This window comes from Mauremys reevesii, unplaced genomic scaffold, assembly GCF_016161935.1.
Source record: "Mauremys reevesii isolate NIE-2019 unplaced genomic scaffold, ASM1616193v1 Contig1, whole genome shotgun sequence".
In the NCBI taxonomy this organism is placed as follows: Eukaryota; Metazoa; Chordata; order Testudines; family Geoemydidae; genus Mauremys; species Mauremys reevesii.
Window position 1 is genome coordinate 745,718 of NW_024100715.1, and position 66,700 is coordinate 812,417.

At 56.5% G+C, this 66,700-nt stretch overlaps 6 protein-coding genes and 1 pseudogene across 13 annotated transcripts in view; 4 read left to right on the plus strand and 3 right to left on the minus strand.

Annotated features, from left to right (window-relative positions):
• LOC120392349 overlaps positions 1-2,797 on the plus strand; it is a 4,076-nt gene extending 1,279 nt beyond the window's left edge. Inside the window, exons 2-5 of the mRNA XM_039517066.1 lie at positions 1-326; positions 1,393-1,515; positions 1,707-1,744; positions 2,687-2,797. The exon at positions 1-326 is cut by the window's left edge and continues 4 nt beyond it. Coding sequence (XP_039373000.1) covers positions 1-326; positions 1,393-1,515; positions 1,707-1,744; positions 2,687-2,797 — 598 coding nt within the window. The remainder of the gene's footprint in view (positions 327-1,392; positions 1,516-1,706; positions 1,745-2,686) is intronic.
• Positions 2,798-17,577: 14,780 nt separating this feature from the next.
• On the minus strand, positions 17,578-27,473 carry LOC120392439 (annotated as a pseudogene).
• A 4,143-nt stretch (positions 27,474-31,616) lies between these two features.
• LOC120392438 lies at positions 31,617-39,622 on the minus strand. 3 transcript variants are annotated; one of them, XM_039517189.1, is made up of 6 exons: positions 36,896-37,047; positions 35,477-35,806; positions 35,117-35,188; positions 32,870-33,217; positions 32,653-32,775; positions 31,617-32,124 (listed from the first exon to the last, which is right to left on the minus strand). In XM_039517189.1, the coding sequence occupies exons 1-6, from the start codon at positions 37,035-37,037 to the stop codon at positions 32,051-32,053; spliced, it is 1,089 nt and encodes a 362-aa protein (XP_039373123.1). In that variant the 5' UTR covers positions 37,038-37,047; the 3' UTR covers positions 31,617-32,050. The 3 variants fall into 3 exon arrangements, with proteins under 3 accessions (XP_039373123.1, XP_039373124.1, XP_039373122.1); XM_039517190.1 differs by lacking the exon at positions 36,896-37,047 and adding an exon at positions 39,228-39,622 and having other exon boundaries at positions 31,617-32,775; XM_039517188.1 differs by having other exon boundaries at positions 31,617-32,775.
• LOC120392440 lies at positions 37,017-44,299 on the plus strand. 3 transcript variants are annotated; one of them, XM_039517192.1, is made up of 8 exons: positions 37,017-37,154; positions 38,145-38,468; positions 38,664-38,800; positions 39,534-39,605; positions 40,061-40,405; positions 41,804-41,926; positions 42,118-42,155; positions 43,099-44,299. In XM_039517192.1, exons 1-8 carry the CDS (start codon positions 37,075-37,077, stop codon positions 43,207-43,209), a joined length of 1,230 nt encoding a protein of 409 aa, XP_039373126.1. In that variant the 5' UTR covers positions 37,017-37,074; the 3' UTR covers positions 43,210-44,299. The 3 variants fall into 3 exon arrangements, with proteins under 3 accessions (XP_039373126.1, XP_039373127.1, XP_039373128.1); XM_039517193.1 differs by having other exon boundaries at positions 42,121-42,155; XM_039517194.1 differs by having other exon boundaries at positions 37,030-37,154; positions 38,151-38,468.
• Positions 44,300-44,333: 34 nt separating this feature from the next.
• On the minus strand, positions 44,334-49,329 carry GPANK1 (G-patch domain and ankyrin repeats 1). Of its 3 annotated transcripts, none has more exons than XM_039517218.1 (3): positions 49,309-49,329; positions 45,958-46,582; positions 44,334-45,706 (listed from the first exon to the last, which is right to left on the minus strand). In XM_039517218.1, exons 2-3 carry the CDS (start codon positions 46,530-46,532, stop codon positions 45,247-45,249), a joined length of 1,035 nt encoding a protein of 344 aa, XP_039373152.1. In that variant the 5' UTR covers positions 46,533-46,582; positions 49,309-49,329; the 3' UTR covers positions 44,334-45,246. The 3 variants fall into 3 exon arrangements, with proteins under 3 accessions (XP_039373152.1, XP_039373151.1, XP_039373153.1); XM_039517217.1 differs by lacking the exon at positions 49,309-49,329 and adding an exon at positions 47,818-48,177; XM_039517219.1 differs by lacking the exon at positions 49,309-49,329 and adding an exon at positions 47,818-48,166 and having other exon boundaries at positions 44,334-45,703.
• On the plus strand, positions 48,670-56,058 carry CSNK2B (casein kinase 2 beta). Of its 2 annotated transcripts, none has more exons than XM_039517229.1 (7): positions 48,670-48,827; positions 50,900-50,982; positions 51,517-51,619; positions 54,210-54,325; positions 54,623-54,698; positions 54,882-55,071; positions 55,735-56,058. In XM_039517229.1, exons 1-7 carry the CDS (start codon positions 48,758-48,760, stop codon positions 55,823-55,825), a joined length of 729 nt encoding a protein of 242 aa, XP_039373163.1. In that variant the 5' UTR covers positions 48,670-48,757; the 3' UTR covers positions 55,826-56,058. The 2 variants fall into 2 exon arrangements, with proteins under 2 accessions (XP_039373163.1, XP_039373164.1); XM_039517230.1 differs by lacking the exon at positions 48,670-48,827 and adding an exon at positions 49,781-49,930.
• A 5,435-nt stretch (positions 56,059-61,493) lies between these two features.
• Positions 61,494-64,200, plus strand: LOC120392464 (galectin-1-like). Its single transcript, XM_039517239.1, has 4 exons — positions 61,494-61,571; positions 62,236-62,315; positions 63,280-63,451; positions 63,956-64,200. Exons 1-4 carry the CDS (start codon positions 61,563-61,565, stop codon positions 64,100-64,102), a joined length of 408 nt encoding a protein of 135 aa, XP_039373173.1. The 5' UTR covers positions 61,494-61,562; the 3' UTR covers positions 64,103-64,200.
• The last annotated feature ends 2,500 nt before the right edge of the window (positions 64,201-66,700 follow it).

Here is a 66,700-nt window from a genome sequence, read left to right on the forward strand (position 1 = left end):
CGGGGTTCAGCAGCTGCCCCCCACGGCGAGCGTCCCAGCCGGGGGCAGCGTCACCCTGAGCTGCACCTTCCACAGCCGCAACCAGACCGGGACAAAAGTCACCTGGGCCCGGGGCTCCCCGGAGGCCGTCATGCTGGATCCCGCCCACCCCTTCTACCAGGGGCGGCTGGCCCAGAGCCAGTGGGACCAGCAGGGCCGGGCGGAGGCCACGGTGACCCTGTCGGAGCTGATGGAGAGGGACTCAGGTCTCTACCACTGCTACATCACCCACCTGCAGAGTGAGCAGGGGAAGGGCACCGGGACCACCCTGACTGTGATGCACAGAGGTAACTTGGGGGCCATGGGACTCAGGGCCTTTCCCTCTAGGGGGCATCGGCTCCGATCCGGCCCCAAGGCGGGGGATTGGCTGGCTCAGGGAGCGGGGATTGGGACATGGGGCTGGCTGCAATCTGGAGTGGAGATCATGAATATCTGAGCGATGCTCATGCTGTGGGGGGTTGTCAGGTTTAAATTAAACAATCTCCCGGCCGATTCGAGGCGGCTTTTCTGCTGAGTTGTCGCTGGCTGCAGCTCTGGCCTGTCTCACATCCTGTCAGTGCCCCGGGGTGAGAGAGGGGGTCAGAAACCCAGACCCCCACTTCTCTCGAGAGCCACAGTGCGCCCAGAGACGCCTCTCTCTCTTCTCTCGCTATTGGCCCGGGTTGGCTCGGAGCCCTTTGGCCTGCTGCAGGTGAGGTTATGATCCAGCCCCAGTGACTCACTGCGGGAAGATCAGACTCATGCCGGCACCTGCGAAGGGCTTTGCAATAGGCGCCGGTGGAGACAGGGGAGTTTTCTTGCAGTGTTTGTTGGAGCGGAAGCTGGTTGCTTAATGCAGGAGTGAGTGAGGGACACACAACCCCAAAGCCAGAGACACAGAGAGGCACACACAGGTCCAGAAATCAGACACCCACAGCCCCATAGACATGCAGCCACAGACCCAGAGAGAGACCAGAACGGCCCCGTGACCCACACGGCCCCACCACGCTCTCTGCTGCACCAGTCACTTGGGATTCTCTCCCGTTGGTCCCATGTATGAATGGAGGTTGCCGGCCATTAGCCCAGACCCCAGGAGGGCAGCTGGCCACTAACACGCTGCACCAACCTAACCAGACTTGCCTCTGTGGCCTCCATTTGGGAGCAACTCCACAGACATCACTGGGGTCACTCCAGAGTCACTGAGATCAGAATCCGGACTGGACTCCATTCACTGCAATGGAGTTATTCCAGATTCACTTTGGGAACTCTGAGATCATAATCCAGTGCTACAAGAAAATACACCAGAAATGGCTTCCTATGGCTCTTCCCAGGCTTCTTGCCACTGGAGACATTAACCTCCTTTCTTTTATTTAGATGATAGAAAGGAAATGAAGCTGGACGCCAGCACAGAACTCACCATCTACAGAGCCACGATTGCTCTGGCAGGCGTCAGCATCATCATCTTAGTTACCGCCCTCCTGCTGCGCAGACGCACAGGTATTTACTCCTCCTTCCGCGCTCACTCCACCTGCCCGTTCTTCCGGTGTTCAAAATGTACTTCTCTTCCGTCCTACTGGTGCAAGGGGGAACGGGAGCCCCCGAGCTACATTCTCCAGTCCTCTGTTCAGTTCCTACACCTCCAGTCATCTCTTCCAACAATAACCCAGGCCTCCTTCTTTCCTCCCCAGCAGCCTCCCCAGACACCCAGCAGCAGCAGCCGGCAAAGGTGAGACCATTCAAATTGGAGCCTGAGTTTAACTGGGTGGTGGCGTCAGTTTCAAGACAGTGCTGATGCGTGGTCCGTGTGACTCTGGTAGAAACCTGACCAGTGGAACACGGGAGAGGGTTAGGGGTGCGTTAGCCGTTAAATATATTACAGTAACGGAAGCTGCAAAAGTACCAGATTATCTATCATCTAGACCAGTGGTTTTCAACACTGAGGGCTTCAGTGGGTGCATCAATTCATCTAGATATTTGAACAGGTTTACAACAGGCTACATGAAAAACACCAGCAAAGTCTGTACAAACTAAAATTTCACAGTTTCTTGTTTATACTGCTCCATACACTCTACACTGAAATGTAACTACAATATTTATATTCCAATTGATTTCTTTTAGAATTATATGGTAACAACGAGCAATTTCCCAGTAACAGTGCGGCTGTGACACTTTTGTATTTTCATGTCTGATTTTGTAAGCCAGAAGTTCTTAAGTGAAGTGAAACTTGGGGAATGCGAGACAAATCAGACCCCTGGAAGGGGTACAGTAGCCTGGAAAGGTTGAGAACCCCTGATCTAGACAGACAGACGTGCACATGGGGATAGGCAGACATGTACGTACATACAGACTATTGTGCACAAAGACAGGTGGATAGATCGAATCTCAACTCGCAGCCCCTCTGCTATTCCAACCCTGGGCTCCCTTCTCTGCACACAGTCTGCCGGTGCCTCTCAATCCTGACCTGTGTCCACTTTGTGGGGGGTCTCTCTGAGGGCTGAGTCACACCGGCGTGGGGCTATGTGTGCTGGGGACAATAGCACACACAGATAACCCCAATACATGGCCAGGGGTCTCCATTTTACCCACTTCCCCCTTAAATGCACTCACAGGGCTGGAAAGACGACAGCGGGAGATGGAACTTGTGTGACTTGATTTGTGTCTTCAACAGGGGCACAGCAGAGCTGGTGGTAACGCGAGCGAGGATCTGCATTACGCCGAGATCACTTTCAAGGCTCCGGCTCACACAGAATACGCCTCCGTCCGGACCCAGCGGCTCTGAAGAGTCAGATCTGACTGTGAAGCAAAGGGAGACGCAGGGAACAGCAGGAGATCCCTTCATCACACAACCTTGGAGGCGTCTCCCAGGGTTAGTGCTGTCAATGCACAGAGCCTGTTGCTTCTGGACAGTTACTTACAGATGACCGTAGTGATAGATGTGTGAGGCTTTGGGCCAGATCCCCAGCTGGTGTCAATCAGCCGCTCCTCTGGGGATGTTGATGGGATCAGATCCCCAGCTGATGTGAATTGGTGTCACTCCTCTCAGCAAGAGGGGAGGTACAGTTCAGCCCAGGAACCTGGCCCACAGAAAACTTCCAAGTGGTGCCCCATGGGAGTTGTAGTTCTTCCAAAGAGAATGTGGTACCTGAATTACAACTCCCATGATGCCCCATGTTCTCCCCTCTGGATGAGGGGTGGGTGTTATAGGAGTCCCTAGCAGGGATGCATCATAGAAGATCCACTCTGGCCCAGAGAGAAGGAGGCCCTGGAGTGACAACTCCTACACGGCCCTGCTTTGAATCAAAACTGTTCGGTTTTTGAGATTTCGCCCCAACGTTGCAATTCTCCGCAGGCAATAACTAGTGAACGTGCACAATCTATTTGTTGACGTTTTCAGTGGGGGAATAAATCCTTTTCTCCGGCCAACTCTGAATCTGAGATTCCAGTTTTTCCTGCTGCCTCTTCCTGGAAAGACTAAACCTGACAGGGTGAAAGCTGGTTCCAGGCCAGGCCCCACTCGAGGGGAACGAAGTCAGCAAACGCAGGGCACTGAGCGGGGATCGTCGGGGGGACACTCGCGTCCTGGGGGGACAGGAGATGGGGCCCTGGGGGCGGGGGCAGGGCTGGCTCTTGGGGTGCAGGGAGCCCTGGAGGGAAAGGGGCTGGGCCCTGGCGGGGGTGGGGCGAAGCTGGGGCCATTGTGTGGGGACAGGAATCCTGAGGGGCGGGGCTGGTCCCTGGGGGAGGGGTCTGGGTCCCTGGGGGCAGGAGGCCTTGGGGCGGGGCTAGGCCCTGGGGGGAGGGGTCTGGGTCCCTGGGGGGCAGGAGGCCCTAGGGGGCGGGGCTAGGCCCTGGGGGGGAGGGGGGCTGGGTCCCTGGGGGGCAGGAGGCCCTAGGGGGCGGGGCTTGGTCCCTGGGGGGGAGGGGGTCTGGGTCCCTGGGGGCAGGAGGCCCTAGGGGGCGGGGCTTGGTCCCTGGGGGGGAGGGGGTCTGGGTCCCTGGGGGGCAGGAGGCCCTGAGGGGCGGGGTTAAGTGTCTCAGGGGTGGGGGTAGGGTCCTGGAGGGGCGGGGCTAAGACCCTGGGGCCGTTAGGAGGCGCACGCGCATTAGACGCCGCCGCGGCAGTGGCGCGTGGGCGGTGGCGGTGCCGGTCCGGGAGCAGCGCGCAGCCGCGGGGTTCTGCTCCAGACATGCGCAGTGGGGGCCGGGAGGCGCGCGGGATTCGGACGCGCGCGCTCAGTAGGGAAGGAGGCTCGGGCGCGTCCTTCTCCGGGCTAGTTACTCTGGGCAACGAATAGCGACCAGGGCGCATGCGTATTAAACGCCCCCGAATTGGCGACTGTCCATGCGCATCGTATGCAGTAAAGGGGGGAGGGGAAACAGGTTTTACGCATGCGCACTCAGGCATAGTCCCGGTGAGAGCGACGAGCTAGACGCACGCGCACTGGAATGTAGTGACTCCGAACCAGTGGGCGCACGTGCCGCCGATTGGGGACGGAACCGAAACTGAAACCAGGCGCATGCGCACGTCCCCGTGTCCCGACCTAGGGGTTAGCACAGCGCATGCCTACGTAACCCGCCCCCAACCAACCCTCTCCCGCCCCCTAACGGCGCTGCCTGGCAGCGCGAGGCGCCTGATCCTGCGCCTTCTCCAGTCGTGGCGGCCGTTTAAGCAATTTCCATATTTCCCAGCATGCCGTTCCCCCCAAACCCCGCAATATGGCATCTTCTTTACCCCGTTTCAGTGAGAACATTAACAAAAAATATAAAAAATATATTAACTGCCAATAACTGCGATGTTACCCAAATTTCTCTTCAGTAACTAACACTATTTTATCTCACCCTAACCTGGAGATATAGTCGCACTATACCTAGGAATTAAGGGTTAATTAACATATTCATAATTATCAGCGGGGTAACTGTGTTAGTCTGGATCTGTCAAAGCAGCAAAGAGTCCTGTGGCACCTTATAGACTAACAGATGTATTGGATCATGAGCTTTCGTGGGTGAATACCCACTTCGTCGGATGCAAGTAGTGGAAATATCCAGGGGCAGGTATCTATATGCAGGCAAGAAGCAGGCTGGAGATAACGAGGTTAGTTCAATCAGGGAGGATGAGGCCCTCTTCTAGCAGTTGAAGTGTGAAAACCAAGGGAGTAATGCCCCTCTCTATGTACATCGGCCGAACTGGACAGTCCCTAGGGAAAAGGATAAATGGACACAAATCAGATATTAGGAATGGCAATATACAAAAACCTGTAGGAGACACTTCAGCCTCCCTGAACACACAATAGCAGATTTAAAGGCAGCCATCCTGCAGCAAAAAAACTTCAGGACCAGACTCCAAAGAAAAACTGCTGAGCTTCAGTTCATCTGCAAATTTGACACCATCAGCTCAGGATTAAACAAAGACTGTGAATGGCTTGCCAGCTACAAAAGCAGTTTCTCCTCCCTTGGTTTTCACACCTCAACTGCTAGAAGAGGGCCTCATCCTCCCTGATTGAACTAACTTCGTTATCTATAGCCTGCTTCTCTCCCTGGCTCCCAGCCCCCCTGCTCTGCTCCCCATTCCTCTCCCAGAGCCAGGGAGAGAACCCAGGCTTCCAGGCCCCCTGCTCTAACCTTCTCCACCCCACTCCTCTCCTAGATTTGAGAGTCCAGAACCTTTTGTCATTATTCAATTCAGGTCTGACTGTGGTACTCGCTGCAGTTTCTGTGGTAGGCCGGAGCGCACCGAGTGGCCCGGGGCTCTGTCTGCACTTGAGCTCCTGGGTGTCGTGGTGAGAAACAGGAAATTCAGCATTGTGTGAGGCCGCAGCTTGTGCAAAGGCAGCTGCAGATGGGGCAGGGGGTGAACAGAAGTGTTGGAGTCGGGGCCATGTGCGATGCACAAATAACTGACCACGGTTTCCGTCCATGAGCTGGAGTCGATCTCCAGGCGCTCAGCTTGCAGAGCCCAAAAATGCTTCTAGCTCTCATGGGTGCACAGAAATCTCTCCAAACCGGGGCGGGTGAGACCCATGCCTCAGTCTGCAGAGACCCTGGGCTGGTCACTCTGAGAGCGGGGAGCTGCCCCCCGCATCATCCAGGCAGTGATGGGGGTGGGCTGGCTTAGGGGGGCTCTAACCCACTAGACCCCACTCCTCTCCCAGAGCTGGGGAGAAAACCCAGGAGTCCTGGCTCCCAGTCCCCCATATTCTAACCACCAGCCCCCACTGGGCCCTGGGTAGGTGGACGGATGGACAGACTCAGATGGATCTAGGGATGGGGCAGGGGGACAGATTAAATTAGCCAGGATTTGCCGACATATCTGCTCCCCGGGTGGGGATGAGGAGGACAATACAGAGGACGGGGCTCAGGGCTGGCAGTGGCTCCATGGTCCCCGCTCTCTGGCCAGCTCCGCAGCCCAGCTCAGCTCAGCCCCAGCATCGTCCGGAAGCGTCAGCCCCAGGGGGAGGCCGGTGGAAGGCTTTGTGCTCAGCACCTCTGAGATGGCGGCAGTGAGAGGCGGGTACAAGGGATGGATGGGGGATGCGGGGGTGCTATGCCCTGTGTGAGGGGCCAGCTGGTGCGTGTGTGCAGCTGCATCCCACTGGGAGGGAAGTGGTGTCTAATGGTTAGAGCGGGGAGGGGGCTCAGTCTGGGAGCCAGGACTCCTCGGTTGTCTCCCCGGCTCTGAGACAGGAGTGGGGCCTAGTGGGTACAGTGGTGCTGGGAGCCAGGACTCCTGGGTTCTGTCCTCAGTTGGTGTCTCATCCTGGGCCATGTTCCTTCTGTCATTTATTTCCCACGAGGAATAACATGATTTTGAATAAAGGAATGTTTGCGTAACAGATTTTATTTCCACACATTGAAATATATTTATTTTTTGCAACACGTCTCTCTTTCAAGCAGCAAATTCCTTCTAACCAATCAAGCCTGCTCCAGACAGTTTTGTCCTGTATAAACCAGGTAGGTTTTCTCTCAAATTCGGGTTTTCTGGTGGCCGACTCCGTTACAGCGTTCAGTGTAGATTTGTAAATGGAAAAATATTGTCCTCTGAGGAATGACTCTGGAGAAATATTTCCTTTTCTTTACTGTTCTTCTCATACCCAAGCTGTACAGGCCAGACCCACAGACAGAAGCAGAGGAGAGCGGAGAAGTCCCAGCCCCACAGGAGCCCCCAGCGGGCAGCTCAGAGTCCAGCGAAGTCTGACGGCTTCTGAACCCGGAGCTGGGAAAATCCTGCTGGTGACTGGCCCCCTGAGTGGCTAAATCAGAGACACCTGCCCCTGTGCCGGGCGCGGCTTGGAGCCAGCACCCACTGCGGGATCCATGGGGACACCTGGGAAACAGAACGAGAGCATCACCGAACATACTGGGGGGAAATGCTATGGGGCTGGAGCCCTATAAATACCAGAGAGATGCTGATTCCACCGGGAATGAAACGCAGCCACCTCTGGGGTAGAACGTGGGGGCTGGTTATACAGTGACCCCTTACCCAGTGCTGAGACACGGCCCCTCTGGGGTGGGATGCAGGGGCTGGTTATACAGGGACCCCTTGCCCGGTGCTGAGAAGCAGCTGGCTCTGGGGTGGGGCAGAGGCTGGTTACCAGCCCACACAGCGATGCCATGTAACCGTTTGGGACAGGAAGTGAAGGCAGAACCCGTGTGGAGCCGGTACCGTTCCAAGGCCGCAGGCTGAGGATGATTCCCAGGGAGAAGAGAACGACGAGCGACAGGGAGATGACGGCTCGGTAAACGAGGGGCCCTGAGTCCCGACAGAGCTCACGTCCTCCTGGAGCCCCTAGACAAGAGAAGTGAGGGGTTAGGAGATTCCTGGGATGACGCCCCCTAGAGGGGACAGGCCCCGTGCCCCATTCCCTGCCCCCGACTCTCACCAGTCGCACTCTGGTGTCTCCCCATCACTCTCAGCTCGGTGCTTCCTCCCATCCCTGTCTCCCCACGGTCGAGTTCGATGCAGCACTGATAGAGGCCAGAGTCCCGCTCCTGCAGCTCAGCCAGGGTCAGCGTCGCCTTCCCCTGTCTGTGCTTGTCCATCCTGGACACACGGAGCCGCCCCCGGTAGAAGGGGTGGTTAGAATCCAGCTCCAGATCCTCTCCGGATCCCCTGAGCCAACGCACCTTGGCTCTGCTGCCGTTTCTGTTCTGGAAGGTGCAGCTCAGGGGCTCTGGAGAAGATGTGGTGCTGGATGAAAACCACCCCTTCTACCAGGGGCGGCTCCATGTCTCCAGGCTGGATGAGATCAATCAGGGGAAGGCGACGCTGATCCTGTCTAACCTGGACATGAGAGACTCTGGCCTCTGTCAGGGTGTCTGATTTCTGGAGCTGCGTGTGTCTCTCTGTGTCTCTGGCTCTGGGGTTGTGTTTCCCTCACTCACTCCTGCATTAAGCATCTAACTTCCTCTTCAACAAACACTGCAAGAAAACTCCCCCAGTCTCCACCAGCGCCTATTGCAAAGCCCTTCGCAGGTGCCGGCATGAGTCTGATCTTCCCGCAGTGAGTCACTGGGGCTGGGTCATAACCTCAGCTGCAGCAGGCCAAAGAGGTCCGAGCCAAACCGGGCCGATAGCGAGAGAAGAGAGAGAGGTGTCTCTGGGCGCACTGTGGCTCTGGGTCTCTGACCACCTCTCTCACCCCGGGGTGCTGACAGGATGTGAGACAGCCCAGAGCTGCAGCCAGTGACAACTCAGCAGAAAAGCCGCCTCGAATCGGCCGGGAGATTGTTTAATATAAACCTGACACCCCCACCCCACCCTCCACAGCATGGGCGTCGGTCAGATATTCCTGATCTCCACTCCTGCTTGGAGCCAGCCCCATCTCCCATTCCCTGCTCCCAGAGCCAGCCCATCCCCAACCTTGGGGCCGGATTGGCACCAGTGCCTCCTAGAGGGGACGGGTCCCGGGTGCGCCCCCCTCGACTCTCACCAGTCACACTCTGGTTTCTCTGCATCACTCTTAGATCGGTGCCTCCTCCCATCCCTGTTGTCTCGTGGATTTCGATGCAGCACTGATAGAGGCCAGAGTCTCTCTTGTCCAGTTTGGACAGGGTCAGTGTCGCGTTTCCCTTTTTGATCTCATCCAGCCTGGACACATGGAGTCGCCCCTGGTAGAAGGGGTGGTTAGTATCCAGCACCACGTCTTCTCCAGAGCCCCTGAACCAAAGCACCTTGGCTCTGCTGCCATATCTGTTCTGGAAGGTGCAGCTCAGGGTCACGTTCTCCCCAGCTGTGGCGTGGAGGGATCTGGGCTCCTGAGAAATTTTCAGACCAGCTAAGGAAGAGAGAGAGAACCCGCATCATACACCGGGCGGCACCGGGCGTCAGGAGAGACCCGTCCTGGTCCTTAGAGAGAGCGTCAGCTGCTGTGTTCCTATGTGCAGAGCTAAACTTTCACCTCTCTCTAGTTTAGTAGCAGTGTCTGTCTCTCTGGATTCTCCTTGATTCATCCACCCATCCTCCAACCCTAGATCCATCCATCCATTATCCATCTATAGACCCCCATCTCCAGGCTAGAGCCGTCCATCCAACCTTTCATTCCTAGAGCCATGTCTCTCAATTCACATCTGTTCTCCATTTTTGTTCCTCGTTCCCTAGATCAACATCGATTTATCTATCTCCAGGGAAGATCTGCAATCCTAGATGCTGGACAAATCCAGTAATGTGTTCACCTTATCAAGAACCATTTCCCTGAATTGCGCAGGAAACTCACCTGGTTTCTGGCCGGATGCTCCCACTTTTGGGTTCGTCTCTCTCTTGCAACCAACTGGAATTTCTGCGACAGCTTCATTTGAATGAAAAAACAGGAGTGGGTGGGTGAGGTTCTGTAGCTTGCGATATGCAGGAGGTCAGAGTAGGGAATCGGGAAGGAACCTTTTGGCTTTAAAGTCCATGAGAAGAGTTGAGTGCGTTTCTGATGGCCGCCACCTTGGCTAACATGCTGCGGATTGAACTGGGGACCTCAACATCTGAAAGCACAAGTTGCTACAGCTTGAGCTAGAAGAGCTGGGGGCTGTAACAAGTTGTATTCTGGGTATATCAGCACAGAGTGGGATCTCCTAACTCGCACTCCCCAGTCGTGAGACATTCAGTAAGGAAATGAATGATCCAGTCTGCACAGAAGCCCCGGGTTGGCTAATCCAATGTCAAATCCAGTCTAGTTTACCCTGCTCCACATTTTCTGTTTGCAGCATGCTAAAGATTTGTGTGGGGAGTGAGAGATTAGAGACATCTCGAGGAGAGAGGGAGGGATAGATCCTGTGGGTGGAAGGATGGAGGGACAGATACTGTTGAGGGAAGGATGGATGGAGAGCTAACAGAAGGATGGATAGATAGAGGGAAGGATGGGTGAATGGATAGATAACAGAAAGCTGGAGGGATACTGCAGAAGAAAGATGGATGGATTAGATGAGCTAGATGCGGATGTATGGGGATGGCTGGATATGGCTGTGGGGACGGGGAGGGATGGACAGATTGACAGACCGACCCTCAGGTTAGCTAGCCAAGATTTGCCAACATACCTGCTGTCCAGGTGGGGATGAGGAGGACAATGCAGAGGACGGGGCTCAGAGCTTGCAGCTGCTCCATGGTCCCTGCTCTCTGGGCGGCTCCGCAGGGCCCGCTCAGCTCAGCCTCAGCATCCTCCGGAAGTGTCAGTCTACAAGGGCCGGTGGAAGCATTTGTGGTCAGCACCTCTGAGATGGGCCGGATAAGCAGGGGAGGAGAGTTAGGTGTGCGTCTATGCTATTAAACGTAACAGGGGCCTGTGTACGTGTCTGTGAGCATGTGCGCCCCCTGCTGGCATGGATCAGCCGCGCTCCTCCATGTGTCCTGGACCCCAGACTTCCCACAGCTGTGGGGGTTTCTATTCAAAGCTGGGGTGGCCTGTGAATCAGGAGCAGGCCTCCTCATCTGCCCTGGGAGGCAGAACAGGGACAGCTGGCCTGTCTATAAGGTAGGTGGGTTTGGCCCCATGTGTTTTACTGGCAGGAGGAGGTGGATGGAAGAGGGTGGAACGGGGCAGGATGGATGGATCGATCCGTCCTCAGCGCCTTTGGTCTGTCTGTCAGTAATTCATCCCGTCCATCTGTCTGCGAAGAAGGCCCTGTCTGCATCCACCCATCCATCCATCCTTCGCTCTGTCCATCTGTCTGTGGTAGGGCCCTCTGTCTATAAAGTCTTCCTTCCATCCGTCCACCCCTCTCCTCCATTCCACCACACCATCCATCTCTGTGTGTAGGGCCCTCTGCCCATCCATCCATGGATCAGTCTGTAGCTAGAATCATAGAAGATTATGGTTGGAAGAGACCTCAGGAGGTCTCTAGTCCAACCCCCTGCTCAAAGCAGGACCAATCCCCAACTAAATCATCCCAGCCAGGGCTTTGTCAAGCCAGGCCTTAAAAACCTCTAAGGAAGGAGATTCCTCCACCTCCCTAGGGAACCCATTCCAGTGCTCCACCACCCTCTTAGTGAAATAGTATTTCCTAATATGCAACCTAGACCTCCCCACTGCAACTTGAGACCATTGCTCCTTGTTCTGTCATCTGCTACCACTGAGAACAGCCGAGCTCCATCCTCTTTGGAACCCCCTTTCAGGTAGTTGAAGGCTGCTATCAATTCTCCCCTCACTCTTCTCTTCTGCAGACTAAATAACCCCAGTTCCTGCAGCCTCTTCTCGTAAGTCATGTGCCCCAGCTCCCTAATCATTTTCATTGTCCTCCGCTGGACTCTCCAATTTGTCCACATCCTTTCTGTAGTGGGGAGCCCAAAACTGGGCGCAATACTCCAGATGTGGCCTCACCAGGTAAGGCCCTGCATCTATCCATCCATCTGTAATACACTCTCTATTGGGCTATAGCTCTGCGTCCTCCTCCCTGTAATTCACTCACTCTCTCTCCATCCCTCACATGCTGTTTTCCCTCTGCACTCCTGTCACGTCCGGTTCTACCCGAGCACCGATCTCTGCCCTGACCGTGGAAACCCCTTGATGGTCCTGCCTCTCACACCTAGCTCCCAGCTGCCCCTGGGACCGCTGATCTCCTCCAGCGGTCCCTGGAGCCAGCAGCGCCCTCTGGGATCCAGTGGGGGATCATTTTGGGGCAGTGGGAGGGGGCTGGGACCCACGGAGCGATAAGGACACCATCACCAATGGGGTGCCCCAGCCCTACGGCCAGCGGCTGCGTCAGAGAGGCCAGGGGCCCTGGAGATGCAGAAATGAGCCCGTCCTGCTGCTGAACGCAACACCCCTGGTCAGTTTCGCTTTCACACTCACCTGCCCACAGGCCCAGTGACCTCCTGGCTGCCTGGTATCTGAGCAGGCGCCTCCCCCTCGCCAGCCACAAGAGTTTCCATCGCGCGCCTGGGCTGCTCGCTCCGGAGCGGCCGTTACATGCCGTCCCTGGGTCCCGTCTGCTCAACAGTCCCGGTCTGTGACTCCTGGGGCGACTCCCAGCCCGTGGAGAGCATGGGGCGGCTGCCGGCCCCTAGCATCATCTGCTTCATCAACTTCATCGTCCCCTCCATAGCAGCTGGTGAGACAAGCTCAGATTTATGGGGGGAATGAAGACAGAACCCAGGAGTCCTGGACTCCCAGCCCCCCACTCTAACCCACTAGACCCCTACTCCCCTCCCATACGGGTATGGAGAGATGATCTCAGAATATATAGACAGCTGAGGATGGCTAGCTGGATGGATGGAAAGGAGTGGGAGTTTGGGGGCGGATGGATGCATAGAGAAAGAGGTGGATGCGGATAGATGGATAGATAGGGGAATACGTGCAGGGGATAGACAGGTTTATTCTAGAGGACTGTCTGGCTTATCATCGTTAAGGTTTAGACCAGCTTCCTCTTTAAAACTTGACTCTCCTAACTGCTCTAAAGTCCTTGCCAGTGGAGACTGGGGGAGTTTTCTTGCAGTGTTTGTTGAAGAGGAAGTTGGTTGCTTAATGCAGGAGTGAGTGAGGGACACACACAACCTCGGAGCCAGACAGACAGATCCAGAAATCAATCAGACACCCACAGCCGCCGACGCAGAGAGAGACCAGAACGGCCCCGTGACCCACACGGCCCCACCACGCGCTCTGCTGCACCAGTCACTTGGGAATCTCTCCGGCGGTCCCATGTATGAATGGAGGTTGCGGGCCATTAGCCCAGACCCCAGGAGGGCAGCTGGCCACTAACACGCTGCACCAACCTAACCGGACCTGCCTCCGTGACCTCCATTTGGGAGCAACTCCATAGACATCACTGGGGTCACTCCAGATTCATTGAGATCAGAATCCGGACTGACTCCATTGGTGTCGGTGGGCTAACTCTGGATTCACACCAGAATCACTTAAATCAGTATTCGGCCCTCATTCCTTTGGCATCAGTGGGGTCAGTCCAGATTTACATTGAATTCACAGAGGTCAGAATCCAGCCCTGACTCCGCTGACATCCGTGGGGTTGCTCTGGATTCACACTGGGGTCATGGAGACCAGAATCCAGAGTGGACTCCATTCACTGCGATGGAGTTACTCCAGATTCACTTTGGGAGCTCTGAGATCAGAATCCAATCCTGACTCCATTGGTGTCAATGGAGACACTCCGGATTCACACCAGGGCTAGTGACATCGGAATCCAGCCCTGACTCCATTAGCATCAGCGGAGTCACTCTGCATTCACACCGGTACGGTACCAATGCGATCAGAATCCAGTGCTACAACAAAATACACCGGAAATGGCTTTCTATGGCTCTTCCCAGGAGAGATTCTTGCCACAGGAAACATTAACCTCCTTCCTTTTATTTAGACGATAGAAAGGAAATGAAGCTGGACGCCAGCACAGAACTCACCATCTACAGAGCCACGATTGCTCTGGCAGGCGTCAGCATCATCATCTTAGTTACCGCCCTCCTGCTGCGCAGACGCACAGGTATTTACTCCTCCTTCCGCGCTCACTCCACCTGCCCGTTCTTCCGGTGTTCAAAATGTACTTCTCTTCCGTCCTACCGGTGCAAGGGGGAACGGGAGCCCCCGACCTACATTCTCCAGTCCTCTGTTCAGTTCCTACACCTCCATTCACCTGTCACCTGAAGGAGGGGGAGGGGCGGGGCCAGCTGTCCCTGAGAGGGAGCAGGGGGCGGGGTCAGCTGTCACTTGAGGAAGCAGGTGGCGGGAGCAGCTGTCACCTGAGGGAGCAGGGGTGGGGCCAGCTGTCAGGGTTGATTCACACCCGGCTCCAGCCCTGGGTTCCTGCTCCCCTGGGGCCGTGGGTCTGAGCAGGGGCGGCCGGTGAGCGTGGGGTGGCTGCCGGCCCCTGGCTCCGTCCTCACCCCCCTCCTGACTGTGCTGCCTGCTGGGGCTGAGCTGAGCTGCTTCTTCTGGGTGTGCCCCCCTCGGTCTGGGAGAGAACCCAGGAGTCCTGGCTCCCAGCCCCCACTCTAACCACCAGCCCCCACAGCTGAGCAGAGAGCCCAGGAGTCCTGGCTCCCAACCCCCCTGCTCTAACCACCAGACCCTACTCCCCTCCCAGAGCTGGGCTGAGAATCCAGGAGTCCTGGCTCCCAGCCCCCCCTGCTCTAACCACTAGCCCCCACTCCTTTCCCAGAGCTGGGGAGAGAACCCAGGAGTCTGGACTCCTAGCTCCCCCAGCTCTAATCCACCTGGTCCCAGGCCCACCCTGCTTTAACCTTCTCAACTCCACTGCACTCCTAGATTTGGGAGTCCAGAACCTTTTGTTCAGTTCAGTTAAGTTCAGGTCTGTGCAGAGCCCGGCAGGAAAGTGTCCCCAATTTTGGTTGGGGGAGGCGGGGAATCTGTGCAGCACTAGGCACGACAGGGTCGCTGATGTTGCTCAGAGGGGTCTGTGCAGCACCCGGTTCCCAGGGGGTGAGGGTGGGGCTCTGTTTGCTACTCTGGTACTCGCTGCAGTTTCTGTGGCAGGCCGGAGCGCGCCGAGTGGCCCGGGGCTCTGTCTGCACTTGAGCTCCTGGGTGTCGTGGTGAGAAACAGGAAATTCAGCATCGTGTGAGGCTGCAGCTTGTGCAAAGGCAGCTGCGGATAGGGCAGGGCGTGATTTACTGTCAGCTACAGAACTGTTGGAGTCAGGGCCACGTGCGACGCACAAATACCTGACCACGGTTTCCGTCCACAAGCTGGAGTCGATCTCCAGGCGCTCAGCTTGCAGAACCCAAAAATGCTTCTAGTGCTCATGGGTGCAAAGAAATCTCTCTCGCCAGGATTAATATACATACAGACATGAATTCAATTCTTGAGGTTCAGATTCACAGCAGAGATGGTGAGCTTGGTAGGTGCTAAGAGTTCTTTTAGAATTTAGTCCATAGGTTATAGTCCAATGTCCAATACCATATTCAGGGTGTTTCCAGCTGAACTGGGACCTCAATCTTACCACTCAAACTTCCCTTGATGAAGTTCCCTCAGGGAACTGATGGGCAGGATCCCCAGGAAAATAACATGAGGGGGAAAGGAGTCCAGGAGAGCTGGCTGTATTTTAAAGAACCCTTATTGAGGTTGCAGGAAAAAAAACATCCCGATGTGTAGAAAGAATAGTAAATATGGCAGGCGACCAGCTTGGCTTAACTGTGAAATCCTTGCTGATCTTAAATGCAAAAAAGAAGCTTACAAGAAGTGGAAGACTGGACAAATGACTAGGGAGGAGTATAAAAACATTGCTCAGGCATGCAGGAGTGAAATCAGGAAGGCCAAATCACATTTGGAGTTGCAGCTAGCAAGAGATGTTAAGAGTAACAAGAAGGGTTTCTTCAGGTATGTTAGCAACAAGAAGAAAGTCAAGGAAAGTGTGGGCCCCTCACTGAATGAGGGAGGCAACCTAGTGACAGAGGATGTGGAAAAAGCTAATGGACTCAATGCTTTTTTTGCCTCTGTCTTCACAAACAAGGTCAGCTCCCAGACTGCTGCACTGGGCAGCACAGTATGGGGAGGAGGTGACCAGCCCTCTGTGGAGAAAGAAGTGGTTTGGGACTATTTAGAAAAACTGGATGAGCACAAATCCATGGAGCCGGATGCGCTGCATCCGAGGGTGCTAAAGGAGTTGGCGGATGTGATTGCAGAGCCATTGGCCATTATCTTTGAAAACTCGTGGCAGTCGGGGGAGGTCCCAGATGACTGGCAAAAGGCTAAGGTAGTGCCCATCTTTAAAAAAGGGAAGGAGGAGGATCTGGGGAACTACAGGCCAGTCAGCCTCACCTCAGTCCCTGGAAAAATCATGGAGCAGGTCCTCAAGGAATCAATTCTGAAGCACTTAGAGGAGAGGAAAGTGATCAGGAACAGTCAGCATGGATTCATCAAGGGCAAGTCATGCCTGACTAACCTAATTGCCTTCTATGAGGAGATAACTGGCTCTGTGCATGAGGGGAAAGCAGTGGACATGTTATTCCTTGACTTTAGCAAAGCTTTTGATACGGTCTGCCACAGTATTCTTGCCGGCAAGTTAAAGAAGTATGGGCTGGATGAATGGACTATAAGGTGGATAGAAAGCTGGGTAGATTGTCGGGCTCAACGGGTAGTGAGCAATAGCTCCATGTCTCGTTGGCAGCCGGTTTCAAGCGAAGTGCCCTAAGGGTTGGTCCTGGGGCTGGTTTTGTTCAATATCTTCATTAATGATCTGGAGGATGGTGTGGGCTGCACCCTCAGCAAGTTTGCAGATGACACTAAACTGGGAGGAGTGGTAAATACGCTGGAGGGTAGTGATAAGATACAGAGGGACCTAGACAAATTAGAGGACTGGGCCAAAAGAAACCTGATGAAGTTCAACAAGGACAAGTGCAGAGTCCTGCACTTAGGACGGAAGAATCCCATGCACTGCTACAGACTAGGCACCGAATGGCTAGGCAGCAGTTCTGCAGAAAAGGACCTAGGGATTACAGTGGACGAGAAGCTGGATATGAGTCAGCAGTGTGCCCTTGTTGCCAAGAAGGCTAACGGCGTTTTGGGCTGTATAAGTAGGGGCATTGCCAGCAGATCGAGGGACGTGATAATTCCCCTCTATTCGACATTGGTGAGGCCTCATCTGGAGTACTGTGTCCAGTTTTGGGCCCCACACTACAAGAAGGATGTGGAAAAATTGGAAAGAGTCCAGCAGAGGGCAACAAAAATGCTTAGGGGGCTGGAGCATATGACTTCTGAGGAGAGGCTGAAGGAACTGGGATTCTTTAGTCTGCAGAAGAGAATGAGGGGGGATTTGATAACTACCTTCAACTACCTGAAGGGGGTTCCAAAGAGGATGGATCTAGACTGTTCTCAGTGGCACCTGATGACAGAACAAGGAGCAATGGTCTCAAGTTGCAGTGGGGGAGGTTTAGGTTGGATATTAGGAAAAACTTTTTCACTAGTAGGGTGGTGAAGCACTGGAATGGGTTACCTAGGGAGGTGGTGGAATCTCCTTCCTTAGAGGTTTTTAAGGCCCGGCTTGATAAAGCCCTGGCTGGGATGATTTAGTTGAGGATTGGTCCTGCTTTGAGCAGGGGGTTGGACTAGATACCTCCCGAGGTCCCTTCCAACCCTGATATTCTATGATTCTAAGTTTAAGCAGATCTCAGTTAACAAGGATTGGGACCCAAAGATCCTTTATACAATTTCAAGCCTTATTTGACAAGTCAGAGTCCCTCAGGGAACATTAGGTAATTAGGGCGACTTAGAAGTAGGTTCATCACCAGTACTTAGCTATACAAATTAACATAAGGTAATTGCCTGTTCCTCCACCATTTCATAGATGATTTGCTATACACTTCAAAGAGAGATGAATACCGAGATATCCCATGTTTACAATTCATTTACATGCTAGGATGTTCTTTTGATCTCTGAATGATCAGAATACAGCATAGACAAGGACTGTTGATTCCATTGTTCACCACTAACGGTATATATGTAAATACAGAAAACGACAAACATGATCTTCACATATGTCTTTAAGGATTGAATTTGAGTAATTTATTTTGCAGGACGGGTAACCCTTTCTGGCCAAGCGTCACGGCTGGAATGGCTTGTTTTGATCCAACTGCTTAAAATGTTTCATTTCCAAACAGAACCTGTTTTAGAACTTTACATTCCACCCAAATTTCCAATTTCTCACCCACATGTCCCGGATGAGAACAACAAGCATTAAAAATAGATGGAAAGTCTGTTTTTTTAACATCTGAACTGGGAGCCCCTGAAATTCCATCCAACATCCCTTTGCTTATGAGATGACGGGAACAGCATTATTTTCCAATGGAGCTCTGGCCAACTGACCCAGCTGGGATTAGATCCCGTTGACTCTAATGAAGCTACAACCGATGGACCCCACTTGCTGACTGCTTCTCCTGTGCTATCCCTCTGCCTCCCTCTGCTGCTGGGTTCTACTTGGCTTTCTGCATCTTCTCCCTCTGCTGCTGGACAGGACAGGACATTCTCCTGCTGCTCCATCAGCTCTCCATTCGGTTGTTGGACAGATGGGCCACTCAAGAAAGCTCCTCTCTGCTTTTCTCTCCTTGTCCTCACCGTCCACTCGCTCTCCACCTACCCCTGGGCTGTCTCTGACACACTGACTTTTATACCGACCTGTCAGGACTTTCTTGCGCATGACAACTGCCCACAATCCAAACGGTCTGATCTAATTTTAGCCTGGAGCTGTCATTTACCTCGAAGTTATGATCTGCTGCCAATTCTATTTTTAGAGCTATGTGACCTGCAGCTTCAAACAGAGGAGTGACTCTTGCTAACTTAAAATGGAAGCCAGGGATACAAAATGGAGTCTGGGGAATTTCTCTGGTATCAGCATCATCCACTCAGGATTTTGACCTGAAAGTATTTACATGTTTTTTCACACCGTTTGGCAAAAGGGTAGACAGCTTAGAGGGTAGCATAAGTAAGTCTCAAAATTCAGGTTCAGGAGTTCATCATTTTCTGGTACTTTTATCAAGTGAGTTTGGTCTCCATATTTTGTTTGTTTGTTTCATAACTAGAGAGGAACTGACTGATTTGCGAACTCTTCAGCTGTGTCTGTAACTACTTGAGGTTCCAGGAGAGGAGAAGTGGTGGGGAGGCCAGGAGGCCACAACTGTAGCTCAGAGTTTGAACAGTCTGACTCAGATGTATGGGAAGCCAGGGGCTGGGATTAGCTCCGCACTTCCTGGACGTGGGCCGAGAGATGGGCAGGAAGTTCCTCGGTCGCTAGAAAACTGGATTTGAGCCTGAAGGGGAAGCTAACGTAAATTGTGGTGAATCAACATTCAAGTGAAACCCTCCAGTGCCACTGGGTCATGGCCCCACTGGGGGCTCATTCCTGGGGCTGCTGGGCCCATCCCGGAGCCATTCACCTTTCTTATTCCTCAGGCAGACGAGCAATCCCAGGACCATGAAGACCAACCCAGCACGGAGCCCCCGACCCCAGTCAGCATCTTGCCCCTGGCAGAGTCAGTCGGTGCTTCTGTGAAAACAAGAGCACGGGTGGTTCGGGCTCAGCCCAGCTTCTCCTTCCCTTTGTCATGTCCCCGCTGTCTGCCCCCGGGGTGGGGGTGGGGATCTGACCTGGCCCATTCCCTGAGGGGGCTCCACAGAGTTAGGGATGCCCCAGTGGGCTCAGGGATTGCCCCACACTCAGAGGCTCTTACCCCACTGCACAGTGAGGGGCCCCTGCAGGCTGATGTGCTCCATCTGGCAGGTGTAGACGTCCTCGGGGCTGGGCGGGTGTCATCTCCAGCATCAGCAGGATCTGGAAGGTCCAGTCTCTGTTGTGGAGCAGCTCCATGGACACCACCCCGGCCATCTGCTCATCATTGCCCCACTGGGGACTTATTTCCAGGGAACCTAGTTTCCCACGACAAAAAGCCCCCAAAAGTTCTCCAATAAAAAAAAACAAAAAACATAAAAATCCATGGTTTTCTGCGATTAAAATTAAACACTGAACTTTTGTTTCCCTAGCCACAATATATATAGGTATCCGCTGGACACAATGTTTTATGGATATATTTACAATTTTTAAGCAAGTTCAAAGCCTACCAGTGCCATCAATCATTATAATAAAATAAAGTTAATAGAACTGCAATTTATGTTTCTTACATATACCAAATACTTCTATGTCTCTCTTCCTATTTATCTGAGCCTCCATTGTACAGCTCTCTGTATTAACCGAACCACCAGCTACTTGGGGTCCCGATCTCCAGTGCTTGGATCCAGACTGGCCCTTGGGGCTCTCAGATCTGGAGCCAGGAACGGATCCAGTCTTGAGGTTCATGTCCCCAGAAGAGGGCCCGATTCTCACACCTGGGCCGGTGCTGCCCCCTCAGATCCTAGGATCCAATGCCTTGGTAGTCCAATGCCTTGGTAGCCCCTGGAAGGAGAGAGCAGAGGGGATGGGTTAGGGGGTGCAACGGCCCTGGCCTCACCCCCACCCCAGAGAGGGGAGGACTCACCTGCGTCTGCTCCGCCACAGCACCACGGCCATGGCGGCTACGGCCAGAACCCCCAGGGTGATGCCGACAATCAGGCCGGGTCCCCAGGGGCTGCTGTATCCTATAAAACACAGGGGGTGACGCACTGGGAATGGGCTCAGGAATATGGGCCGTGTTCCCTCAGTGTTCCCCGCAGTCCCTCCCAATCATCTCACCCAACCCACTGCCCTTAGCCCCCCACTCCAGCTCAGTTCCCTTCGCCTTCCTCACTGTCCCACCCCCACTGCTCTTCCTACTCCAACCCCCTCCCCTCAGCCATCCTCTACCCTAAAACTGTTCCCTCAGATTCCCCTGCAGTCCCCCGGTGCTCCTACAGCTCAGATCCACTGCCCTTAACCCCACCCCCCACCCCAGTCTGGTTCCCTCAGCCTCCTATTCCGTCCCATATTCTTTACAGAACGTGTCATGATATGAATGTGGCAGAACTAAGATGTGTTTTATGCAAGATGGCTCATGTGTAGTATCATTGGAAAGGTGCTGATTCCCTGAACATGATTATCCAATTTCTGTGCATGTATCATTCCTGTATCTGAAGTTTGGAATAGTGACTAGGTAACAATTACAACTGGGTGTGTGCTTGGGGAACGCCCACCAGACAGCATACAATCAGCCTGGACGGGCCATTAGGAAGGACAGTAGGACTATGAAGATGCTAATCTCCCTCCTTCCTGAGAAGTTTCCTGGGATGCTGCTTTGACACTGCAGGGGCACGCGATCATGTCAGGACACCATCTTGAAATGCTGGTACTTTTCCACAGGAAAGGGGTGGGAGTCAAACTAGGAAACAAACCATTCCTGCCATATGCAATTTAAGGCTGGGGAGTGAGTTAATCTGGGCTCTTCTCCACTGCCTCCCCCGCCCAAGAAGGAAGACTGCTGTAAACACCTGAAGCAACAAAGGAACTAAACTGGGGAAAATAGGGGCTGAGCCCCGGCAAGACAGATCAGCCTGTAAAAGGAACCCCTGGAGATTCAAGCTGCACGCCGTGCAGTTTACCTTCAAGAAACTCTGCAACCTGCTTGAAACAACATTTAGGGTAAGAAATTATTATTTGTTGTTGTGATGCTCTGTACGCCCATGTTCATCTTTATAAAATGACTGTGTGGTCTCCAATGCAAAGTTTGTCATGTCCGGTGTCTTTGGAAGGCTCATGATGCACTGAGCATGGTTGTTATAGTGAGGTTATAGTAATTGTTACAGTGATGTTATAGGTTATAATTTCATGTATATGGTTATGAGGCTGAAAATGTGTCCTCGTGGCTTAAAGCAAGCCCAGGCAAAACTCTCCAGGAGCAGAGGGGCAGTTCACACCTCATCAGGGTGTGTATGGGAGAAGCCCAGCCCAGCCTCACAGGAACAATGGACAGTGGCTCAGGCAGCAACAAAAGAATCTGTTAGACCCTTGATGGAGTCACCCCCCTTCCTTTGGGCAGTTTGGGACTGTGATGAGGTAATGCTCACTTGACTCTGCAGGGGCGGGGCGGGGCGGGGCGGGGGGGGGGGGGGGGGAAGCACAAAGCCAGGTGGGAAAAAAGGACACGATAAAAGGGGGAGACATTTGCCAGGCTCTCTCTCTTCCACCTACATCTACAGACACCACCACCACCACCAAGTGATCAAACTCTGATCAAAGGGGAGATCCTGGCTGAAAAGTAACCAGCCAGCCTGTGGGGAGAAGCGTATACGTTTTTAAGGACGTTAAAAGTGTTGAGATCAGCTTAGAATGTATTTTGCTTTTATTTCATTTGACCGACTCTGACTTGTTATTCTTTGACTGATAATCACTTAAAATCTACCTTTACAGTTAATAAATCAGTTTGTTTATTCTACCTGAAGCAGTGCGATTGGTTTGCAGTGTGTCAGAGACGCCCCTTGGGAGAACAAGCCTGGTGCATATCAATTTCTTTGTTAAACTGACGAACTTATGTAAGTTTGCAGCATCCAGGGGGCATTACTGGACACTGCAAGATGGAGGCTCCTGGGGTTGTGTCTGGGACCAGAGATATTGGCTAGTGTCATTCGCTTGCAAGTAGCAGGGAGCAGTTTACATGCCAGAGGCTGTGCATGAACAGCCCAGGAGTGGGGTTCTCACAGCAGAGCAGGCTAAGGATGGATCCCAGAGTCGAGGATTGGAGTGATCTAGCAGATCACCGGTCCAGATAACACCAGATGGGAACATCACAGTAGCCAATATTCCTTAGTGTATTAAGCTTAGTTTGTGTGTTTTGTTTGCTCTGTAATCTACTTTGTTCCGATTGCCATCCCTTATAATCACTTAACATTTACCTTTTGTAGTTAATAAACTTGTTTTTTGTTTATTCCAAAATCCAGTTTGTGCAATTCATGACTCGCGGGGGCACAAAGCTGTGGATATCTTCCTCCACATTGAGGGAGGGGGCGAATTTCATGAGCTTATGCTATTTAGATTTCTATACAGCGCAAGACAACATAATTTTGGGTTGACGCTCCAGAGGGTGTGTGCACCAGATTGCTGGGCAATTACCCGAGCTGAGTCCTCGCTCATCTCAGACTCTGTGTGATTCTACCGCCGGGTGTGTCCCTACCTGTGTGTGTGCTGGAAGGGGGCTTGAGAGCCTGTCACAGCAGCACAGAGTGAGGGGAACCCAGGCTGGTGGGACAGGCGGGCTCAGTGGGACCCAGCACATCACGTGGCACCCCAGAAGTGGGGGTACAACCCATCATACTCACTGCTCCCCCCACATTCCCACCCTCTCAGCTTCCTCCCACTCCAGTCCTGCTCCCCTCTGTCTGAGCCTCTCCAGACCTCTGCCCCTCTCCCCAATGACCCCCAGGTCCTCTCCAGTTCTGCCCCCCTTGGCTCCCCCTGCCCCACTCCACAAAGCTCTCTCCACCCCATCCCATTCATGCTCCCCTCAGCCCCCACCCTGCTCCTTCCATCCCACTCTTGTCCCATTCCTCTCAGTTCCTCCATCCTGCTCCCTCTGGTCCATCTCCACGCCCCCCCACCTGCTCTGCCTCCCTGAGTCCCAATCCCACTGCCTGGACCCACCCTTGTCCCACCTGGGACATGAAGGAAAAGCCCCCAGAGACCATGACGTGCACCTACCCCAGGGGATCAGCAGGCTCTGGCCCCCCAGGCTGCTGTGCTGCACCCGGCAGGCGTAGCTGTGCCCGGCGCCCGGCTCCACGCCCAGGGAGCTGCGCAGCTGGTAGGTCAGGTCCGCGTTGGGCAGGATCCCGCTGGAGTTCAGCCGCCCGCCCGGCACCACCTCCTCCCCGTCCTGCAGCCAGGCCACGCGGATGGGCCGGGGGTAGAAACCGGTGACCCGGCAAACCAGCAGTACCGGCGCGGGGGTCCCGGCTGGGGGAGGTGCTCGGGCAAACACCACGGCGACCGGCCGCTCTGAGACAGGAGGAGAGAGACGGGGCGGGGGAGAGGGAATGATTCAGCCAGAGCCTCAGGGACTCACTAGCCAAGCCCAGCTCTGCTCCCCGGGGTCAGGCGTTGGCCCCGCTGTCCTGGCCAGACCCCAATTCTGCCCCCTGCATTACCAGTGGTGACAGATCCCCCTTCACTTCCTGTCCTAAACTGCTGGGCAGTGCGGCTATGAAATCGCTTCACCCCACATATAACTGCATTTGTACACCAGGCAAGAGATCCCTCTATAAAGATCCCCTACCCCACCCCAGAGGTGGCTGCATCTCAATGAGCAAAGAGTTGTGTCCAGCCTCACCTTGCCTCTTCAGTGACTCTTTCCCGTAGCGGGCAAAGCTCTTAATTGTATAAACACAAGTTGTTTTCAGGAGAATCTGAAGTTTGTTGGCCGCAGGCCGGTTGTAGTTAAGAATATCCTGGGTGTGAAGTGCCAGCTTATCCCCCCGCCGAGCGACCCATTTGCCTGTATCCACGTCGAAGCTGATGAAGTCGTCGCCGTTCAGTCCGACACTATAGAATCCCCTCGAGGTGCCGTTGGGGTGCAGCTCGCAGCCAATGGAGAGCTGGGTAACAAAGGGGTCTGGAAGAGGAAGGGCAGGGGGATCAGGACAGACCCTCTGGAGATCACTGGGGGCAGGGCCAGAAATAGAGATGTTAGGTGCAATGAGGATATTCGGTCACCAGATGGCAGTGGGATTGAGGGGCAGCCTGGATGAAGTGCAGGACAGGTTGCAGTTACTGTTTAAAGCTGATTTGTGCTCTAAGATCCACATGCAAAATCAGATTGGCTGGAAAATCTCTGCGAGACATGGGGCCCTGACGCAGAGTTTATGGTGCGAATTTGGGTTCACTTCATGAGGGGATCCTAAGATACAGACCCCATCCCAAATAAATGTTTAATTTTGTAGAAAGTTATTTATGATGCTCTAGAGAAAATCATGGCCTTGAGCCTCAATAAACGTACATCTCTGGGTGCCGCACCAGTAGCAAGGACACATTTGGCTTCTCAACGTTACACAAGTCACTGGGTCTTGGTTCTGTGTGTGGAGCGGGACGCCGGGTGGTGGCACCTCTGCCCACAGACAGTTCACACCCCTGCCCACAGACAGTTCACACCCCTGCGAGGGATTCTTTCCTTAGCAGCGACACAGAGCATGACACACCGAATCACACACTCGCTCAGTGGGAGAGGTTGCAACCTCGGATACCCAGGAGGATCCATCCAAGCCCCGTCACTGAGCGGTTCCTGCAGCAGGGAGCTGTGATCGCACGGCCGGCTGTCACGTTGTCGTGCAACGCACGTGCCCAGGCAGATTGTCCTGAAACTAGCTCTGCCCCAGCAAGGTGCAGCGGAGACTTTGTGGAGCAGATTTGGGGGCAGGTGGTTAAGGGGTTCCTGAGAGAAAGTCTCGCCTGAGGACCTGCTTTGAGTGCTCCAGCATCAGACACCCAGAGCAGACCCTGGGCTGAGCCGCTGAGCAGAGGCGAGCTGGGTTCTGTCCCATGCCCTGGGGCAGCGCTGGCTGGGAGGGCGGGGGAGGCACTAGCTTAGCTCTGCACTTCCTGCTTCCAATTCTTGTGTTGGGTGTTTCTTGCTTTGTGGAAAGGTCTAATTTCAACGTTCAGGTAGGACAGATCAGGTGGAACGATCACGAGCAGCCTTCCCCCTCCTTCGACAAAGGCCTTTGGTAGCGCACGTGGTCGTGAAAGACCATGAGCCTAGGCTCAGGGGCTGGGACATGGGGCCTTTCCCCTCTGGGCGCACAGGTTACAATCTGGCTCCCGTTTGGTGCGAGGGGTGCAAGTGGGGATGTGTGTGGGAGGTGCAGGAGTCAGGGAGGGCAGGGGGCAGGAGTTGGGTGTGAGGGGGTGCAGGAGTCGGGACTGGTGGTGTGTGAGGGGGAGCAGGAGTTATAGAATCATGGAATCTCAGGGTTGGAAGGGACCTCAGGAGGTATCTAGTCCAATCCCCTGCTCAAAGCAGCACCAATCCCAACTAAATCACCCCAGCCAGGGCTTTGTCAAGCCTGACTGTGTGGGACAGGTGCAGGAGTCAGGGAGGGCAGGGGGCTGGGTGTGTGTGAGGGGGTGCAGGAGTCAGGGCTGGGTGTGCAGGGTCTGGGAGAGAGTTAGGATGCAGATGGGGGCTCAGGGCTGGGGCAGGAGGTTGGGGTGTAGAGCACTTACCTGGGGCAGCTCCCATTTGGTGCTCAGGGTGGGGATGGGGATGTGGAGGTGGGGGGTGCAGGAGTCAGGGCATGGGGCTGGGGTCGTGGGGGTGCTCCCAGCTCCCTGCCCTGAGCAGCTCATGGCAGGGCGCTGGGGGGGGGGTACATGTAGGGAGAATGCGGGAGTCCCGCCTTTCCTCCACCCTGCCCCAATTCCACCCCCTTCCTCAAGACCCTGCCCCCACTTCTTCTCTGCCTCCTCCCCTGAGTGCGTGGCAGGCCCGTTGCTCCCAGAGCGACCTCAGCGCGGGCAAACAGCAGGGGAGGGGGGAGCTTGGCTGCCGGTGGGTGTGGAACCGGCAGCAGGATCCCCAGGAGCCGGCAGGACCAAGCTTCTGCCCCCACAGCTCCCCAGCCCTGTGGCCCCCTGTCGTTGGGGGGGGCCCCATGCCAGGGCACCCTGTGTTTTACTGTAAATCCGCCTCTGCCTGATCCACCCTGCCATGAAACACACACTTTCTGCTGTGAGTGTGTCAGTTCTCAGCTCCCTGGGGGGTGCGGGAAGGGACCCCCTCAGACCGCGCCATACTCACAGCCCTCTCCTTCTTCCACAGCCAGTTCCTTCACCAGATGGACGAAGTTGGACAGGTCATGATGGATCACTGTCTCCCGGTCCTGCCACTCTGTTGGGGTCAGGTCCCCCTGGGACCAGGGCTGCAGGAAGCGGATCTTGCAGGTGCTGCAGGCCAGGGAGTGGGTCTCCACGTCGCCCAGCAGAGCCATCGCCTGCATGTCCGTGGAGCTGGCGTTGTGGAAGATGCTGGTTAACAGCAGCCGGAGGGTGAGAGACTCTGGGGGGACAGGAGGGGAGGCTGGGGGGAGGGGAGAGGAAACACATGGGTGATAAAGCCGGGGGGAGAGAGATTAATGAGTCTGTCTCCTTAACGCTCCCTGTTGACCCCAACCTGCCTCCCCCCTCCTCCTACACCCCCAGCAAGGGTCACTAGCCCAGTGTGGTGCTGCCCCATCCTGGCATTATACCATCCCTACCCCCCCACACCCAGTAGCAAACGGGGGGTGTCCCCACTTACCAGCCAGGGCCCCCCCTGCCCAGGGGAGGAGCAGCAGAGGGAGCAGCATCCCAGCAGGGGAATATGGGCTCAGGCAGACGTCAGGGCAGCAGGACGAGGGGCCCAAGGTCACCCACACGCACTCTCGGTCAGTTCCTCCCAGGGCGCGAACCTCTCTGCCAACTTCTCTCTTTGTTTGTCTCTGCTCAGCTCTGTCCCCGCAGCTGCCAGCCCGAGCCAATTCGGGTAGAGTGAGGTGGTGTCAAGCCAAAGGGGAGGGCTCGGATACACTCAATGAAGCCACAGGAGGTACATAAGTATAACCGGTTTTATTGCCAAGATATAATAAGCTTCCCAGCCTTCCCACATTACTCAATACGTCTTTCCAGCAACCAAGCAAGAATCAATCGCGCCTTCTGCTGCAGACAGTCCCGGATCCTCCAGCCTTTTCTTTGAGGGCTCGTAGCAGGCGCTGCTCCAGCGTGGGGAATTCCTGGGTGCCCGCAAGGCCAGGGTCTGCAGGTGAGACTGTTCCTCTAAAGCAATATGCATAGACGTCTTTAATCATCATCTCTGTCTAAGGGGGGCGTATTCACCCACGAGCAGGCTCTGGCAGGAAACACCGCTGTTTTCTATTCCCACACTTCACAGTCTTGGACCTCGCTTATCTGTTCATTTGTTTATCCAGTGCAGTGGCTGCAAGCTACCCCGGCCAGTTCACTACTAGCTCCCCACAAACCATTCTGTAACATCAGCCCCAGGTAACCTGCGATCAGCCCCAACAGTCGGGGAGTGGTGGCAGTGCAGGAGGGGGCTCCCCAACAGCAAGATCAGAACCAGGCCTGGTCCCAGGGTCAGAGTGTGAGACGCCCCCTCCATCTCCTCCAGCCTGGATACCCCTGCTCCCAGCACAGCCCCTAGCACCATCCTGGGGCAATGGGGAGCCCTGACTGCCCGGGCAGAGCCCCCTGCTGCCCCCCTGCAGCCCAGCCCAGCCCCTAGCGCCGCCCTGGGGCCATGGGGATCCCTGACTGCCCGGGCAGAGCCCCCCCTGCCCCCCCGCAGCCCCCTGCCTGGGCCTGGGGCCAGCTCTGCCCCCCACTCAGGCCAGATTCACCCACAGACAAACCAGGCAGGGCCCTAGGCCCCAAATTGGTGGGGGGTGGCCCCAAAATTACAGGCCAGCCTCCCCCTCCTCACCCCACCCAGGGGCTCCGCCTGCCCCAGCTGCCCCCTGTGACCTGGTGCCACACCCCAGACCTGGCCTGGCGTGGGGGGAGACTTGGGGGGGGTGGAAAGCAAACCTGCCCCCCTTCACCCCGCAGCCGGTGGGGCTGGGCCTGGCTAATGAGTGATGGGGGGGATGGGGGGGAAAGACAGAACAGAAGGGAGGGCAGAGCCCCCTCCAACTGCCCCCTCATCCTGCCCCCCAACGGCCCCTCCCCTCACTATAACCCCCCTCCCGTCCCCATAGCCCCTCCCTCCATCTCCCATGAGTCCCGCCCCTACTGAATAGCTCCTCCCTGCCCTTCCCCGCTCATGGCCCCTCCCGCTCCCTGCCCGCTTTGCTATTGGCCACAGTCGCGCGCCCTGCCCCTCCCTCCCGCTCATTAGCCCCGCCCACTCCGTGGCCCCGCCTCCTTATTCTTCTTCCCGTCCAGGTTCCTGCTACTCCCAGGCTCCTCCCTTTCCCTCGCTCGGCGGGACAGCCAATCAGGAGGCGCCGCTGAGGGTTCTTGTCACTGGTTGCCGGCGCGGGGGGAGCGGTGGAAAATGGGCGGGGAAGCGGCGCGAGGCGCCAACGGCCGCTGAGAGCACATGGGAGAGGGGCCAACTGTCACCTGAGGCGGGGGTGGCCGGGGCGGGGCCACCTGTCACCTGAGGGGAAAGGGGGCGGGGCCAGCTGTCACCCTAGGGGGAGCAGGGGGCGGGGCCAGCTGTCACCCTAGGGGGAGCCGGGGGCGGGGCCAGCTGTCCCTGAGGGGGAGCAGGGGGCGGGGCCAGCTGTCACCCTAGGGGGAGCAGGGGGCGGGGCCAGCTGTCCCTGAGGGGGAGCAGGGGGCGGGGCCAGCTGTCACCCTAGGGGGAGCAGGGGGCGGAGCCAGCTGTCAGCTCCCCTGGGGCCGTGGGTCTGAGCAGGGGCGGCCGGTGAGCGTGGGGCGGCTGCCGGCCCCCGGCTCCGTCCTCCTCACCCCCGTCCTCACCGTGCCGCCTGCTGGGGCTGAGCTGAGCTTCTTCTTCTGGGGGTGCCCCCCTCGGGCTGTGAGAGAACCCAGGAGTCCTGGCTCCCAGCCCCCCCGTTCTAACCCACCAGATCCCACTCCCCTCCCAGAGCCGGGGAGAGAACCCAGCCGTCCTGGCTCCCAGCTCCTCCTGCTCTAACCACCAGACCCCACTCCCCTCCCAGAGCTGGTGAGAGAACCCAGGAGTCCTGGCTCCCAACCCCCACTGTTGTAACCCACTAGACCCCATTCCAATCCTGGATTTGGGAGTCCAGAACCTTTTGTCATTATTCAGCTCAGGTCTGTGCAGAGCCTGTCAGGAAAGGGGCCCTGCTTTTGGTAGGGAGAGGCAGGGAATCTGTACAGCACCTGGCGCAACAGGTCCCTGATGTTGGTCAGAGGGGTCAGTGCAGCGCCTGGTTACCAGGGGGTGAGGGTGGGGCTCTGTTTGCTACCATGGTACTCCCTGCAGTTTCTGTGAGTGGCCTGGGGCTCTGTCTGCACTTGAGCTCCTGGGTGTCGTGGTGAGAAACAGGAAATTCAGCATCGTGCGAGGCCGCAGCTTGTGCAAAGTCAGCTGCAGATGGGGCAGGGGGTGAACAGAAGTGTTGAGTCGGGGCCGTGTGCGATGCACAAATACCTGACCACGGTTTCCGTCCACGAGCTGGAGTTGATCTCCAGGCGCTCCGCTTGCAGAGCCCAAAAATGCTTCTAGCTCTCATGGGTGCACAGAAATCTCTCCAAACCGGGGCGGGTGGGACCCATGCCTGTGTCTGCAGAGAGCATGAGCTGGTCGCTCTGAGAGGGGGGAGTTGCCCCCAGCATCATCCAGGCAGTGATGGGGGTGGGCTGGCTTAGGGGGGCTCTAACCCACTAGACCCCACTCCTCTCCCAGAGCTGGGGAGAGAACCCAGGAGTCCTGGCTCTGAGCCCCCTGCTCTGAACCCACAAGACCCCACTCGCCTCCCCGTGTACGTGCAGTGCTAAGCACGTGGGTGTCACCCTCTGGCGAGCATAAAGGGCCAGGGCTGCCCAGAGGATTCAGGGGGCCTGGGGCAAAGCAATTTCGGGGACCCTTTCCATAAAAAACAGTTGCAATACTATAGAATCCTGTATTCTCGTGGGGGCCCCTGCAGGGCCTCTGGGCAGCCCTGTGAAGGGCCAATTCCGGTTTGATTTTCTAGGGTTCCTTCAGAAAATGTAACTCTCTGCACCCCGAGACCAGCTCAAACGCCCCCCGAGACCAGCTCACAGAGATTTATTCTGTCAAAGCCTCCGGGCCGGATCTGAGCTGCAGTCAAGTGGCTTCTGGCAATCCGCTCCACTGAAGCCAGAGGAGCCACAGACGACTGACACCACTTGGGGTCTGGCCCTAGAGATCTCTGAACAAGGATCACACCAGCAGCCCTGGGGCTGCTCGACAGGGGTGCCATTTGGGGGGGCGGGGGAGTGATCAGCAGTATTTTGGTGGCAGCTTTTCCGCGCTGCTTCATTCTTTGGTGGCAATTCGGCAATTGGTCCTTCCCTCCGAGGGACTGAGGGACCCGCCGCCGAATTGCCACCAAAGACCTGGACGTGCCGCCTCTTTCTGCCCCAACCGCCCACTTCCTGCGCTGGTGCCAGGAGCCAGCCCTGGGTAGGTGGACGGATGGACAGACAGAGATGGATCTAGGGGTGGGGCAGGTGGACGGATGGACAGACAGAGATGGATCTAGGGATGGGGCAGGTGGACAGATTAAATTAGCCAGGATTTGCCGACATACCTGCTCCCCGGGTGGGGATGAGGAGGACAATGCAGAGGATGGGGCTCAGGGCTGGCGGCGACTCCATGGTCCCCACTCTCTGGGCAGCTCCACAGCCCAGCTCAGCTCGGCCCCAGCATCCTCCAGAAGCGTCAGCCCCAGAGGGAGGCTGGTGGAAGGCTTTGTGCTCAGCACCTCTGAGATGGCGGCAGTGAGAGGCCGGGTACAAGGGATCGATGCGGGGTGTGGGGGGGTGCTATGCCCTGTGTGAGGGGCCGGCTGGTGTGTGTGCGCAGCTGCATTCCACTGGGAGGGAAGTGGTGTCTAATGGTTAGAGCGGGGAGGGGGCTCAGTCTAGGAGCCAGGACTCCTCGGTTCTCTCCCCGGCTCTGAGACAGGAGTGGGGCCTAGTGGGTACAGTGGTGCTGGGAGCCAGGACTCCTGGGTTCTGTCCTCAGTTGGTGTCTCATCCTGGGCCATGTTCCTTCTGTCATTTATTTCCCACGAGGAATAACATGATTTTGAATAAAGGAATGTTTGCGTAACAGATTTTATTTCCACACATTGAAATATATTTATTTTTTGCAACATGTCTCTCTTTCAAGCGGCAAATTCCTTCTAACCAATCAAGCCTGCTCCAGACAGTTTTGTCCTGTATAAACCAGGTAGGTTTTCTCTCGAATTCGGGTTTTCTGGTGGCCGACTCCATTACAGCGTTCAGTGTAGATTTGTAAATGGAAAAATATTGTCCCCCGAGGAATGACTCTGGAGAAATATTTCCTTTTCTTTACTGTTCTTCTCAGACCCAAGCTGTACCGGCCAGACCCACAGACAGAAGCAGAGGAGAGCGGAGAAGTCCCCAGCCCCACAGGAGCCCCCAGCGGGCAGCTCAGAGTCCAGCGAAGTCTGACGGCTTCTGAACCCGGAGCTGGGAAAATCCTGCTGGTGACCGGCCCCCTGATCGGCTAAATCAGAGACATCTGGCCCGGTGCCGGGCGCGGCTTGGAGCCAGCACCCACCGCGGGATCCACGGGGACACCTGGGAAACAGAACGAGAGCATCACCGAACACACTGGGGGGAAATGCTATGGGGATGGAGCCCTATAAATACCACAGAGAGACTGATTCCACTGGGGATGGAATGCAGCCACCTCTGGGGTAGAACGTGGGGGCTGGTTATACAGGGACCCCTCACCCAGAGCTGAGACACGGCCCCTCTGGGGTGGGGTGAATGGGCTGGTTATACAGGGACCCCTTGTCTGGTGCTGAGAAGCAGCTGGCTCTGGGGTGGGGCACTAGCTGGTTACATGGGGATCCCTCACACAGTGCTGAGAAGCAGCTGGCTCTGGGGTGGGGCAGGAGCTGGTTACATGGGGATCACTCGCATAGTGCTGAGAAGTAGCTGGCTCTGGGGTGGGGCAGGAGCTGGTTACATGGGGATCACTCGCATAGTGCTGAGAAGCAGCTGGCTCTGGGGTGGGGCAGGGGCTGGTTACCAGCACGCATAATGATGCCATGTAACCGTTTGGGACAGGAAGTGAAGGCGGAACCCGTGTGGAGCCGGTACCATTCCAAGGCCGCAGGCTGAGGATGATTCCCAGGGAGAAGAGAACGACGAGCGACAGGGAGATGACGGCTCGGTAAACGAGGGGCCCCGAGTCCCGACAGAGCTCACGTCCCGCTGGAGCCCCTAGACAATAGAAACGAGGGGTTAGGAGATTCCGGGGATGACGCCCCCTAGAGGGGACAAGCCCCTTGCCCCATTCCCTGCCCCCGACTCTCACCAGTCGCACTCTGGTGTCTCCCCATCACTCTCAGCTCGGTGCCTCCTCCCATCCCTGTCTCCCCACGGTCGAGTTCGATGCAGCACTGATAGAGGCCAGAGTCCCGCTCCTGCAGCTCAGCCAGGGTCAGCGTCGCCTTCCCCTGTCTGTGCTCGTCCATCCTGGACACACGGAGCCGCCCCCGGTAGAAGGGGTGGTTAGAATCCAGCTCCAGATCCTCTGCGGATCCCCTGAGCCAAATTATCTTGGCTCTGCTGCCGTTTCTGTTCTGGAAGGTGCAGCTCAGGGTCACGTTCTCCCCGGCTGTGGCGTGGAGGGACCTGGGCTCCTGAGAAACTCTCAGACCAGCTAGGGAAGAGGGAGAACCCGCATCATACACCGGGCAGCACCGTGCGGCAGGAGAGACCCGTCCTGGCCCTAGAGAGAGTGTCAGCCGCTGTGTTCCTGTGTGTAGAGCTAAACGTTCACCTCTCGCTAGCTTAGTAGCAGTGTCTGTCTCTCTGTTCCCGGATTCTCCTTGATTCATCCATCCATCCTCTGACCCTAGGTCCATCCATTCTCCAGTTCTGGAGCCATCCATCCATCCAGCTACCTAGTCACCCTTTCTGTCTAGATCCGCCCGTGACCTTGCACCCCATAATGCTTCATGGGAATATGCTTATGAATGTATCTCTGACATAACTGGAGTATGTTTTATGCTACATATGCCATGTAACAAATCTCTGCAACGGTTATGAGCCACTGAACCTATTCATCCTATTTGTATACGTGTCATTTTTGTATTCAAAGTTATGAATATTGATTGTGTACTTGTTTGATTTTAAGTAGCCTCAGTAAGGCCTGTGGTCAGCTTCTTAAGAAAGGAATTTGCAAGTTAAGTGCCCAATCAAGAAAGTCTTAACGGACAATGGAAACTTGGTAGACTCCAATCCACATAAGAAGTCTACTAAGGTAGCATGTGAACAATGGCTGCCACCTGTAAAGTCCTGAGTCATGCATGGACACGTGACTTGCCCATGTGACTCCAAAACGCCATCTTGTAGCTGGATTTCTACATGGGGAAGGGAGGGTGTCCACCCTAGGACCAGCACCAGGGGTATTGCTGCCCCAAGCAGCAAAACAAAACCACACCCCCCACCCCGCGTGATCGCAATCTGCGGCAATTCAGCGGGAGGTCCGTCGCTCCGAGTGGGAGTGAGGGATCCTCTGCTGAATTGCCGCCGAATAGCTGGACGTGCTGCCCCACTCCAGAATGGCCGCCCCACTCCAGAGTGGCCGCCCCAAGCACCTGCTTGCTAAACTGGTGCCTGGAGCCGGCCCTGGTCCACCCGCAAGAGAGGAACTATATAAAATCCTAGGAGATCCCTCCATTTTGTCTTCAGCTGGCTCAAGAGATGGTCTCTCCACCCCAAAAGGAAACCTGAAAGAGACTGAAGCAAAGGGCAGTAACGACAGGGCTGGGAGTGATTGCTGGACCCAGGCTAGAAGGAGGCTGGTCTGCAAAAGAAGCTTCCTGGAACCTCTCGGAGGGTGAGATTTCATCTGTGATCACTTTCCTATGGTACTAGGCTTAGATTTGCATGTTTTATTTTATTTTGCTTGGAAATTCACTTTGTTCTGTCTGTTATTACTTGGAACCACTTAAATCCTGCTTTCTATATTTAATAAAATCACCTTTTTACTTATTAATTAACCCAGAGTACGTATTAATACCGGGGCGGGGGGCGGGCAAACATCTGTGCATCTCTCTCTGTCAGGGTTATAGAGGGTGAACAATCAATGAGTTTGCCCTGCATAAGCTTTATACAAGGTAAAATGGATTGATTTGGGGGTGGACCCCACTGGGAGCTGGGTGTCAGGTGCTGGAGACGGGAGCACTTCTGAAGCTGTTTTCGGTTAAGCCTGCAGCTTCTGGGGGACGTGGTTCAGACCTGGGTCTGGGTTGCAGCAGGCTGGCGTGTCTGGCTCGAACCAGGCAGGGCACTGAAGTCCCAGGCTGGCAGGGAAAACGGGCTCAGGGGTATCTCAGCACATCAGCTGGCAGTTCCCAAGGGGTTTTCTGTGATCCAACCCGTCACACCACGTCTGTCAATTCAGCCATCCAGCCTCCCTTTCTATCCCTCCCGCCCTCGGTCCACACTGCTCTCTCTATCCCCAGAGAAACACTGCAATGCTGGAGACTGGATAAACCCAGTTATTTCTTCACCCCAACAAGAGCCGTTACCCCGAACTCCGTGGCAAACTCACCCGGTTTCTGGCCGGACGCTCCGAGATTTGGGACCAGCGCTCTCTTGCAGCCGGCTGGAATTTCTGCAACAGCTTCGTTTGAATTAAAAATAAGAGAAGAACTTAGCGCAGTCAATGCACAAATGAATGACCCGACCACCCAACAGCCCCGGGTTGGCTGTTCTGGGAATAGAGCTCATGTCCCCCTGGGACTCTAGACAAGAGAAATGAGGGATTAGGAGATTCATGGGCTGGCACTCCCTGGAGGGGAAATTCCCCATTCCCCGCCCCCCTGGGCCAGCCAGTCCATGCCCTTGGGGCCGGATCGGAGCCGATGCCCCCTAGAGGGAAAGGCCCCGTGTCCCCAGCCCCCCAAGTCACCTGTGCCCATCACAGTCAGGGTGGTCCCGGTGCCCTTCGCCTGCTCGCCCTGCGGGTACGTGATGTAGCAGTGGTAGAGACCCGAGTCCCTCTCCATCAGCTCCGACAGGGTCACCGTGGCCTCCGCCCGGCCCTGCTGGTCCCGCTGGCTCTGGGCCAGCCGCCCCTGGTAGAAGGGGTGGGCGGGATCCAGCACGACGGCCTCCCGGGAGCCCCTGGCCCAGGTGACTTGTGTCCCGGTCTGGTTGCGGCTATGGAAGGTGCAGCTCAGGGTGACGCTGCCCCCGGCTGGGACGCTCGCCGTGGGGGGCAGCTGCTGAACCCCGAGACCTGCAGGGAGCAGAACAAGCCACGTGACAGACACAGGACAGGGACTGCGCTTCTGTCCCGGGGCGCTGGCTGCATCCGTCTGTCCATCTCCCTGGCCTTCCCGCAGCAGAGTCTGTGTGTCTATCATCTAGCGCTCGATCGCTCTACCCAGCCCGAGACCCGTCTGTCCTCAGCACTTTCCGTCCATCCACCATCAGCTCTGTGCATCCGTCTGTCCTCAGCTCTGTCCAGCTGTCTGTCCATCCATCCACTTGTTTATCGCCTGCCCCATCCAGCCATCCTCAGATCCATCTGTTCCTCTGTCCATCCACTCACCCACCCATTCTCAGCCCTGTCCGTCCAACCATCCATTCATCCTCAGCTTTCTCATCCATCCACCCATCTGACCTTATCTCCGTCCATCCACCTGTCAGTCCATCCATCCGCCTGTCTGTCTGTCCTCAGCTCCACCTTGCCATCCATCCACCGTCTGGCTGTCTTCAGCTCCATCCATCCACCCTCAGCTCCGTCCAGCTGTCTTCAGCTCCATCCATCCACCCTCAGCTCCGTCCATCCCGCTGTCCTCAGTTATTTGTCCTTCCCTCCATCCATGCTCAGTTCTGTCCGTCTATCCGTGCATCTGCCGCTAACCTGCACCACCCGTTCCCCTCCACACTCCACTACCCACGAGCCCCAGCCTGCAACCCCGGGAAGCACACCGCATTTCAAGGCAATGCAAGGAACTGTGTGGACTTTAGAGCACTTAGGAGAGTCAAGTTTTAAAGAGGAAGCTGGTCTAAACCTTAACGATGGTAGGGCAGACAGTCCTCTAGAATAAACCTGTCCATCCCCTGCACGTATTCCCCTATCTATCCATCCATCCATCCCTCTCTCCCTATCCATCCATCCACCCCCAAACACCCCTTCCCCTCTATCCCTCCCCCTCCATCCATCCAGCTAGCCATCCTCAGCGGTCTATATATTCTGAGATCATGTCTCCATACCCCTATGGGAGGGGAATAGGGGTCTAGTGGGTTAGAGTGGGGGGGCTGGGAGTCCAGGACTCCTGGGTTCTGTCTTCATTCCCCCCATAATCTGAGCTTGTCTCACCAGCTGCTATGGAGGGGACGATGAAGATGATGAAGCAGATGATGCTAGGGGCCGGCAGCCGCCCCATGCTCTCCACGGGCTGGGAGTCGCCCCAGGAGTCACAGACCGGGACTGTTGAGCAGACGGGACCCAGGGACGGCATGTAACGGCTGTTCTGGAGCGAGCAGCCCGGGCACTTGATGGAAACTCTTGTGGCTGGCGAGGGGGAGGCGCCTGCTCAGATACCAGGCAGCCAGGAGGTCACTGGGCCTGTGGGCAGGTGAGTGTGAAAGCGAAACTGACCAGGGGTGTTGCGTTCAGCAGCAGGACGGGCTCATTTCTGCATCCCCAGGGCCCCCGGCCTCGCTGATGCAGCCGCTGGCCGTAGGGCTGGGGCACCCCACTGGTGATGGTGTCCTTATCGCTCTGTGGGTCCCAGCCCCCTCCCACTGCCCCAAAATGATCCCCCAGTGGATCCCAGAGGGCGCTGCTGGCTCCAGGTGCCGCTGGAGGAGATCAGCGGTCCCAGGGGCAGCTGGGAGCTAGGTGTGAGAGGCAGGACCATCAAGGGGTTTCCATTGTCAGGGCAGAGATCGGTGCTCGGGTAGAGCTGGAGGTGACAGGAGTGCAGAGGGAAAACAGCATGTGAGGGATGGAGAGAGAGAGTGTGAATTACAGGGAGAAGGGCACAGAGCTATAGCCAAATAGAGAGTGTATTACAGATGGATGAATAGATGCAGGGCCTTACCTGGTGAGGCCACATCTGGAGTATTGCGTCCAGTTTTGAGCTCCCCACTACAGAAAGGATGTGGACAAATTAGAGAGAGTCCAGCGGAGGGCAATGAAAATGATTAGGGGACTGGGGCACATAACTTATGAGGAGAGGCTGAGGGAACTGGGGTTATTTAGTCTGCAGAAGAGAAGAGTGAGGGGGGATTTGATAGCTGCTTTCAACTACCTGAAAGGGGTTCCAAAGAGGATGGAGCTCGGCTGTTCTCAGTGGTGGCAGATGACAGAACAAGGAGCAATGGTCTCAAGTTGCAGTGGGGGAGGTCTCATTTAGGAAACACTATTTCCCTAGGAGGGTGGTGAAGCACTGGAATGGGTTCCCTAGGGAGGGGGTGGAATCTCCTTCCTTAGAGGTTTTTAAGGCCCAGCTTCACAAAGCCCTGGCTGGGATGATTTACTTGGGGATTGGTCCTGCTTTGAGCAGGGGTTGGACTAGATACCTCCTGAGGTCCCTTCCAACCCTAATCTTCTATGACTCTAGCTACAGACTGATCCATGGATGGACGGACAGAGGGCCCTACCACAGACAGATGGATGGAGTGGTGGAATGGATGGAGCGATGGGTGGACGGATGGAAGGAAGACTTTCTCCACATACAGATGCATGGTTGGTTGGCTGGCTGGATAGACAGAGGACCCTACCACAGACAGATGGACAGAGCAAAGGATGGATGGATGCAGACAGGGCCTTCTCCGCATACAGATGGCCGGGATGAATTTCTGACAGACAGACCAAAGGCGCTGAGGACGGATCGATCCATCCATCCTGCCCCGTTCCACCCTCTTCCATCCACCTCCTCCTGCCAGTAAAACACATGGGGCCAAACCCACCCATGGAGGAGCAAGGCTGATCCATGGCAGCAGGGGGCGCACATGCTCACAGACACGTACACAGGCCCCTGTTACATTTAATAGGACAAACACACACCTAACTCTCCTCCCCCCCTTATCCGGCCCATCTCAGAGGTGCTGACCACAAACGCTTCCACCGGCCCTCGTAGACTGACGTTTCCGGAGGATGCTGAGGCTGAGCTGAGCGGGCCCTGCGGAGCCGCCCAGAGAGCAGGGACAATGGAGCAGCTGCAAGCCCTGAGCCCCGTCCTCTGCATTGTCCTCCTCATCCCTACCTGGACAGCAGGTATGTCAGCAAATCTTGGGTATCTAACCTGGGGGTCGGTCTGTCAATCTGTCCATCCCTCCCCGTCCCCACAGCCATATCCAGCCATCCCCATACATCCCCATCTAGCTCATCTAATCCATCCATCTTTCTTCTGCAGTATCCCTCCAGCTTTCCATTATCTATCCATTCACCCATCCTTCCCTCTATCCATCCATCCTGTTAGCTCTCCATCCATCCTTCCCTCGACAGCATCTGTCCCTCCATCCTTCCACTCACAGTATCTATCCCTCCCTCTCTCCTCGAGATGTCTCTAATCTCTCGCTCCCCACACAAATCTTTAGCATGCTGCAAACAGAAAATGTGGAGCAGGGTAAACTAGACTGGATTTAACATCGGATTAGCCAACCCGGGGCTTCTGTGCAGACTGGATCATTCATTTCCTTACTGAATGTCTCACGACTGGAGAGTGCGAGTTAGGAGATCCCACTCTGTGCTGATCTACCCAGAATACAACTTGTTACAGCCCCCAGCTCTTCTAGCTCAAGCTGTAGCAACTTGTGCTTTCAGATGTTGAGGTCCCCAGTTCAATCCGCAGCATGTTAGCCAAGGTGGCAGCCATCAGAAATGCACTCAACTCTTCTCCTGGACTTTAAAGCCAAAAGGTTCCTTCCTGATTCCCTACTCTGACCTCCTGCACATCGCAAGCTACAGAACCTCACCCACCCACTCCTGTTTTTTCATTCAAATGAAGCTGTCGCAGAAATTCCAGTTGGTTGCAAGAGAGAGCCGAACCCAAATGTGGGAGCATCCGGCCAGAAACCAGGTGAGTTTCCTGCGCAATTCAGGGATATGGTTCTTGATAAGGTGAACACATTACTGGATTTGTCCAGCATCTAGGATTGCAGATCTTCCCTGGAGATAGATAAATCGATGTTGATCTAGGGAACGAGGAACAAAAATGGAGAACAGATGTGAATTGAGAGACATGGGTCTAGGCATGAAAGGCTGGATGGACGGCTCTAGGACTGGAAAATGGCTGGATGGGTCTATAGATGGCTAGAGCTAGGATGGATAATGGACGGGTGGATCTAGGGTCAGAGGATGGATGGATGAATCAAGGAGAATCCAGGAACAGAGAGACAGACACTGCTACTAAATTAGAGAGAGGTAAAAGTTTAGCTCTGCGCACAGGAACACAGCGGCTGCTGTTCTCTCTAAAGGCCAGGACGGGTCTCTCCTGCTGCCCGGTGTATGATGCGGGTTCTCTCTCTTCCCTAGACGGTCTGCGAGTTTCTCAGGAGCCCAAGTCCCTCAACGCCACAGCTGGGGAGAACGTGACCCTGAGCTGCACCTTCCAGAACACAAATGGCAGCAGAGCCAAGGTGCTTTGGTTCAGGGGCTCTGGAGAAGACGTGGTGCTGGATGCTAACCACCCCTTCTACCAGGGGCGACTCCATGTGTCCAGGCTGGATGAGATCAAAAAGGGAAACGCGACACTGACCCTGTCTAAACTGGACAAGAGAGACTCTGGCCTCTATCAGTGCTGCATCGAAATCCACAAGACAACAGGGATGGGAGGAGGCACCAATCTAACAGTGATGAGGAGAAACCAGAGTGTGACTGGTGAGAGTCGAGGGGGGCGCACCCGGGACCCGTCCCCTCTAGGAGGCACTGGCGCCAATCCGGCCCCAAGGTTGGGGATGGGCTGGCTCTGGGAGCAGGGAATGGGAGATGGGGCTGGCTCCAAGCAGGAGTGGAGATCAGGAATATCTGACCAACGCCCATGCTGTGGGGGGTGGGGTGGGGGTGTCAGGTTTATATTAAACAATCTCCCGGCCGATTTGAGGCGGCTTTTCTGCCGAGTTGTCGCTGGTTGCAGCTCTGGCCTGTCTCACATCCTGTCAGCGTCTCGAGGTGAGAGAGGGGGTCAGAAACCCAGACCCCCACTTCTCCCGAGAGCCACAGTGCGCCCAGAGACGCCTCTCTCTCTTCTCTCGCTATTGGCCCAGGTTGGCTCGGAGCTCTTTGGCCTGCTGCAAGTGAGGTTATGACCCAGCCCTGCTGACTCACTGCGGGAAGACCAGACTCATGCTGGCAGCTGCGAAGGGCTTTGCAATAGGCGCCGGTGGAGACGGGGGAGTTTTTTTGCAGAGTTTGTTGAAGAGGAAGTTAGTTGTTTAATGCAGGAGTGAGTGAGGGACACACACAACCTCGGAGCCAGACAGATCCAGAAATCAATCAGACACCCACAGCCGCCGACCCAGAGAGAGACCAGAATGGCCCCGTGACCCACACGGCCCCACCACGCTCTCTGCTGCACCAGTCACTTGAGATTCTCTCCCGTTGGTCCCATGTATGAATGGAGGTTGCCGGCCATTAGCCCAGACCCCAGGAGGGCAGCTGGCCACTAACACGCTGCACCAACATAACCGGACCTGCCTCTGTGGCCTCCATTTAGGAGCAATTCCACAGACATCACTGGGGTCACTCCAGATTCATTGAGATCAGAATCCGGACTGACTCCATTGGTGTCGGTGGGCTAACTCTGGATTCACACCAGAATCACTTAAATCAGTATTCGGCCCTCATTCCTTTGGCATCAGTGGGGTCAGTCCAGATTTACATCGGACTCACAGAGATCAGAATCCAGCCCTGACTCCGCTGACATCCGTGGGGTCGCTCTGGATTCACACTGGGGTCATGGAGATTAGAATCCAGAGTGGACTCCATTCAGTGCAATGGAGTTACTCCAGATTCACTTTGGGAGCTCTGAGATCAGAATCCACTCCTGACTCCATTGGTGTCAATGGAGACACTCCGGATTCACACCAGGGCTAGTGACATCGGAATCCAGCCCTGACTCCATTAGCATCAGCAGAGTCACTCTGCATTCACACCGGTACGGCACCAATGAGATCAGAATCCAGTGCTACAACAAAATACACCGGAAATGGCTTTCTATGGCTCTTCCCAGGAGAGATTCTTGCCACAGGAAACATTAACCTCCTTCCTTTTATTTAGAGGACAGAAAGGAATCGAAGCAGGACACCAGCACAGAACTCACCCTCTACAGAGCCACGATTGCTCTGGCAGGCGTCAGCATCATCATCTTAGTTACCGCCCTCCTGCTGCGCAGACGCACAGGTATTTACTCCTCCTTCCGCGCTCACTCCACCTGCCCGTTCTTCCGGTGCTCAAAATGTACTTCTCTTCCATCCTACTGGTGCAAGGGGGAACGGGAGCCCCCGAGCTACATTCTCCAGTCCTCTGTTCAGTTCCTACACCTCCAGTCATCTCTTCCAACAATAACCCAGGCCTCCTTCTTTCCTCCCCAGCAGCCTCCCCAGACACCCAGCAGCAGCAGCCGGCAAAGGTGAGACCATTCAAATTGGAGCCTGAGTTTAACTGGGTGGTGGTGTCAGTTTCAAGACAGTGCTGACGCGTGGTCCGTGTGACTCTGGTAGAAACCTGACCAGTGGAAGACGGGAGAGGGTTAGGGGTGCGTTAGCCGTTAAATATATTACAGTAACGGAAGCTGCATAAGTACCAGATTATCTATCATCTAGACCAGTGGTTTTCAGCACCGAGGGCTTCAGTGGGCGCATCAATTCATCTAGATATTTGCTTAGGTTTACAACAGGCTACATGAAAAACACCAAAGTCAGTACAAACTAAAATTTCATACAGCTTCTTGTTTATACTGGTCTATACACTCTACACTGAAATGTAACTACAGTATTTATATTCCAATTGATTTCTTTTAGAATTATACGGTAACAATGAGCAATTTCCCAGTAATAGTGCGGCTGTGACACTTTTGTAGTTTGATGTCTGATTTCGGAAGCCAGAAGTTCTTAAGTGAAGAGAAACTTGGGGAATGCAAGACAAATCAGACCCCTGAAAGGGGTGCAGTAGCCTGGAGAGGTTGAGAACCCCTGATCTAGACAGACAGACGTGCACATGGGGATAGGCAGACATGTACGTACGTACGTACAGACCATTGTGCACAAAGACAGGTGGATAGATCGAATCTCAACTTGCAGCCCCTCTGCTATTCCAACCCTGGGCTCCCTTCTCTGCACACAGTCTGCCGGTGCCTCTCAATCCCGACTTATAGCCAGTTGGGAGGGTCCCTCTGGGGGCTGAGTCACACCAGCGTGAGGCTATGTGTGCTGGGGACAATAGCACACACAGATGACCCCAATACATGGCCAGGGGTCTCCATTTGACCCACCTCCCCCTTAAATGCACTCACGGGGCAGGAAAGACGACAGCGGGAGATGGAGCTTGTGTGACTTGATTTGTGTCTTCAACAGGGGCACAGCAGAGCTGGTGGTAACGCGAGCAAGGATCTGCACTACGCCGAGATCACTTTCAAGGCTCCGGCTCACACAGAATACGCCTCCGTCCGGACCCAGCGGCTCTGAAGAGTCAGCTCTGACTGTGAAGCAAAGGGAGATGCAGGGAATGGCAGGAGATCCCTTCATCACACAACCTTGGCGGCATCTCCCCGGGTTAGTGCTCAGTCAACAGGCTGAGCCTTTTACTTCTGGACAGTTACTTACAGATGACCGTAGTGATAGATGTGTGAGGCTGTGGGCCAGATCCCCAGCTGGTGTGAATTGGTGTCACTCCTCTCAGCAAGAGGGGAGGTACAGTTCAGCCCAGGAACCTGGCCCACAGAAAACCTCCAAGTGGTGCCCATGGGAGTTGTAATTCAGGTACCACATTCTCTATGGGGCAGGCTCCTTGGAAGAACTACATCTCCCATGATGCACCATGTTCTCTTCTCCGGATGAGGGGTGGGTGTTATAGGAGTCCCTAGCAGGGATGCGTCATAGAAGATACACTCTGGCCCAAAGAGACCGAGGCCCTGGAATGACAACTCCTCCACGGCCCTGCTTTGAATCAAAACAATTCGGTTTTTGAGATTTCACCCCAACATTGAAATTCTCTGCAGAAAATAATCAATGATAGTGTAAAATATATTTGTTGAAATTTTCCATGGGGGGAAAAAAAAATCCTTTTCTCCAGCCAACTCTAAATCTGAGATTACATTTTTTCCCCCTGCTGCCTCTTTCTTGAAAGAATAAAACTGACCAATAGAAAGATGTTTCTAGGTCACAACCAACTTGATGGCTTCTGCTGGGTGTTAGTACAGCCACGTAGTGGGCTGTGAGTGAATGAGTTTCTGTGTCTTTATCAAACAGAAAATCAAACAGACCGAGAGTAAGAGGTCAGAGTTTGTGAACAAAGCAGAGGAAGCAGCAGCAGCAAGAAAAGGCATCTGGCCCGTTTTGTTGACTTTACAAAAAAATAAAAAAGAAAGGTCTGGACACTGATCTCAGTGACCCTGAGCTAAATCCAGATGTCAATGGAGCCAGGGCCTGGTTCTGCCCTCACTGAATCCAGAGTGACACCACCTGAGTCAGGGAGACATGGGGTAAATTTGGAATGTAACAGAGAGTCAGGGCTGGAGTCTGATCTTAGAGTAATTAGGAAATCCAGATTGCTTTGAAAGGGGTAATTATTAAAGACATAAAACAATCAGTGAGGGACCATATTTATTCTCTCTCAAAGGTTTCAGATCAAACAGAATCCTGACAACAAGTGAGGGGATTGGTTGCCCCGCACCGATCAGTGAATGCAGCAAAATCCCCAGAGATCCAAAAGTCCTGCTGGTGTCTTTTCCCACCCAAATATCTCACTGCTTTCTAAGTGGAAGGGAGAACAGGCCACAGGCCACATTCCCATAATTGAATTATCTCCTCTTGGGTTACAGGAACGAGAGCTTCTGCGCGTTGCTCTGGTCAGCAGATCTGGCGTTCTAAGACGCTGAGGAGTGCAGAGAGGTGTCTCTTCCCTGATCACAACTGGCCCATTACGACAAGTGAGGTCATATCATCCTGCCAATCCAGGAATCCAATAGACCGAATGCTTTAAAAGGCTGTAGGATCACTGGTTAAGGGTACAGCGATGCCACTGAGATGCCCACGGTTAATGGTCAACATTGTGTTAGGGGTTGGCGTCCAACCAGTCAAGGAAGTCAACTGGCTGAACACTTTCAAGGACCGTGCATGTATTGTTAATGGTGCACCACAGAGATGACATCACAGTTTAAAGGTCAGCGCTCATGTAGACATGAGGGATCTGATTGGCTAAACAGTTTCAGAGGCTGTAGGTTTGTTGGTTAATGGTACAGATGTCAGAAGTACCACAGGTTGAAGTTCCCGGAAGGGACCCCATCTGGTTAATCCAATTGGTGACACCGTTTTAGAGTTATTGATTAGTCACTGGGGGTTAAATGTCAGGCTTCGTGTAGACACACCATCCCGGCAATCCAAATAGCTGAATGGTTATAGGGGCTACTGATCATGAAAGGTTAAAGGTCAAAATTCATGACGGTGCACCATCCAAGCAATCCCAGTACCTGAATGACAACAGGTGCTGTTGATCCCAAGAGTTCAAAGGTCAAGGTTCATGTAGGTGCGGAGGTCACGCTCCCAGGCCTTTGCTTTGGCCTCTCTGCGACGGGCCTCTCTCTTCCCCACTGTAGCTGCCCGTTCCGTCCTAGGCTGCTTCTTGGGCCGTGCCACGGCACTGGGGTCATTGGCGTTGAAGTGGGTGACCTTGGGCCGGAGGTCGCTACGGAAACCCAGGCCCTTCTGGTCCCTCTTGAGGACAGTCTGGACGGGGAATTTACGGCCGGTGCCCTCAGGCCCCAGCCCGGTCTCGCAGTCCCAGCCCCCCTTGACCATGAGCTGGAAGCCGACGTTGCTCTCGGGGATGTGGTAGCGGGTTGGAGGGAGCGGGTCGCGCCGGTTGAAGAGGTGGGCTGTGGAGCGTTCGTGGAGCTCCACGCTGTCTTCGCTGTAATGTGTCTGGCACACGGTGCAGTATTTCCTCTCCACTGGAGTCCTCCTGATAGGGAGACAACAGGTAAGCGGCTTCCAGGATGAGCCTATTGGTTGACTCAGGGAGGTGGGGAATGGGATGTGGGGCCTTTCCCCTTTAGGGGCCGCTGTTCCCATCCAGCCCCAAGCTGGGGGAACTGTCTGGTTCAGGCATGAGAGGAATGAGACATGGGGCCTTTCCTCTCTAGGGGGTGCTGGCTCCGATCCAGCCCCAGGGTGGGGGGACTGGCTGGGTGCAGGGCAGGGGAACAGAAAACTCACCTGGCCATCCTCTCCTCTGGCTGAGCCGTTTCACGCTCCTGAAGGATCCTCACCACGTCCTGGTGCCCGGCTTCCTCGGCTAAGTCCACCGCGTCCCGCCCCTGCGACTCGCACACTCCCACCCATGCGGCTCCCCGGGTCAGCAGGTACCTCACGGCCTCCCCCTGGCCTGCGTAAGCGGCACACATCACCGCCGTCCAGTAGTAACCATCCCGGTAGTTCACATCACACCCCTCCTTCTCCAGCAGCCGCCGCAGGGTTCCCATGTCACCCTCCTGGGCCGATCTCAGCAGGAGGTTCCCTCTACGAGGGTCCGTCTGCTCTGGCCGGGCGATGGGTGGCTCAAGCACCCTGGAGCGCCTCAGTGGAGCCTTGCGTTTCCGTGGGAGGCTGGAGCTCTTGCCCGAGGCCAGGAGACTCTCGTAGAAGCTTCGGGCGTCCTCGCCCTCCCCGTCCCCCTCCTTTTCCCGGCGGTTGGCAGGGGAGCCGACCTGTTTCTGGAGGTGCCCATCCTTCCAGCAGTCCGACTGCTCCCGGGCACGGGTGAAGGTGATGAGCTGGGGGCCGTGGTTCATGGCGGGCGGTGGAGACGGGGGATGGAGGTGGGTCACTGGGCGGGATCAACCTGTTGGGGGCAGGAACAAAGTCAGCAAATGAAGGGCACTGAGTGGGGATCCTCACTGGGGGCACTAGCGTCCTTGGGGGAACAGAGGGCAGGCCCATGGGGGTGGGGGCAGGTCTGGCTCTTGGGGGTGCAGGGCTCGGGAGGGTGGGAGATGGGGCCAGGTCCCTGGGGAAGGGCGGGGCAGGGCTCTCTGGGGGCCAGGGCTATGTCCTTACAGGGGTGGGGTGGGGCCCTAGGGGTGGAGCCCTAGGGGTGGAGCCAGGGCCATGGGGAGCAGGGGAGGGGCAGGGCTAGGTCCCTGGGGTCTGGTCCGAGGCCCAGAGGGTGAGGGGAGGGGTGGGGTGGGACTAGGTGTCTGGGGGTGGGGCCCAATGGGGGCAGAGTTAAGTGTCTGGGGGGCAGGGGAAGGGCTAGGCCCTTAGGGGCGGGGCTAGGCCCCTGGAGGGAGCGGGGGGCAGGGTTGTGACCCTGAGGGGTGGGGCCAGGGCCCTGTGGGGGCGGGGCTAGGTCCTGGGGCGGGGCGGGGTTAGGTCCCTGGGGGCAGGGGAAGGGCTAGGCCCTTAGGGGCGGAGCTAGGTCCCTGGAAGGAGCGGGGGCAGGGTTGTGACCCTGAGGGGCGGGCCCAGGACCCCGTGGGGGCGGGGCTGTGACCCTGGGGCAGTGGGAGGCGGGGCTAGGTCCCTGGAGGGAGTGGGGGGCAGGGTTGTGACCCTGAGGGGCGGGGCTAGGACCCCGTGGGGGCGGGGCTGTGACCCTGGGGCAGTGGGGGGCGGGGTTAGGTCCCTGGGGGGCAGGGGAAGGGCTGTGACCCTGTGGGGCGGGGCTTGGTCTCTGGGGGGCGGGGTTAAGTGTCGAGGGGGCGGGGTAAGGGCTAGGCCCTTCGGGGTGGGGCTCGGTCCCTGGAGGGAGCAGGGCTGTGACCCTGAGGGGCGGGGCCAGGGCCCTGTGGGGGCAGGGCTGTGACCCTGGGGCAGTGGTGGGTGGGGTTAGGTCCCTGGGGGGCAGGGGAAGGGCTGTGACCCTGTGGGGCGGGGCCAGGGCTCTGTGGGGGCGGGGCTAGGTCCTGGGGCGGTGGGGGCGGGGTTAGGTCCCTGGGGGGCAGGGGATGGGCTGTGACCCTGCAGGGCGGGGCTGGGCCCCTGGGGCGGTGGGGGCGGGGCTGGAGCCCGGCCGCGGCCTTGACCAAACTCCCGCTCCCCTCGGCCTTCACCCAGAAGCCTCCGGGCCCCACTCACCATAGAGACGCCGGAGGCCGGAGCAGCGCGCCGCCGCCCCCAGGCGAAGAGGTGACGCATGCGCATTAGTAGGCGCCGGGGCGCTGGAGGCGCACGCGCGTTAGACGTCCCCGCGGCAGTGGCGCGTGAGGGCCGACGTCGGTCGGACAGCAGCGCGCAACCGCCGGGTTCTGCTCCAGACATGCGCAGTGGGGACCGGGAAGCCGCGCGGGATTTGGATGCACATGCTCAATAGGGAAGGAGGCTCGGACGCGTCCTTCTGCGGGCTAGTTACTCTGGGCAACGAATAGCGATCGGCGCATGCGGATTAAACGCCCCCGAAGTGGCGACTGCCCACGCGCAGTGCGCAGCGGGGGAAAAGCAGTTTTTACGCATGCGCACTCAGGAATAAGCTCTGTGAGGGAGTGTCTAGACGCATGCGCACTGGAACGCAGAGAAACCGAGGGGATGGGCGCACGTGCCCCAGACTGGGGAGGGAACCGAAACTGAAATCTGGCGCATGCGCACATCTCGCGCCCCTAGGGGTTAGCACGGCGCATGCGTACGTATCCCGCCCCCAACAACCCCTCTCAAGCCTCCTAACGGCCACTGCTTGGCAGCGCGAGGCGTCTGAACTGTAGTCCCTGCGGCCGTTTAGCTAATTTGCATATTTCCCATCATGCCGTTTTCCCTCAAACCCCGCCAAATAGCGTCATTTTAACCCATTTCAATGAGAAAATTAACTAAAAAAAAATTTAAAATATTAACTGGCAGTAACTATGTGATGATACCCAAATATCGCTTCAGTAACTCAGAATTATTTATCTCACCCTAACTTGGACATATATTTGAATGATACCTAGGCATTAAGGTCTAATTAACATACTCATAAGTAATCGTTAGGGGACTAGTTAGTTGACCAGTAGGAGATGCTGGGTGCTAATTAACATTCTGGCGGCGGATGAGCATAAGGGGCACCATGGAGTACAGCCGAGCCAGCAACCGGCGGAGCAGCAGCAGCGTCAGAGATGGTAAAATAAGACGAGGGGTTCAGGAGACCACGCCCCCTAGGGGGTTGGACCACGCCCATTCACTGTGCAGGCCACGCCCCTTTGGACAGGCCCCACCCACCCCAGTAGAGGACACACCCTCATGGGGATTAGATCACGCCTAATTATGTACACGTCTTTAAGAGAGGCCACGCCCGTTTCAGATGACTCCCAGTCCCCCCCTGCTCTGACCCGCTAGACCCCGCCTCCCAGTGCCAGGACAGAACCCAGGAGTCCGGGTCCCCCTCCCCCCACGTCTCTGCCTCTAGTTCTCCGCTCTCCTGTTCCTATGAGCCTCAGTGGGGCACCTCCCATGATGCTCCACGCCCCTTCCCCTGTGTCCTTCCCTTCCCCGCCCCTCCCTGAGCTCTGTAGTTTCACAGTGTCCAACCCCCCATTCACTGCAGTCAGGTCCAGGCAGCTACAGGACTACAATTCCCATGGTGCCTTGCGGCTACATCACCTGATTGTGCCCCCCCCATCGGACACTTTGTATCATGGCGGTTGTAGTTTGAGTCCAAAGTCCCATTCCAACCAACGGAGCTCAGGGAGCGCAGGCACTACAACTCCCATCATGCCTTGCGGCACACCCTGCGTCACTCAGGTCCCCTATCTGCAATGGGGAGCGATGTAGTTCTCGGAGACCCCGCCGCCCATGGAACTCTACGAGGCCAACGCAGCCCGTGGACTACCAGTCCCATGCTGCCTTGCGGCACCGCCCCCGTACCGGGGCTTCCCCATTCGCCCCACACCCGGGGATGTAGTTCCGCGGGGCCCCGCTGCCCAGTCAATCCAATGAGTCTCGGGTCGCTGGAGAAATACATCTCCCGCCATGCCCCGCGGCCTCCCATCATTCCCCGCCCCTCGCCCGCCACGTGTCTACCCGCTTTGCATTGTGGGAGCGGCAGTTCCCGGGCGGCTCCGCTCCCGTCTTCTCCTATGGGGCGCCTCCGGCTGTAAAACTACATCCCCCGTGATGCCCCGCGCGCCGGCGCGTCTGCGCGCTGGGGGACAAGCGGGGCGGCCGCGGCCTGTGCGCGTTGGGCACCGCTTGCTGCTGCGGAACGGGAGCTGAGACCCCGGGGGTGAGTGGGGCGCGGCCCCCCCGTGCAAAGGGGGCAGGGGCGGGGGATCTGCCCAGCGCAAAGCGAGCGGGGGGGGGGAGCTTCCCCCCGGTGCCAAGGGGGCGGGGAGGGGAGGAGCTGAGCCTCCAGTGGGGGAGGGGGATTTGCACCCCAGTGCACCGCGGGGGAGGATTTACCCCTCACCTCCTCCTCTGCAGTGGGGGAAGGGCCGTTCACCTCCCCCACCTCTGGCGGGGGAGGGGTGGGGTGACTTACCCCCAGTGCCGTGGGGGGGGGGAACCACGGGCCGGTGATTCCCCCCCCCTCCCCCATTGCAATGCAGAAGGTGGGGGGGTCATGGAGGGTCATTCTACTGCACAGTATGGGGGACCCCCTTGTCTAGGGGTGGATGGTTCAGGGAGCCCCCTCCTCCCCCCATGTGGCTGGGAATGGGGAGCCCCAGCCTGAGGGTGGAAGAGGCAGGGGTGCCCCGTCGTTCCTGGGCCAGTGGTAATTTCCTATGTTGATTCAGGGGGTCAGAGAGAGGTGTATAATTGACTCCTGTGCCCCACCCCAGAGCCAGCCGCATCTCAGCGCCGGGTAAGGGGTCCTTGTATAACCGACTCCCTTCCCTTCCCCAGAGCCAGCTGCATCTCCGTAAGAGGCGATGGGCCCCTGTATAACTGGCCCACCCCAGAACCAGCTGTGTCTTGGTGCCAAGCAAGGGTTCCCCATATAACTGACCCCTCTTGCGCCCCACCCCAGAGCTAGCTGCATCTCAGTGCTGGGCGAGGGGTCCCTGTATAACTAGCCCCCTGCACCACCCCAGAGGGGGCGCATCACAGCACTGGCTGGGAGACGTCGTACTGTCTGTGCTGGGAGCTTGCGAGAGTGTTGGCTTGTGGGGCTGCAGGCTGAGCCCCCCCACGCTCATCACACAAGTGAGCCGGGCTTTGGTGCGGGCTGGGCTGATGCCGCCTCTCTCTGCAGAGGACGGGAAAATGAGCAGCTCCGAGGAAGTGTCCTGGATTTCCTGGTTCTGTGGCCTGCGTGGAAATGAATTCTTCTGTGAGGTGAGCGGTGGGGCTGGGAGCCAGGACTCCTGGGTTCTCTCCTGGCTGTGCGAGGGCAGGGGGCTGGGAGCCAGGACTCCTGGGTTCTGTCCCCGGCTCTGAATGGGGACGAGGCTGGGAGCCAGGACTCCTGGGTTCTGTCCCCGGCTCTGAATGGGGACGAGGCTGGGAGCCAGGACTCCTGGGTTCTGTCCCCGGCTCTGGGAGGGGACGAGGCTGGGAGCCAGGACTCCTGGGTTCTGTCCCCGGCTCTGAATGGGGACGAGGCTGGGAGCCAGGACTCCTGGGTTCTGTCCCCGGCTCTGGGAGGGGACGAGGCTGGGAGCCAGGGCTCCTGGGTTCTGTCCCCGGCTCTGGGAGGGGAGGGGGCTGGGAGCCAGGGCTCCTGGGTTCTGTCCCTGGCTCTGGGAGGGGAGGGGGCTGGGAGCCAGGACTCCTGGGTTCTCTCCTGGCTGTGGGAGGGGAGTCTAGTGGCTGAGGGGGAGGGCAGTGCACCCGGACTCCTGGGTTCTCAGCCCGGCTCTCTCCCCCCAGGTGGACGAGGATTACATCCAGGACAAGTTTAACCTGACGGGGCTGAATGAGCAGGTCCCCCATTATCGGCAGGCGCTCGACATGATCCTCGACTTGGAGCCAGGTGCCGGGGGGGTCCCAGCGCTGGCAGGGGGAGGGGTCCCCGTCTGATCTCCCCTGGCCCCATCAGCTCCCTGCCCGCTTTGCATGTGGCCTTTGTCTCTTTCCTTGTGGGCAGGGGCCCTGCCACTGCCCCCCACCCCACCGAATGGGCCAGGCCTGAGCCTGGCATGCTTGGCACCTGCCCTTCGTACGACTGACGGGCTGGACTGCGTGTGGCACGGTTGTGTGTGCTGCAGGGTGTGTGTGTATGTGTCTTGCACAAGCGTGGAGGATGGGTGTGTGTGTCCATTGCATGTGTTGTACAGTGAGTGTGTCTTGCACAAGCATGGAGGACAAGGGGGTGTGTGTGTGTCCATTGTGCGATTGTGTGTTGCACAGCGTGTGTGTGTGTGGCAGAAGCATGGAGGACAGGGATGTGTATTTATTGCAGAGTTGTGTGTCTTGCACAAGCATGACGGATGGGTGTGAGTGTGTGTTGCACAGTGAGTGTGTCTTGCACAAGTGAGGAGGGGTGTGTGTGGGTCATGTGCCTGCCCTTTGCATGACAAAGGGGGTCATGACAAGACCCTTCCCCTGGGCAATGGCTGTATTCACACTGGCCAGATGTGCGAAAGCGGCGTGGGTGTCTCAGCCATGCGACGGGCTGGGCTCGGGGGCGTCTGTTGCCCGAATTGCTGGGACTGGGGGCTCACCCACTGCCGCCTCTTCCTCCCACTGTAATATTGCCAAATATAAGCCCGTACGACCAGAAATAAAGACCAGGAATAAAGACCGGTGGCCAACGGGGGTCCCGGGGGAGAATCAGCTGAACGGAAGCTCCCCGCACGACGCGGGCGAATGCGAGGCTGGCAGGGAGATTTGTACCTTCCGTGGATGGCGATTAAGAGATTTCAAAGCCAGGAGAGTTGTCAATTCAACGACTCCAGGGTTCGACGGGACCACGGTGCTCAGCTCACCTGCCCTCCCAGATTGCGCAGGCCGGAGCCCAGTGATTCCTAGCGCGGATCTGTTAGAAAAACATCCCGTCTTGACTGCAAAATGGCTGGCGATGGAGAATCCCCCGCGACCTTGGATCTTGTGCCAGTGGTTCATTACACTCCCTGGGACGAATTTATGCTGGATACAAACAGGGGAATCACGAGGTTCTTTTCCCTCCGGTGCGACCGCTGCTAGGATCCTGCGTCCGGTTCTGGCGGCCGCAATTCCAGAAGGAGGGTGATCGATTGGCGAGGGGCCGGCGAAGAGCCATGAGAATGCACGAAGGACTGGAAAACAGAGATTCTAGGAGCTGACTGTGTTGAGCTTTAAAGCCCCCCGTGGGAATATTTTTTTAATCTCACTCTGACTTGCAATACCCACTCCCGCCTGCTCCCGCATTGGTTCTTGCATTTTTATCCCAGCTCCACCTGCAAAAAAACCTTAGATTCCGCAAATCCTGCGAGTGAGACAGATTTCCCCCATGGTACCAAAACCAAAAAACCGCACGGTCATTTAATAAATATATACATACACACACACACGGAATTCAGACACAATTTTTACCTCTAAAAGAATAAAACAAATTGTGCTTAAGTCATGTTAAAAAAAACTTTAACTCCTGTTGTAACAACCTCAAATCTTTCTATCCATCACTTAAGTTTAAATGTTAAAACCTTTAATTAAAAAACCCTTTATTTAAAAAAAAAGCACATTTGCTTTACGCTGCTGAAATTCTGTTTGACAAACTGTTGTCGTGTGTAGATCACACAACGTGTCAAGCCAAACTCTGCCACATTTTTGCCATAAGCACATTTTTTTTTAATGCTTATAAAAAGTAAGTTTAAAAAAAAGCCGGGAGTTTTTTTAACACCACTTTAGCACCGTTTTCAGACTGTTGAAATGTGCAATTCAAGTTATTTGTATGTCGGGATTATTATGGCTTTTTGAAAAACATTTACCAGGAAAACTGCCCCCGCGCTAGGGGTTTTCGGTCAAAATAAATCTTAAAAAGAGGCTCAACCTAAATAGCTAAATGTGCGTTTTTGTTTTCCTTCAAATTTCCGCAGTCCTGTATTTTTGCCCATCCAGTCCTGCCCGCAGTTAAGTTAATTTACCCCGCTCCTGCTGTTATGGCAGTGGGTCCTGCGGGATCCAGCCCCGCTCTGCTTCGCAGAGGGAAGGCGAAGAGGGGATTTGATCCTGTCTGGACGTGCCCCCGCGGAGGGTAGATTTGGCAGTGGGCTTTCCGATCTAGCAGACGGGGACCCCATGGGCGGAGGCAGACAGATGCTAGATGAATTCAGAGGGGAAGTGACACGCGCGTTGTTAGCACTGAGGAGGGTTAAGCAGCAGCACGATTTGCGAACGGTCGGAGTGGATGTACGGTCGCTGGCGATGTTAAATCCAGAGGGGCTGGTTTTTCTCTCCGATCGGCCGGAGGAATTAATTCCGGGCAGTCGTTAAGGCCTGTGGTGGGAGCTCAGACTGTACAGTCGTCCTGGCCCCTGCGATCCCGTCAGGCAGGGGGTGACCCCGAGTGCCCAGCATTCCCTGCCCCTGGCTCTGTGGGGTCCCCCCCTCCCGTCTCTCACACGCAGCCCCTTTCCTTGCAGACGAGGAGCTGGAGGACAACCCCAACCAGAGCGACCTGATCGAACAGGCGGCGGAGATGCTGTACGGGCTGATCCACGCCCGGTACATCCTCACCAACCGCGGCATCGCCCAGATGGTGAGTGCCAGCCCCCCGCCCCCCTGAGCCAGCCAGTCCTGCCCTGGGGCCGGGTGGGAGCCGGCGTCCCCTAGAGGGGACAGGCCCCCTGCCCCATTCCCACCCCTCTGAGCCAGCCAGTCCCACCCTGGGGCCGGGGGGAGCTGGCGCCCCCTAGAGGGGACAGGCCCCTGCCCCATTCCCTGCCCCTCTGAGCCAGCCAGTCCCCGCCCTGGGGCTTGGTGGGAGCTGGCGCCCCCTAGAGGAGGGAGGTCCCATTCCCAGCCTGGGGTCTCATCCTTTATCTCTTCTTCCCAGCTTGAGAAGTACCAGCAGGGAGACTTCGGCTACTGTCCTCGTGTCTATTGTGAAAACCAGCCCATGCTGCCCATTGGTAAGTGCAGGAGGGGAGTTGGGGCTAGTGGTTAGGGCGAGAGGCTGGGAGCCAGGACTCCTGATTTCTCTTCCGGCTCTGGGAGGGCAGTGGGTCCTGGTGGTTAGAGCTGGAGGGTGGGGTAGGTGGGAGGGATGCTGGGGGGCAAGACTCCTGGGTTCTCCCTGACCTCTCTCCCCCCAGGCCTGTCTGACATCCCCGGCGAGGCCATGGTGAAGCTCTACTGCCCCAAGTGCATGGACGTCTACACCCCCAAGTCCTCCCGCCACCACCACACGGACGGCGCCTACTTCGGGACCGGCTTCCCCCACATGCTCTTCATGGTGCACCCTGAGTACAGGCCCAAGCGGCCAGCCAATCAGTTCGTCCCCAGGTGAGCTGCCGCCATTGGCCGGGGCAGAGTCCGATCCTGGCGGGTTGGTGAATCCAGCTCCGGGTTTTCTCCCCTTCCTGATGGGCTGGAGCCCAAGTCTGTTCCAGGGGATCCAGCTCCACTTCTTCCCTCCCCCTGCAGGCTCCGGCCAGAGTCCGTTCCAGTGGACTCTGGATCCGCCTCCAGCTCTTCCATCTCCCCTGGAGAGCTGTATCTGGCAGCCCATTCCAGTGGATCCATCCAGGTCTTCCATCCATCCCCCTGGGGACCCGGCCCCTCCCTCCTGCCCCACATGGGACAGTGCCCAGAGTCCATTCCAGCTGGGCACCTGGATCTGGCTCCGGGTTTTCTCCTCCCTCTCCCATTGTGGCTGCAGTTGGGCTCCTTTCCAGGGGGCATATGGGAATCTGGTTCCGTGTCTGCCTTCTCCCATGCGCAAACCAGGGCTGCAGCTAGAGTCCATGCCAGTGGGCACGAATACTCCAGTTCCGGCTCGTCCTTCTCCTACAGATGAGCGTTCACTCTGGAACCTACTGATGTCCCCACAAACACCTGCTTGGCAGAAATCCCTAGTGCCTGTGGGGGGCTTGTGGGCATGGCTGGGGCTTGGGTAATCCCCACCGCTCACTCCCAAATGTTAACCATTTCCTCTCCTTTTGGTAGGCTCTACGGCTTTAAGATCCACCCCATGGCGTATCAGCTGCAACTGCAGGCCGCCAGCAACTTCAAGAGCCCTGTCAAAACCATCCGCTGATCCTCCGCCCGGACGCCTGGGTCCCCATCTCCTAAGCCAGCCCCTTTCCCTCCTCCATTCTCTCCTGGGACAGGGCCACCTTGGTTTGATTTTTCAAGGGTCCCCTTGGACTGGTCTGAGTCCCCCCCCGCTTCCCTCTTACCGAGTCTGATTTTAGTTGCCTTTGGTGCGTTGTTTAAATTAATATTTCGTTCTCAGAAAAAACACACATAAAACTCAGAAAAAGTTCAGAAGTATTTTGTCTTTTTTCAAAAATAAATTGGAGGAGGATTTGGCTCTCATCTGTGAAAGTGGGGGCTGGGAGCCAGGACCCCTGGGTTCTCTCCTGGCTCTGAGGGGGGAGTGGGGGCTGGTGGGTGAGAGCAGGGGGTGCTGGGAGCCAGGACTCCTGGGTTCTCTCCCCAGCTCTGGGAGGGGAGTGGGGGCTGGTGGGTTAGAGTAGGGGGGCTGGGAGCCTGGACTCCTGGGTTCTCTCCTGGCTCTGAGGGGGGAGTGGGGGCTGGTGGGTGAGAGCAGGGGGGGCTGGGAGCCAGGACTCCTGAGTTCTCTTCCTGGTGCTGGGAGGGGAGTGGGGGCTAGTGGTTGGGGGGGGAGGGGGGCTGGGAGCCAGGACTGCTGGCTTCTGCCCATACCCCATCTCAGGACCTGATCCTGCATCCATTCCTTGGCCCCAGCCTGCTCACTCTTCCAGTGGGCCCATGGCTGGCTGATCTCACCTTCATCTTGACCCTGGCTGGGGAGTCCAGGGGCTGTTTGAAAGCCCTGGGGGTGGGTGGTGTGGGGGGGCCTGCCCCCTCTGCTAAGGGGGAGTCACTACTGAGCCCAGGCTTCAGCTGAGCAGTGGGGACAAGGGAAGAGAAAACAGGTGTGGGGGTGAGGTTGGGGCTCATAGCGAGGGGGGGGGACAGAGCAGAGACCCCCCCCATGCTCTGCCCTGAGGCAGGGCCATGCCCCCAGATCTCCACCTCCAGGGGGGCCATATTGGCTAGCACAGAGGGGAGGCTGGCAAGGTGATCCTGGGGCTGGGGTGTGCCAGGGTGGGGGAGAGGTGCCAGGTTCTCCCTAGGGCTCCAGTGCCCACAGCTCTGCAGAGGAGCTGCCAGCCCCATGGCACCAGCAGGGGGCCAGGCTGGCCCAGGGGGATCCTTCACCCACCTCAGGCAGCAGCAGGTCCTGCTGCTCTGTGTCAGGGCAGGAGATGAGGATGGGATGGAGCTCATGTGTAGAGCTGGTTCCTGGATGGGGTTTGGGGGCAGCTGGTGGGGCAGGAGCTCCATGCTACAGGCAGGAGGGGGGCAGGCAGGGAGTAGCCCCCCACAGGGCCCTGCCCTGGCAGCTGCTGGGTGAGTGGTGGCTGCACAGGGCTCTGTGCTAAGGAGCTGCTGGGAGGTCCGACCCCCTGGCTGGCCAGTGCCCACTTCATGGGGGGGCAGGGACACTTTCTATGGGGCTCCCCCTTTTTCAGCCCCTGCCCACTGGGTGAGTCCTGCTGTTTCCCCTGCAAACAGCCCCCTGCTAGCCCAGTCCCAGCTCCCTCTGCCCCCACAGCTCCAGTGGGGCCCCTCCTGGATCCAGCCAAACAGCCCTCAAGGAAAAGGGGGTCAGGGTGGGCCTCTCACTGTAGTGAGAACTGGACCCCATTCTGCTCCCAGAGCTGGGAAGGGGACTCAAGGGGCTCAGCTCCCAGCCTCTCCCTGTCCCACTCTACCCACTAACCCCACTCCTCTCCCAGAGCCAGGGAGAGAACCCAGGAGTCCTGGCTCCCAGCCCTGCACTCACTGCAGAGCAGCAGGTCCTGGGACACTTGCCCCTTCTCACAGTTTTGTGCCCTGGATGTTCTTGAGCCAGAGAGGGAAGTAGGGGGCTGGGAACACCGCTGCCTACAGGCTGTGTAAGGACAGGGTGGTGGGATAGGAGGAGAGAAAGAGGCATTGTGGGGAGGGAGAACCAGAAAGGAGGATGGGTCCAATTTGGGGGACCCCCCAGATCCCACCATCTGCAGAAATGCAGGGACCCGCCCCCCCCATGAATGAACCCAGAGACCAGCAGCAGGGACTCTCGGGCCATTTATTAAAGGAAAACCAGGAGCCACCTCAGAGGGACGTGTGGATCTCCAGGGGCAAAGTTTCAACTCCCAGGTTAGTTCCCTCTGGGGATGTTGGCGATCTCCCATCCTAGGAGTCGCGGCAGCAGAGCTACGGCCCATTCACACCCACTAGGGACGCTGTCCAGCCCACATCAGGGAGACCCCACCAATGGAAAGACAGACCCCAAATCCACATCCAGTCATAGATATTCAAGCTTTATTCGAGGGCCCCTGCCTGACACCCAGGTAGCCTGGCAAATGCTAAAACCAAAAAGGAAGTTTACATGGGGTTAAGATCTGTTGCAGCAGAAGCAGATGTTCATGGGGGGGGACGTCCAGTGTCCACCCAGGGAAGCATTTACAGCTCCCAGACTCCATCCCCAAGGGAGTGAAGATAGCAGCTAAGACCGAGGTCTCTGGAGGGCTACAGAGCTGACTAGACTGGTGTAAATCAGGATTAGCCCCATTTTTGTGGAAACAAGGTCAGCATCCAGTCCTGAAAAGGCACCAGTTGTGGTTAGACAGGGCTGAATCCTGACCAAGAACCCCAGCACGAATCCAGAGCGAGTCCACCAGTGTCAATGGAGGCAATCCTTTAGTCACATCAACCTGAGAGTCACTCTGGTTCACCTCTCGGTGAGAAGGTCAAACTCCACCCACACCAGCAAAGTTCAGAGCAGAATCCGGGTCATTGCCTGTATCCCCCATGACCCATTAGAATTATACCCAGTATCTCTCACCCATGAACGTCTTCCACAATGGAGCAACAATGGTTTCTACTATCTGGGGGAAGGGGAATCTGGACATTTGCTTGCGAATCTTCCACAACTAATCCCATTTGTTCATTGTACTTGGCTTGTCGAGGATCTAATCCACCCCCTGTAGCTAATACATCTTCTTCACCATCTCCAAGAGCGGCCCAGCCGGGATGTAGTTGACCATCTCCGCCACCGTCTTCACGATGTTCCTGCTGAAGACTCTGGCCACAGCAGTGTCCCACCGGGGCATTTTGATGTTGTACTGGACTTGCCCGTCCACATGGAAGACGGATATTTCATTCTCCTGCGTGCCGGACACGAAGACCAGCACCATGGTCTCGCTTTGGATGGTCATCCTGGCGTTCTGCTGGACACACAGCGGCTCCTGGGAGAACTCGCTTAGCGCTAGATTGAAACAGGCCTTGAGCTCCTCTGTCAGCCGCTTCCGGGACTCCAGCCGCGTCCGGACCTGGAGGAGCCGCTCGAGGCTCAGGGGTTCTGGGAGGGTGGATTTAACCACACACCCACCCATGGGTCATCCCCTGGGACTTGATCGCAGGAGACTAATACAGTCTACAAAGGAAGGAAATTTGGGGTTAGTTCTCTGGAGACCTGGGTTCTCACCCTTCCCCTCTGTCACAAGTGAAATGAGTTTTCATTTGGTCTCAGCCTAGTTTGGTTAATAGACCTAGAAACTGAGTAGACTCCCTTGTGACATGAATGCTGCTGAGTTAATCATTTATGGTCTCCACTTAGAGGAGTCTGGTGGGTGTGTGAGGGGGGGGCAGGGGCTAGGAGCCAGGACTCCTGGGTTCTACCCCCAGCTCTGGGAAGGGATGGGGGCTGGGAGCCAGGACTCCTGGGTTCTATCCCTGGGCCTTCCACTGACAGTATAAATGTCCCATTTTACAGATGGGGAAATGGAGGCATTGGGGGGGCGCGAGAAGATAGCTGACAAAGGTGGCTGGTGTTTTAAGATCTCCCAAGGGAATACACCATTGTGTGGTCTTTAACTCACCACCCTTGAGACTTCCAGGTGGGTCAGAACCTGGTGACTAGAGGAGGGATTGAAATGGTTTTCCCATCCCAGAAACATTTGAGATGTCAAGAAAAATTTGCTATTCTGCACTGGGACTATAGTGAGCCCTTTCCGAGTCTTCTGTGTAAAGCCAGAGAGGCACCCGGTACAGAACCACCCCCTTATTTTGACCAAAAATTCTATCATGGACCCAAGAAATCTTCCCAACGAAGCTATCTGTGACCCTGCCCCCTTCTGGCAGAAAGTTTTGGTTTCCACTAACTTTTGGGGGGCAAATTCCCAGCCCATCCTGCTCACTGCCCCTGCCCTTCCCATACTGCTGGGGCAAGGGGGGTTAAAGTCCTGCTCCAGCTACATGGAGGAAAGTTACTGGCTCCTCTCCTAGGTAGAGTTTCTCGAGGGTCATGTCTACACTGCAGTGCCAACCCGCTGCACCGAATTGGAGTGCCCAGGTCGATTCGCTTGGGCTCGGAGCTACACAGGTGTAGACATTCGGCTCGGGCTAGAGACATACCCACCCTGCAGGGTTTGAGCCCAGGTCTAGCCCGAGCCAGAACATCTACACTGCAGTATTATAGCCCCCAGGCCAAGCCCCAGTCAGCTGACCCAGGCCGGCCAGGTGCTTTCATTGCTGTGTAGACGTACCCATGGCCAGCTACCTCCCCTCCAGGCCATTCATGCTCAGCCAGAGCCCCAGAACTTTCCCCATTATTCCCACACACTCTTGTTTGCTACTTAGCCTAAAACCAGGGGTCAGATCCTCCCCCACACCCTAGCGATCAGCCCCCCTTTAACCAGGGGATTTACTTGGATTAACAGCAACTCAGGGCATGGATGGTCTCCGCACAGCAGGTCCTGCAAGCTCAGATGGGACTAGAACCCAGGAGTCCTGACCCCCACATGCACGCTCCTCTAACCCACCAGCCCCCACTCCCCTCCCAGAACCAGGGAGAGAACCCAGGAGTCCTGGCTCCCAGCCCCCCCTGTTCTAACCCACCAGCCCCCACTCCCCTCCCAGAACCAGGGAGAGAACCCAGGAGTCCTGGCTCCCAGCCCCCCATTCTAACCTACCAGACCACCCCCACTCCCTTTCCAGAGTGAGGGAGAAAACCCAGGAACCCTAACCTTAATCCCTGCAGTAATACACCTGTCTGCAGCAATCCCTCCATTAAAGTACCCCCCAGACATGTTTATCCTACAACAATATGTTCCACAGGTTATTAAAAACACTCATCAAGACACATTGGAAAGTTAAAGCATTCCTAAGAAAAAACTAAAAGTTACAAGGGTTAAATAACAGGAACAAGGTTATAAGGACCCCACCCCCCAAATCCTAGCCCCTCTTTAACCCCTTACCAAGTCAGGGGATTCTCCTGTATCTTCCAGCCAAAAGAAAGCCCAGACAGCACATGCCACACAACAATATAATGAAACCAGCCTCACTTGTGTCCTTTTTATAAGCAAGTAGCTCCCAAGGCAGGCTGGGAGTTGGGTGCTAGGGATGCTGGGAATTGTAGTTTCTTCACTAGTTTGCAAAAGGCTCCATTTCTGATTGGCTAGGGAACGAAAGGGGGCCGGGCCCTAGACACCATCTATCTAATACATTGATCTTTTCTGTTCTTCCCTAGCTGGGCTATGAGCTCTGCTGTGATTGGCCCAGGCCGCCCAGACAGCTGGGTCGCAAGGTGCCCCTGGCCACACCCCTCTCCTCTCTGATTGGTCAGTTCTTTAGGGCTTGGGATGCCTGATTGGTCCCAAGGGGGGTGTCCCAGCTATTTAAAGCTCAGGGTTGGGCTAAGCCCCTATGGTGGTTGGAGCTGGGTGTGGAGTTGTGTTGCTTCTAGAGTAGCTGCAATGGAGTGTGTGAGTTGGGGGTAGGGGGGGTATTAAGGCTGGGTCTTGGAGGGGGTGGTAGGATGGGAGCTGTGGGGAGAGGTTGGTAGATATGTGAGGCTGGAGGCCTCGTGGCAGGGGGTTGCTGGGTACTGGGGGTATTTTTAATTTCTCTCCTTGGCCTGGGGGGACTGTTTGACCCCTAAGTCCTGTCCCCCCCACATCTGTATGGGGGAGTTGAGTCTGTCTCCTGGTAGCCAAGCCCCACCTGGTGACTGGGAAGCTGTGAGATCCCTGGTGGTGGTGATGGGATCCTCTGGGGCTGAGAGGGTCATGTGGGGGTGGGGCAGGTGTAGTAGGCTGGAGGTGTCTCAGCTCTGTCACTTGCACCCCTGTGTGAGTCATTCCTTGTCTGCTCCCCCATCTAGTGCCCCATAGAGGAGACAGGCCCCATTTCTGGTCTTCCCCCCCCCCCCCCCACCCTGAGCCAGCTAGTCCATGCCCTAGGCCTGTATGGGAGCTGGTGCCCCCTAGAGGGGACAGGCCCCATACCCTGTTTCTAGCCTCCATGAGCCATCTGGTCCTTGCCCTGGGGCTGGATTGGGGTCTGTGCCCCATTCTCTGTCCCCTCTGGGGAGGGGTGGTGGGGGAGTCACTGGGGGGTGCTCACCTCTCCCCCTTCCCCCACCCCCAGGGGATGGTTCTGACCCACTTGAAGGTCCAGCCTGGCGAGTGCATCGCTGTGAAGGGGACAGTACCCCCAGATGCCAAGAGGTGAGTCTGGGCTGATGGATGTGGGGAGGGAAGAGTTAACCTGATCCCTGGAGGGCAATACTGGGGTTCCCTGAACCCAACAGTGCAGTGGGGGAGTCTCTGGGACCCCTGGATGGGCTCAGCCCTCAAGGGGGCAGCATCTCCCTGCAGGCCCCTCACCCCCTGGGTCTGCATCCTCAGCCCTCCTGAATCCTCCAGGGACCCCCTGCCTCAGCCCTGACCCCTTTCAGGGGGAGCTAGGAGGATGGGGTGTATGTCAGTGGACTCCTCATGGGATGGGGGGCTGGTGTCCCCAGGACTGACCCCTGAGGGGTCCATGACCCCAGCCCCTTCTGTGGGGCTGGCTCAGTGGGACAGAGCCCCACAGACTGGGGGCACTGGGCTGCAGGGGGACTGGGGCTGGTGTTGGCCCTGTGATGCTCCTCTCCACCCTGGGTAGGGGCTGGAGGGCAGCAGAGAGGATGCTGGGAAAGCTGGGCCGTAGGCTGGTGCATTGTGGGAAGCTCCCATGTGATGCCCAGCAGGTGACCCTGCTGCTGAGGATGCTGGGAAACTTTCCCACAAGGCTGCAGCTTTAGCCCAGGGAATTCTGGGAGACTTGCCTGTGACCCAGAGCCTGTGGGGGTGACAGCAGGGGATGCTGGGAAATTCCCATGGTGCAATGCATGTCACTGCAGGGGGCTCCATGATGCAGTGCTGTCCCAGAGGATGCTGGGAAGCTTCCACCACTGCAATAAATCGAGCAGAGGGAATCCTGGGAGACTGTCCCATGGTGCAGGGCAGCAGGTGATGGAAGATTTCCCACAATGCTCTGTATGGCAGAGGAGTGGCTGGAAGCTTCCCACAATGCAAAGCGAGTGGCTGCCCCTGTTTGTGGGGGGCCCTGGGGCGGGATTCCCTGCTGGCCCCTGGGGAAGCTGCCTGGCCCAGGCAGGGGGTCCCAGCCTGTCTCTCTCCCCTCCAGCTTTGCCCTGAACATGGGCCGGGCCGGCTCGGACCTGGCCCTTCACTTCAACCCCCGGTTCGAGAGCCACGGGGACGCTCGTATCATCATCTGCAACTCGCTGCAGGGCGGGGAGTGGGGGGAGGAGCAGCGGGAGCCGGACTTCCCCTTCCAGCTGGGGCAGGATGCCAAGGTGAGGGGGCCACTGCCTGGGGGAAGATCCCAGCTCCCCCTCTGTGGGGTGGACTGATCTGGGGGGTGAATTGTGAGCTCCTCTCTGGGGCAGAGCACAGCCCCTTCTCTCCGAGCTGGGGTGCAGGGCACTGTCTGGGGGATGATCACGGCTCCCATTCCTGGTGTGAGATGGGTGGGGGCAGGGCACTGTGGGGTGGAGTAAAGCCCATGATTTGGGGGAAGGACTCCCCCTCTCTCTCAGAGCAGCCTTCCCCCATCTCTGGGGCACTGTGTGGAGAAGATCGCAGCTCCCCTTTGCTGGGGTCAGCTGAATGGGGGGGAGGGGGCAGGGCACTGTGGGGAAGATCGCAGCCACCCCATCTCTGGCAGAGGAGTCTGTTGCTAGTGGGGAGTCTCCAGTCCTGGTTGGGAGGGAGTGTGAAGTTGGGATGGTGTTTAACCCTGGAGCGGTGGGGGGCTGGTGTCTCTGGCTCTGCCCCTCACCCTCTGGCCCCTCCCCCAGATCTCCATCTCCTTCGACGCCCAGGAGCTGACAGTGGCGCTGCCGGGGGAGCAGCAGCTCAAGTTCCCCAACCGGCTGGGGCTGGAGGCCATCGAATTCTTCTCCGTGGAGGGAGACTTCAGGGTCAAGTCCATCAAGTTCAAGTAGCTCCTCCCCTTCCCTGCTGGCTCCTCCCCTTCTCTGCTGGCTCCACCCCCCTCTATGGGGAGTTAAAAACCTACCAATAAACATGAATCTGCTGGTCACCCTGTGCTGCCCCTGGGCTGGTTATTCACCCCAGTGCAGCCTGGGAGCTGGGACTGGGGCCTGGCTCAGGGGAGCTGGCTGGGCGGAGGCAGGGCTGGTGCAACCATTTAGGCAAACTAGGCAGCTGCCTAATGGTTGGGGGTGCCTAAAAGTCCCCTCAGGGGAGGAGGTGGAGTGGAGGTGAGCTGGGTGGGGGGGTGCATGGGGAGGGCCACCCGCAGTCAGGGGGGGGGGGTGTGCACAGGGTAACCGCTTCCTGCCCCAGCTCACCTCCACTCTGCCTCCTCCGCTGAGCACACAGCCCAGCTCTAAGTCTCCTCCAATGGGAGCCGCAAGCCTGGGTGGGGAGGAGGAGCCGGAGCTGAGGTGAGCTGGGGCGGGCTCCCCAGGTGGGGGTTAGCTGCCATGGCCGGGTTGGGAGTCTCCCAGGTGGGGGTTAGCTTATGGGGGGGGGGGAGAGGTTAGCTGTTGTGGGTTGGGGGGTAGCTGCTGTGAGGGGGGCTCCCCAGGTGGGGAGCTGAGTTAGCTGCCGTGGGGGGGAGGGTGGGGTTAGCTGGGTGGGGGGTGCAAGGTGGAAGTTTCGCCTAGGGTGTGAAACTTCCTTGCACCGGCCCTGGGTGGAGGCTGGGCAGGCAGGGGGAACTAGACCAAGGGGGGGTGTGTGGGTGGGGGAAGACTCTCTCCTTTGGGGGACATGGATCCCTTTGGGACTCATGCAGGGGATGGGGGATCCTAGGGGTGTAATACTGGAACATGGTCCTAGTGGTTGGGAGACAGGACTCCTGGGTTCCATCTCTGGCTCTCGGAGGCAGAGCTACAGAGAGCAGGCTCGTGCCCTGGGGGGAAAAAAAAAAAATTCGCGCCCCCCCCCCCCTCCAGCAAGGGTGGACTGGCTAAACAGGGCTGATGAGGTGGGGGAAAGCCAGCCCGGGGCCCCCTTCTGGACTGCCGGGTCCTGGTAATTTGTACTGGCTTCCCCTCCCCTTGTTGGCCCTGCTGGGGGAGGAGTGGGGTCTAGTGGGATACAGGGTGGGGTGGCTGGGAGCCAGGACTCCTGGGTTCTCTCCTGGCCATGATAGGGGAAACAACTCTGGAGGGAGAGGATGGGGCTGTCACACCATTTTCACCTTCTCTTCCACTTTGAAATTTTTTTTTGAACTTCTCACCGGCTAGTAGCCATATGAGGAGAAAGGTCCCATCTCCCCTGGAGCCAGATTAGAGCCAGGCCCCCATTGCCTAAACCAGCTGTTCTCCAGCTGGGGTCTGTGGGCACAGGGGAGTCTATGGACACTGCACAGGGGGCCTGCAAAATAGTATTTGGGGGTGGGGGAACCTCACTGCAGATGTATGGGAAGTGGGGGTGTCACCCCCCACACTTGTGCCTTCCATTTGGCCCTGGGGCTGATGGGGTGGAGCAGAGCTGTGGTATCTCCTGGGCTAGCTGCTGCCTGCTCAGGGAGCCCCTTGCTGTGAGGCCACCTCCTAAGGCTACCGCAGAGGGATGGGAGAGAATCTCTTCTGCAGGGATGCTGGAATTTTTGACAGACTAGGTGATCTGCTGAGGTGAGGCTGGAGGTGGTGCTCCTTCCCCAAGCTCTCAAACGGTTGGGGGGGTGGGGAGCAGGGAGCTTGATCAATTTGGAATGAATCCATTTCAGAATGAAAGTCTCTGGGTGAACTAGCGCAGTCTGCACGGCTGCTTTTGTTGGTGAAACTTGTGCTGGTGAGGGATGTTCCTCTTCCCTTCCCCCATCTGACCAGTGTAACATTTTACTGATCGGTGGGCTAGTGTAGACATAGTTTTAGTAAATGCTGATTAACTTTTCTGGATGGCCCGTGGTAGACAAGCCCAGAGTTAAATGTGCTCAGGCCTCCTCACAGGCAGATTGTGAATAGTTTTTATTATGAAACAAGCCCCCAGGAAAGACCTTTAAATAAAGGAGAAATAATTTAAGGGTTTTACAAAAGCACAGAGGGACTATTCCACACCCACTGCCCATGCACAATGCCCCAACGCTTTCATTGTATCTATCCCAACACCCCGTTCCACGGGCTAACAACCACACCCGTACAGGCCTGGGGCTCAAACTATTAACAATAGGCATCCCTGACACTCTTCCACCAGGTGTTAATGTTTTCTACGGCTGGCTGCTCTGCCTCCCAGCCGTTGTTAAGCTTGTCCCTTTGCTCTCACAGCTAGTGGGTGGAACACAAAATTCAGCTCCGATGTTCTAATTTTTTTTCCGCTGCTTCCAGTATGTCCCTTAAACAGCGTCATCTGCCCATCAGGCAGCCCAATGCTCACTTGTCCACCATCTAGCAGTTACCAGGGTGAGTGAGAAATGTTCCTTTTTCTCTTCACACAGCCTGCATGTGGCCTCACTAATCAGGGTATCTGACAGTAAGCCGGCTCTCCTAGAATAACAGGATCAATCTCCATGCAATTAATGTCCATAGTGTTCTAGGGGCAAACAGTTCTTCCTCCATTAATTTAAACAG

Coding starts and splice junctions, on each gene's coding strand:
- LOC120392438 (XM_039517188.1), bottom strand. CDS start 37,037: ATGCCGTCCCTGGGTCCCGTCTGCTCAACAGTCCCGGTCTGTGACTCC. Junction 35,807..36,895: donor CGTCCCCTCCATAGCAGCTG/GTGAGACAAGCT, acceptor TGCTCCCTGCAG/GTCTCGGGGTTCAGCAGCTG. Junction 33,218..35,116: donor AGCGTCCGGCCAGAAACCGG/GTGAGTTTGCCA, acceptor CCTCTTCCCTAG/CTGGTCTGAGAGTTTCTCAG.
- LOC120392440 (XM_039517192.1), top strand. CDS start 37,075: ATGGAAACTCTTGTGGCTGGCGAGGGGGAGGCGCCTGCTCAGATACCA. Junction 41,927..42,117: donor CCTGCTGCGCAGACGCACAG/GTATTTACTCCT, acceptor TTTCCTCCCCAG/CAGCCTCCCCAGACACCCAG. Junction 42,156..43,098: donor AGCAGCAGCAGCCGGCAAAG/GTGAGACCATTC, acceptor TGTCTTCAACAG/GGGCACAGCAGAGCTGGTGG.
- GPANK1 (XM_039517218.1), bottom strand. CDS start 46,532: ATGAACCACGGCCCCCAGCTCATCACCTTCACCCGTGCCCGGGAGCAG. Junction 45,707..45,957: donor CCAGAGGAGAGGATGGCCAG/GTGAGTTTTCTG, acceptor TTGTCTCCCTAT/CAGGAGGACTCCAGTGGAGA.
- CSNK2B (XM_039517229.1), top strand. CDS start 48,758: ATGAGCATAAGGGGCACCATGGAGTACAGCCGAGCCAGCAACCGGCGG. Junction 50,983..51,516: donor GAAATGAATTCTTCTGTGAG/GTGAGCGGTGGG, acceptor CTCTCCCCCCAG/GTGGACGAGGATTACATCCA. Junction 51,620..54,209: donor GATCCTCGACTTGGAGCCAG/GTGCCGGGGGGG, acceptor CTTTCCTTGCAG/ACGAGGAGCTGGAGGACAAC.
- LOC120392464 (XM_039517239.1), top strand. Junction 62,316..63,279: donor GTACCCCCAGATGCCAAGAG/GTGAGTCTGGGC, acceptor TCTCCCCTCCAG/CTTTGCCCTGAACATGGGCC. Junction 63,452..63,955: donor AGCTGGGGCAGGATGCCAAG/GTGAGGGGGCCA, acceptor CCCCTCCCCCAG/ATCTCCATCTCCTTCGACGC.